The sequence below is a fragment of the Aptenodytes patagonicus genome, chromosome 4, assembly GCF_965638725.1.
Source record: "Aptenodytes patagonicus chromosome 4, bAptPat1.pri.cur, whole genome shotgun sequence".
In the NCBI taxonomy this organism is placed as follows: domain Eukaryota; kingdom Metazoa; phylum Chordata; class Aves; order Sphenisciformes; family Spheniscidae; genus Aptenodytes; species Aptenodytes patagonicus.
The window spans coordinates 6,626,049-6,697,324 of NC_134952.1; the positions used below are offsets into that span (position 1 = coordinate 6,626,049).

Genomic DNA, 71,276 nt, shown 5'->3' on the forward strand with positions numbered 1-71,276 from the left:
TTCTTATAAGCCCCCTTTAAGTATTGAAGGGCTGCAATAAGGTCTCTCTCTTCCCTTCCTTGAGCAGGAGACAAAGAAAAAAAGCAACTGAACTGCCCCATGGGTGATGATGGGATGGGGGTAGAAAAAATGGGTGAAAGTTACATGGAAAGCGAGGAAAGAACTGACAGATTTGGGTTGAACAGAGGTTTTCCGTGCAAGGCATGGAGCTGAGCAGGTGTGGTGTTGGAAGCTATGTGTAATTTGAGGGAATGGGGAACAGTAAGATAGGTGACCACCTGTGGTCAGCATTTGTGTGAGACACCCGAGATGGGAAAGCTCACAAGAGAACAGATCTGGTGCCTAATCTGGCTGGTTTGCATCTCCCCCAGGGCCTGCTTCAAACCCTCAGCATTCATAATCCTCAAACATGGAGTTACTCTGCATCTGGATTTTGACGCGGCCGTGTCCAGAGCAGAAAGGCAAAGGCAGGCATCCTGGTTGCTGTCACCGCAAACATCTGCAAGCGAGGGCGAGCCCCACAGCAGCAGGTCCGTGCCTGGTGCTGACAGTGTTCTGGCGGCAGCGCGTGCAGGACGTAGGTCCTCTCCCAGAGGCAGCATGCTATCAGCATGCCCCGGTCCCCATTGTGCTAGGCTGGTGACAGGGCACGGTGCACAGCCTCATTACAAACTTACCAAAGGGCTGCTTTACAAAGTGAAAAGCTGCTGCAATTTCAGTTTGGGAAGCGGGGAAAGGCCACCTGTCCTAACCATCACCAGAAGAGCCACAATATTTCAGAATGGTTAAAACAGAGAGTCTTTTCTCACACAGCTGCAGCTGGAGGTGTGGTTCAGCTCCCATAAAAAGCTGTTTTCACGGACTCCTCTTGTGCTGGAAATACCACGTGGAGATGAATTTCTAGCAAATGGAGTTTGCTTCAGGTGCTTCGGGTGCTTTGGGTCTGAGGAACCCTGACTGTAGTTTGGCTCAATGCAAATTAACCCATTTCCAAACTTTGGAAAAAAGTGAGGAAAGGTAATTTTGGCCCCCAAGAGGGCCAAATTTCTCATTGTAAAGCAAATATAAAGAACTTCTTTCTCTCAGGCTAAATGCTGATAGAGAAACCAGCTCTTGCCAGCTAAGAGAAGATCTGGTTCTGCTGAGACTTCCATGAGGATGCAACTTTTTTTTCTAATATTCTGTGATAAACTTGAACGGATTGCTGGTAGACCTATGCAACACAAATCGCTTAGACCAGCAAACAAACCCATGCCAAGATGGGTGATTTAAAATACTCTTTGTAGAGCTGCATAACAAAGGAAAACACCTGATAAAATTTAGGGATATTCCCTAAAATGCCGCTGTAAAACATGGGACACTTGTTTTAGGGCTGTTTGACACCATTTGCCTCACGATGTTGAAAAGTATTACAGTGCCACCAATTATTTCTGTAACATCGAACCTTTGGGATAAGAAGTAGATGTATTTTGAGGCAGCGGCAGAGCAAGACAAGAAGCACAGGGTGGTGCAGAGAAATTAAACCAGAGAGAAAGCCCAGCACATTTGGCATGCTCTGGTACCACACACGTTCAGCATCGCAAAGCTATGGCTGTATCAGAGTATCGCCATCAGTAATTTAATCTGATTAAAACGCCAAGACTGGGTGTGCTGTGAGCTGCACGAGAGAGAAACCTGTCCTGTCCTGGAGAGGCTGTATGTGAGCTGATGGGTGCAGTGAGGAGAGGGCAGGGCTGGGAGGCTCTGCAGAAGGAACATTGAAGTTGAAGACAATGAGGCAACCGTTAAAAATCACCCATGGAAAAATGCTGATACTTTTTCTGGTTTTCTGGGGAGTGGCAAAATGACTTTTTTGTGGAAGAATTTCAGCTTTCAGCAGAGAAAATGATCCTTTTGATATTTTTCCCCAAAACAATTTTTCCTCTTTTTATTTTTTATTTAGGCTGGAGACTGCTGTTGCCACTGAATCTTAAATTTTTATTAGAAATTTCCTATGAGGCAGGAGACAGGGAATTATTCTAAATAATTCTTTCTATATAAAAATCCTAAACCTCTCAAAATTGCTCTCATGCTGCTCCTTCTAGTCATCCAGGAGTCAGTCCCCTGTTCAAGCTTCTCCTCGAGCAAAGCTGCTTTAAGGGAATCCCAATGCTCCTTAGCCCCAAATGTTTTCCTGCTGTTGCTTGGCAGTTTGCTGTCCTGCTGCTGTGCCAGAAGAATTGCTTGTGGGTCGTGCTGCAAATGGGGTCTGTACACTTTTTTTAATCTCAATTAATTTATTTCCCCCCTTGACCCCAAGTATTTTCTTTCACTGACTTGGTTTATAGATGGTTGCATGGGTCTGAAGGAGAAGGACATTCAGGGACCTCTTTAGCTGGCTTTGCCTCTGGAAAAACGTCACGCGGAAGATGTTAGGGGAGCATTTTCTGGCCAGTGCCATGTGTTATTGAAGCAATCATCTCTTTGAGATCAGTCCCTGGTGGAACAAGGTCTCCTCTGCTGACCTCTGCGCTGTGTCTTCATGTGCCAATTACCTCCGGGTAATTAAGGTCTAAGCAGCACACTACAGGGTAGGTATTGTGTGGCGTGCAGTACTGCTCAGGAAAAGACATGAACACAAGCACTCCCTGAACGGTCATGGGTTAGCTAATGCCATTTTAAGGGCTTCCCATGTCTTCACTTGGCCCTGGTGCCCTGAGAAGACTGCTGCAGGAGAGAGGGTTGAACCGCAGGAAAATTATAAGTGAGTTAAAATGTTCATGGCCTCCCCAAGCCAGCTAGGTTGCTATTTAAAGGAATGTATTATTCCCTGCTGTATCTTCTGGCCTGCACAGGGAGCTTTCATTAAAGCAGCTGGCAGAGAGAGAGAGAGAGATAGTGCCTTGGAGAGCTCACGCGGCTTTCCACAACATCTCGGCTTGAAAGAGCCTTTGACTGTGCATCTTGGAAAATGTTTTCTCTGAGATGTCAAAATATGCATCAGTCAAACCAAAGGAGTCTGGAATGTATTACGTGCACGTTGGTGCACCGTTACCAATAGAACTGTAGCCATGCGGGACGGGGTCACAGCAGGCGCTCCCCGAAGCTCTGCAAAGGCACTGTGGTCCTCAGGGGATTTCTGAGGTCCTGGGGAGTACCTCAACCTCTGACATAGTGGGGACAAACCTCAAACCCAGGGGGGGTTCTTCCCCAGGGGGGACAAACCTTTCAAACCCCATTGGGTTTGAAAGCAAGCAACCAACTTTTTGCTACCCCATGTCTCAAAGAATCATAGAATCGTTTAGGTTGGAAAAGACCTTTAAGATCATCAAGTCCATCCGTTAACCTAGCACTGCCAAGTCCACCACTAAACCATGTCCCTAAGAGCCACATCTACACGTCTTTTAAATACCTCCAGGGATGGTGACTCAACCACTTCCCTGGGCAGCCTGTTCCAATGCTTGACAGCCCTTTCGGTGAAGAAATTTTTCCTCATGTCCAATCTAAACCTCCCCTGGCACAACTTGAGGCCATTTCCTCTTGTCCTATCGCTTGTTACTTGGGAGAAGAGACCGACCCCCACCTCGCTACAACCTCCTTGGCTTTCTTCTCTTTCAGAGTGTGAGATCACATACATTGAGCCTCCCAGCAGGGAATGGGAGGGTGCACAGGCAGGGACAGAGGGTCGTGTGTCACAGCACACGGTTACAACCTCCATGGGGACTGTCTGAGCTGGGAGCCCTGGGAGGTGACGTAGCTTTCAGACTAGGTGTGGTCCTGTCTTGCCCCAGAAAATGTGGTTTGTGGATCGGAGGCCAGCTTGCCCTGCTGTGTCTGACTTGTGAAGTTGAGGAGTGGGAAGACTGACCATTATGCAGCCTTGCAAACGTGCGAGGCAGTATCGTGATTCGGGAGTCAACTGGCAGGAGCCCATTTTGTGTGCCTCACGCCCAGCCTTGAGGACTTGAAGGCTGTTGGAGGGGGCTGTGGAACAACAACATCCAAATTTTCCTAAGGAAAATACACCACAAAGCAAACTCTGATAACACAGAAATGGACAGGCAGGGAAGCTGCTTTTAGTAAAACTCCTGGGCATGTCTCTGGAGCCTGTTGAGAGCTGCTTGAAGGCACGTTATTTCAAGAAGAGATTTTGGTGTCCGTGTTGTCAGAAAACATCCAAGTGTGGCCTCAAGCATGGCCAGAGGGTGTCCCTCAGAGCATGTGGGGTCCCATGCTCTTGGCCAGGCTTGGTGGCTTGCTGTGCTGCTGGAGCCCTCCTGGCGGTGCCAGGCTGACGGCTCGGACGGTGCCAGCCATGTCCCCTGGGCAGCCCGGGGAGCAGGTTCCTCCCGAGCCGCTTGCTAACGGGAATGCAGGCATAGTGTTTCCATGAGTAAGCCTCACTTGCAGGGGTGCATGTTTGCAGGATGAGGCCATGGAGCGAATTAGTGAGCTCCCAGCCCGCTGCGGAGCTGGCGAGGTACACGTGGTGTGGAGCCGGGCAAATGCACGCTCGAGAGCTTTTAATTTCACGCTTCCTGAGCAAGCACACTTTTCTCCATAAAAGCTGCAAGACTCTTGGTGGTTTTATTTCTGTATTAAATTTAGCATTTCATTAAAAGTAGAAAAGACTAAAAATGGGGGGGTGGTACAGAACTGGGGCAGATTTGCTTGTAGGCTGGGGCAAGGGGCATCTTTCTAGTTTGCACTTATGGTGTGCACAATACAGTGTGGTCCTGCCCTGTACATCTGAGGCAGTTCATGTCACTAATCATTCAAAAATACACATTACAAACATCTTGCTCAGGTTGAGCTGTGGCCCTTCCCTTCTAAGCACAGCGGATAACAGATGAGGTGTGAGGCAGGGGTGTGTTAGAGGTCCCCAAGCAAAGTCAGCGAGGGTTAGTACATCCAAATGGCAGGTCCCCATTCAGGTCCTGATCACAGTCTCATGTCATGTTAACGTGGCAGCATCCTCCCGCAAGGACTAATTAGTCTTGATTTTGGATGATGCTGATGCGGTCAGACCATTTCCAGGTCTGAGGCCATCTCTGGGTTCTGCACACTATGCTCCATGTGCTGCGCTCCCAGCTGCACAAAGAAAGGCACTTCTCACCCTCCTTAGTGAAGCGCAAGGAAAGAAAGATTGTAGTGAATGTAGCAAAACTGTTGGGTTTGCTTCACATAAATGTAAAATTTTTTTCATTTTCCTTTCCTCTAACTCACTTCCTGCTCTATAGCCCTAAACACCACCCCGGATCTGCAAATCCTTACCAGGTTTCCAGTCCTTACCTGCTTTCTAATCTTTTAAACGCATTTTTCCCCATCAAGTAGATAGCACATGGAAAACTTCAGGTTCACGGTCACGCTCCCCGCACGGATGTGAGTGCAGTCCAAGCAAATAAATCCTGAGTGCAAGCATTCATACATGAAGAACTTCACACTCGGAAACATGACCACACTAAATTGCTGCCAGAGTTTCAAAGGCAGCTTTCAAAAATATTGGCCCTGCATCTTGTATTTCTGGAGCAAACGGTTTGATTCATTAGGGAAACATCAGCTAACTGCACATAGGACTGCATCCTGGGGATGCAGGGAGGAGAGAGGCTGGGATGAAGACAGCTCTCTGCTTGTACACAAGCACACCCTGGGCTGATTAGATACTGGAGGAAAAGGACATCTTTATGATTTCTGCCTTTATTTTCCATGTCTCTGCAATTACAAAGACTTGATACAGAATAGTATCTTTCAAGTATAAAAAGCATATCCTCCGCAGAAACGTTCAGCAGCAATGTTTTTGGCTCCTGTAACTAATGCTAGCAGAAGGTTCAATTTCCTGACCACCAGCACCAGTTTTTATTAAGAATGAACAGTTTCCCTTTATTTTTCCCCCAATTCCCAAAATATTATTGATAGTTGATTATTACTATTTTATGTGAGGTCATTGCAATTAGGTTTGAATTGTAGATATGCAAATTCGCAGTCTGTAAAACTTAGGTCAGTGTTAGAGTGCACAGGTAGTATATGCCTATAAACTGCACTGAGGCTATGAACTCCATCACGGAGAAGTTAGGAGATTCCAGGTTGAAGGTTTCCCATCTCCATTCCAGAATGAAGATCTCCCATCTTCATTTAGCTTTCACAAGCCTATGTCTCATGAAGGTCTCATGACCATTATACAGCATTTTTGTGCAGGATCCTCTCCATTCAGCTCACCGAAGAGGCATCACTCTCGCAAGGAGCACCCACTCAACATTTGGTGTCAGCCCCGTGGTTGCTCCAACACGTGTGCTACCGATGAGGTGGGGATTTCAGTCCATCACGGCTCTCCCCCTGTCAGCCTCGACTGCTCGGGGCCCTGCTCACCCTGCAGTCCCGCTCTCTTCCGCTGGCTCTTCAATCAGGGGCTCAAACCTGTCCGTGGGTCTTGCCAACTTGTCTCACTTTCAGAGAGTGAGACAAGCCCTCTCAGGCTTCTTCCAAACAAACTCCCTTGCTTTCCTCTGCACAGCAACCCCAGGAGTGATTTATGGTGTAATTCATGAGTTATATACTATTATAATGCGTATCGTGGAAAGGGATAGAGCAATGAGATCTTCTGCTTCATTGCAAAGACCCCTGTGCTTAAGCCCATGTTTTACACATGCTTACGTACGTGGGATGGGGGCCAGCCCTAGTCATCTCTTTTAGTGCGATGTGCCAAATGAGAGGGAACATGCTTATGGGGACAGGAACTTAATTTTAGTATCTACCAGTATTTGAAGCTACATGATCTTTCGCTGCACAAAACCCATCCCTGACACTGGGTCACTGCGGCACCAAACCAGTTGCTTGTGCTTAATGCTGCAAAAAGTCCCATGGACTTCAGGAAGATCAAGCACATGCATGGATGCCCCCAGATCAGACTTGTCATTTCAATACTGATATGAAAGGCCACAGATTTTATAATTTATTGGTATGTTGTGGGTTAAAACTTTTAAAACAGTGTCTTGGGCAAGCTTATTCTGTGTGTCACTTAGGTTTAAATTTTATCCTCCCCCCAGCCCTTACCTTTTACTACACATTTTGTTTCAATCAGGATTTGCTTGAATTCACCCAGTTATATCCGAGGGCAGGGTTTGTCCTTCTCTCTGTTGCTAAGTTTAGTTACACTTAAAGTGAAGAGATGTTAAGATCCTTGAAGGGAAAGGTACAACTAATAACAGTAAAATTCAATTACCAAACATGTATCAATGACAGCATTGTGGAAAACGTTTTGATCGGAAGAAAACACTTAGCTCTATACAAAATGAAATATTGGCTGATATCTAGGGCTTTTCATAAGCAAGTGGAAACAAATGTAATTATGATAGGCAGAGAGGAAAAATCCATGTTTTGCTTTGAAAATTAGCTTTTTCTGGATTGTTTTTTCTGGCTGAGATGTCTGACAACATTTTATGAAATATTTTGATCTGCTTGAAATTGTCTGTCTTTCTCTCCTTTTTTTTTTTAACCAAAAAGATGTATTTCTGGCTAAAAAATTGTACTGTATCCAGAAAGGGAAATTGTTCTGTCAAGGGTATTGTAAAAAGCCCTGTGTTTCATTGGCTTTTAATGGAACCTTAATAGAAGTTGGCAGCGTAGATGATGAAGCTGGAAGGCTGCAGTGAAATTAAAATAATCAGAAGTTGTTCTGAGGTTCATGACCACGAGAAAGCCCTCAAAGCCCGTAACTATTCACTTATCCATAAAAATGGCTGATCTCATTTCTTCCCATCACGTCCCATCCTTGGGAGAAACGCTCACGACTGCAGGAAGCCCACCGGGGACCGTGCTATTGCTATTGATTTTAGATGGAAGATGTGCGGATACTGCAGTGAGGAGGGCAAGGATCAGCTTCACCAAAAAAAAGTGTGTTGAAATCTGGAAAAGCTTGTGGATCTGGGAAGGAGAGGATAAATTTTAATCGATGTCAATGTTTCCAGCTGATTTAGAAAAGCCTGACTATGCATTAAGCTGTAATGACCTCTGGCAGACTTTTAATCTAGATTCAAGCGTTACAACTTTCTTTTTTAATGATGAGTATGGCTTCTAAATCCTTTGAAACAGTTGCATCTGAATGAGTTTGTGCTGTTTGGAGCTTATGTTGCACCCACTGGAGGTTCCTCGGGTTTTTGCTGGAGTATTGCCAAAATCAGAGTTAGAAGAAATGTTCCCCAGGGATAACACTACCTGGACCGGTACTTCTATTGCTCCCCTGCACTGGTTATTTCTCCCCCTAATATACCCACATGTTCTTTCTTTTTCCTCATCATTACTGCTATATATTCAGACAGCTTTTGGCTTTCAGTCTATTGGTTTGTCTACTGCAGAGCCTTTAATAATGGTTATTTCCTGGTAGTGAATGCTCGACTTGGTCTAGGGGGACCTGTTTGTAGCATAGTTTTCTGTAATTACCCAAAATTTACACAGCAATTCCAGGCCTATTATATGGGGCATAGTATGTAATTACAGGCATAACATATTAGGTCCTAATAACAGCAAATATATCATTACACAAATCATTCATGTTACTGTGCTGATATTTTTATATGGAGTAAGTGAATACGATTACTAATAATTACGATACACATCTTACAGCTGCAGTGTAGCTGGTGCCACTGCGACATATAGCAGGGCAGGGGCAGGAATAAGGAAATTCCCAGTGAAATACAGAAGGCTCCATGAAATATTACATCCGAAAATCAAGGTGGAAACCCCCTCTGTATCGTTTTGTGTGTGTGTGTGTGTGTGTGCGCGCGCATGTGTGCATATATATGACAATTGTATTCATCAAAGCAGCCGTGTAGGAAGAGGGATCCACATTGTTTTGCTTAGGTGATGGATCTCCTAGTTAGTTATGGGGGGGAGATGGTTCTCCAGCCCCCAGGGCTGTAAAGGGAGGGAGTAAATACTATAAAAGCAGCAGCAAGCAGAGTTGGGCCAGCAGGTCACCAGGTGAGCTGTGCAAATGGTGCGTCTCACCTTCCAGTTTGGAAGAGCTGGGCTCGGCCTAAGATTTGTAATAAAAGTGCTTAGAGGAACTTCAGACCTTCCCTGAAAGGTGACCACTGATCCCTGCCAAATGTAGGTAGCTTGTAGGGAAAATGTGCTAGTGCTGGCATCTGTCAGGCAGCGCCGGTGTGGTGTCAGTTAATGACACAGAAGGGGTGCAAGGCCAGTCCTGACCTTTGCATGCAGCTTTATGAGTGATTTGGGTTGATGCATATGGGTTTATGAGTGATTTGGGTTGACGCATGTTGGTTAATGGGTTGATTTAGGCACTGCCATCCTGGCGCTCTGAAGTGCATCGTCTCAGCCCTTGGTGTGGAGGGCAGGTAGGTGGAGGGCAGATGCAGCAGGGACTTTTTTTCCCTATACCACTTTATCAAAAAGTTCAGGCAGTGACTTCTGTTTCAACATCTACCTATTTATATCTGCTACATGGTTTAGGCTGAAATTTGTTTCCTTTGCCGACAGGTTAAACTGCTTTCTGGGCTCTGTCTGCAGCATCCCAGCAGTACTTTTGACAGCACTAACTTGCAACGTCAAGCCTCCTTTCTCCACAGCAACAGGATAAGGGTCAACCACCCTCACCCAGGTTAATGGGAATTTTGTTTACCTCTCCAGAGCACCTCAAACTGACAACATGAGGAGAAAAACACATAGGCTGGAGTCTGCCCTGAGGCATATTCTCAGGGGCATGTGGTTGGGAGTTATTGACAGCACTTGGCTTGCACTTGGCCACATTGGTTTGGGCAGAGGTCTTTGCTTTGCCTGTGCCATCCTGTCTCAGTATGGAAATACCCCGGTTAGAGCAGGGACGATGAACAGGAGCCACGAGGGCCAGCACCAGCCTGCCAAAGCCATTTTACCTGGCCGTGGAAATACTGACGGGCCAGCCCAAGCGGGAGTATTTCTGTCCATGTGTCCTGGTTTCAGCTGGGATAGAGTTAATTTTCTTCCTAGTAGCTGGTACAGTGCTGTATTTTGGATTTAGGATGAGAGTAATGTCAATAACACACCGATGTTTTAGTTGTTGCTGAGCAGTGCTTACACTAGTCAAGGACTTTTCAGCTTCCCATGCTCTACCGACTGAGAAGGCTGGAGGTGCACAAGACGCTGGGAGGGGGCACAGCCAGGACAGCTGACCCCAACTGGCCAAAGGGACATTCCATACCATGGGACGTCATGCTCAGTACATAAAGTGGGGGAAAGCTGGCCGGGGGAGGCCGCTGCTTGGGGCCTGGCTGGGCATCGGTCAGTGGGTGGTGAGCAATTGCATTGTGCATCACTCGCTCTGTACATTCTTTTATTGTTATTGTTATTATTATGATTATTATTATTCTTAATTTTATTTCAATTATTAAACTGTTCTTATCTCAACCCATGAGTTGAGGGAGATGGAGGTGCTCACCTGAGTCTGGCGAGAGTTGTCATGCAAATGTGGTTGCATTGGTCTACAAAGAGCTACTTCCAATAAAAAGCACCATCATGAGTTTGCATCAGGATAAAGCCAAAATAATACCACCACCCTCGATGGAGACACACAGCAGAGCATGAGCTGAGCCACTTCACAGTAGAAAATATTCAAGCATGGTGGCCAGGACTCCCCACCCCAGGTCGACGCAGACTTTTGGGGTCCATCCCACCTTGCTTTTTGCCCAGGCTTGGCCTGGTCATGGCCCCAGCCATTCAAGCAGGGGCAGCACCACTGTAGGGGTCCCTGCACAGAGGAGGCTGGTCCTTCGTGTGGGGGCTCTGGGCTCGCTCACCCAGTGCTTTATCTCCTCAATGCTTAATGAGCCCAAGGGGCTGGGAAGTAGGAGCTGTTGACTTACATGAAACAGGCAGGGATGTTTTCAGAGGCCCAGGCACTTAGTGAGCTGTGTCCTTTTGCAGTGTGACTGCTCTTGTGGTGTTTTCATGCTCAGCATTCAAGGGTAGAAATAGTAGGAAAGGTCCTACTGCTCCCCTGCTGCTCTGCTGATCCCACCCCCAGCAAGCAACAGAAAACCTTTGAAAGAAAGAAGAATCTGGCTTTATGGGGCAGATTATTACACACGGTATTTTTGAGACTCTGTAGACAGTGTTTCAACCCCTGGCAACTTAAGCTGATACAAAAACCTGGCTTGAAGATGTTTGGATATAGAGGTGTCTGTGCAGGGCAGGGCTCCTTGTGCAAGAAGGACTTGGCAGCTGCGAGGACATTTATCTAACAAGCAGGTAGATGGTGACTGCTGCTGCAAATCCTGTGCAATACTTCCAATAAGTCTGGTGGTGTTGCCACATTCCTAAGATGATCCTCACCTTGATCCTCACCTTTTGTATTTCCTTGGCTGCTAAATTCTCTCAGCGATTGTTAGATCAGAAGTAAGGGCAAATGCTAATGCCCTTCACCCACCGCAGCTGGCATCCGAGCAGTGGATGTGGTATGAGCATTAATGGGGTGCAGTGCTTTACGTCCAGGCGATGTTATTGGTTTGGTGTGCGATTTCTGGTTTAATAGGGCATCCAGCATCTGGGAAAAACACAAATAAATCCCACTGGCCTCTCAGCATCCCCTTTGCCTAATGAACGTCATCTGCCCTCTGTCCCATGGTGGGTCACGGTCAGCCGAGTTCCTGCAAAACGTCCTATGCGGGGGCTGCGTTACAAGGGCTCCCGTGCCCTCCCATCCAAGACTTGGAGCTGGGGGCCGGTGCCAACTGGGAGCAAAGGCTTTGGCTCTGCTGACCCCGGAGAGGTGACAGCACGAGGGCTGTTTTGCTTTTCCAGCACGATACAAACATCATTACCTTGTTACCGGCAGAGGAGAGCGATCACTCGTCATGTTTGCTGGGGAGGAGCAAGGTAAGGTTGGCTCTGTACCTTGGCTGACCCCGGCTACATGCCTGGTCAGGAAAGCAGTGTCACCTCCGCTACGGTGTTCAATCTCACATGTTTGCTACCCTTTGGTAAAAATTTACCCTTGTCGTTCTCAGAGTTTGTTGGTGGAGCTGGGCTGGGCAGCACGGGGCAGTGGTAGGGATGGCCATTGCCGCTCCTCTCGCCTCGCCCGACCTCCCACTGGGATGCAAAAGCATCCATGCAGCTTCTTGCAGAGGCTTGTTCACTTAAACTTTTTTTTTTTTAAACTTGTAAGGGCTATCTTTCTGCCTGCATTTACCGGAGGGCAGTGGTAGGGTGGGAATAGCATGGAATGTTTAAGGAAAGTGAATTTGGGAATTTGTAAAGGAAGCAACTTGATCCCAAGGGTTAATGTTTCCCTAATCAGGGGGACAAACAATAGTGCATAACCAAAAGCCCCAGTTGCAACCCGATGATGCCGCCCAGCTTGTGACTTACATATTTGCAGCAAATTCCTTATCTATCAACAGGAATTGAAAGGAAAAAAAAAAAAGGGTGAATAAATAATATCAGCAGTATTGTATTGCTGACTTTCCCTGCAGACCTTACCTTACTGATCATTATTAACTCTCAGAAACCGAGAGCCACTGCAGAACTCGTGACTAAAATACGATGGTATTTCTCAAATTAAAAATGCTTGATGAATTTTGGATGCTGCTTGAAGACAGAAATGCCCACGGGGTTTCCTTAGCCCCCAGTTACATTGCTTTTGCTCAAAACCCAGATGGGAGAATTGCAGCATGGCCTCGTACAAAAACCACAGTTCCCCCTTTAGGTCACCCTGCCATGCTGTTTTTTTTTTTTTTACTGCTTTCCAGTTCCCTTTCTCTCACTGTTTTCTGCGGCTGGGCCACAGTCGTGAGGTCCAGCTGCTTGCTGGTTCTCAAAAGCAAATGCACTTTAAACCCACCCCTTTGACATGGGTGTGAACACCCTTGGAGTGTTTCCTGCAGTCCATGAGCCCAACCCCTCTCCCTGTTATAAGCTAAAAAGCTGGTCTTAATGTATATAATGAAAGACAGGGTTAACAACTGCGCTTTAATAAAGAAATACGAATGACAATCTAAAAATGTATTTTATTGGGCTGCTAATAATGACCGGTGGTGAGCCCAGAGGGGTGAGCAGTATAATAAGCTCCTGGGAGGCGGCTTGGACACAGCCGTCCCCCGCGTGTCCCAGAAATCACGTAGAAGGCACCTCAAGCATCCTCACCAGGAGCTCACCCATCCTCGCCTGGGCCAGGGGACTTGGCAGCGAGCAGACCGTCACCGCACAGCCTGGCTCCCCCCAGACCCAGACCCTGCTCCGGTGAGCTCAGGTTTTGCATACCCCCTCCCCAGCTTGGCGTTCATCTGCCAATTGCTCAGCTTGGGAAATAAACAGGCAGGCACTGGGGAGTTCCAGTTTTGTATTCATGTCAGTAAAACAGACTATTCCCCTCCCCTGCCCGCTGATGCTCGCCCGCCCCAGCCCCTCGCCCTCCCCAGCGCCTGGCGATGCCCGGCCAGATGCAGACCGGAGTAAGTCAGACACCCGGGAACCTGATTTATGCTGATGTAGCCAGGATGCGAATCTGGCCTCGTAAATAACCTTTCCCCTTGAGTGGGAAACAAAATATGTTAATCTTGGTTTGGAAACCCATATTTTTTTTTACTTGAGTGCAGAGCTCTGTCCCCACATCATTAGCAGATGTTTTGCATACGAACTGCATTACCTATAAAGTCTGCTTACTCCAAGCAAATGTTTCTCAATCTTTTCTTTTTTTACTTCAATTTGAAGTGAAAGGTACAGTATAGGATTCAAATGCTTTTGCATTACACGGGTTTCTGACCACTTGAAAAACCCCACGGAAAAAACGACTACACAAACCTGAAACACCCGCTGAATCGTTTTGCTGCATTTCATTCTGCCTAGCTGAACTTTCTTTTGATTTCTTTTTTTTTTTCCTTTTGCTTTACATGGCACTTAGCTTTTGCTTATTTAATTTTATTTATTTATTTAAAAAAAAAAAAATTCATAGCTCCTGTTTCAGCTCTCACTTCGTGTCAGTATTTCTACCCTGTGGATGTGTCGCACAGGCAGGAACGTCAGGAAATTGCCCAAAAGGCAGAACTACAGAGTAGCTCAAAGAAAGAAGCAAACCTGAACGTTGAAGCACGACTTGGTGTTGTCCCAGCTCTTGCCCGCACTGAATGCTGGCTCCAGGGCTGCAGGCAGAGAAGTGCGGACAGGAGAAATAAGAGGCGACTCACAGAAGGATTCAGAAATTCGGATTTGTCACCGACAGCTGGCTGGCCTGCTTGCCACCATCTGAATGGCACCTCTGACTTTTCTTTGGCTCAAAGATTTAACGTTAAGGCAAAAATAAGACACAGTGTAGAAGCTCCATCAAATCTTTGGCACAACAGCAACAACAACAACAACAAAAAATTACTGTACACATGAGCTGAGAGGGTAACATTTCCCAGTTAAGCAAAGGGAAAAGTGCTAAATAAATTGCACGTACTAAAAGGTGGCTGGCTTAACAACAATAAGAAGCATCCCTGTCCTTCTTTTTTTTTTTTCTTTTCCTTTTTTCCTTTCTGTTCCAGAGATTAAGAAAGTTCCTTGGCCAATTGTCATCTCGAAAAGGGGTTTCTGCAAAAAAGCTGCTTGCAGTCTTCATCTGGATCGTGCAACCTTTGCCAAGAACAGATGTAACTCTGGCTGGAAGCTCTTCTGAATCCTCCCTTCCTGGTTATTACTCCTGGAAAGAGAAAGATGCACCATCAGAACAGCAAATGCATGGTGTCCCGGCGGCTCCTTGCACGAACGACCGTCGTTGACACACGCTGGGGTGTCCTCGGGGACCGCTGGCCATGGGACTTGCTAAGAGTTGGGCTTGCAGAGCAACCACCTGGAGGTGCCACAACGGTGGCCAGAGCCCACACAGAGCAGAGGGATCGGCAGAGAGGCGACGAGGAAGGTTTGGGGAAGAAATGCAACCAGGTAATTAGGTGCTGGCTCCAGCTCCTGCTGCAAAAAAATTAGAAATGATGGCAAATACCTGCTTTTGACAAGGCCTGCAGCTTTTTGGGTCTATTTTCAGCTTCAGAAGCGGATCTCAGAATTACAGAGGGAAAGCAAAGGAGTTGGGACAAGCTGGATTTGTGTAGGATATGGAGTTTATTTCTGTATTTCAGTGATTGCATTTACTTTTCTGCATGCACGGCTTCTCAGCCTGCAGGACTGCAACCTGTCCCTTGTGCCTGCGCACCCCTCTGTGAGTCACGGCCGTGGCAGATGTACGTGGGTAACTGCATTTGGCTACAGAGTATTACGGCCAGGTCCATTGGAAAATGCACAACTCCAAAGCACAGCAGCTTCAGACAGGGAAAACCTCATCTAAACCCCCTTTAACATTAAAATAAGCCCCGCGAATATCCCACAAACAATTGCTAGCATAGTTCAAAACAGAGTAAAATCCTCAGGGCCTGCTCTTTCACGAGATCACATCTGCGTTGTCCAAACTGCCTTCATCACGTGGGCTCCTAAATCCTCCTGTAAGTAACTTAGGAATTAGAAACTTGGAAATGAGATCCCATTTACTGAGTCCAACCACTGTTTCTTGCTTTTTGCCAGTGGATTTAAGAGCCTTTCAGGGTGCAGTACGGCCTCTGAAGGTCCTTTGGACACGGTCATCAATTCCCTGGACAGATCAGACGTCTTTCTGACAGTCTTAAAAAGGTCAAACTCCTTAGAGCTTGGCCTGAAAAACATTTTTTCCTTAATCTGTTTTGTTTCTGTACTGCCTCTCCTTTTCCATTACTGGATATTGTAACATTAAGGTATAAAATGTTACTAAGATACCGATTTTATTTATTTTATTTATTTTATTTTATTTTATTTTAATTTTATTTATTACTATCATTAGGGCAGTTGCTTGTGAGATCAACCATCACAGCTGAGCATCCACGCCAGGCTAAGGGGCAGGGGGACCCAAAATCCACCTCACCACCCCCTCCTGTGAAGACCCTGGGAAGCACAGGATTGCCCCAGGACCATCAGGATTTCCCTCAATAAGAGTATTTAGCTGAAAGGGCCCAGGTCATCCTCCATGCAAGAAATGCTGGTCTCTGCTGGACCCCAGACTCCTGGAGTTGGGGTCAGCACATCTGGATACGGTGGAGGAGGTGTTTGGCCGTGCAGCTCTGCTGGAGGACAGGACGGAGCCGTGGGCTGGCTGCATCCCACCGCATCCCAGCGATAACAAAGTCCCCGGATAAACGTCACTCCATCGGTCCCAGCCCGCATCGGTTGCTCTCCTACATAAGCAATAATGAACTCTTCACATCTGGCACATGCCAAATCTGAAAACAGAGCTCGTTATTGCAATTATTATCAATAAGGAGGTGTCTCTGCTGACTGTAAGACACTACCTAGTGCTGCTTGGAGCAGGAGAACGTAGAAACTATTGCCCTAATTCAAGGCCTTAATTGGGATTTGGGATTTTGAATAAATGAGGTTTAGGTGGGAGAATGACAAACAGCCTCCTGTATCATAAATGTTTTTGTTAGGAACTCCCTAAAATTATTTTCCAACAATAAATATTATATATTAATAACCTGTAATAGAAAAATCGGTTGTTTAATTTATCCCACATGGAAAGCAAACGTAAAAGAAGAAAAAGGAGGGAAGCAATGACCGCTCTCATTAATATTAAAAGACAGTAGAGAAACAAATCCCCCCTGTTCCCTTCTGGAATGGCAGTCTTAGCAAGCAAAACCTTTTCCACTGCAGGAACGAATTACCCAGCAATAGCAGCCTCATGCCCTAAGCCAAAGCCACTGGAGTCACAGAGCCCCCGGTCCCCTCTCTTGTGCCTCCGGTGCTCTTTAGAGTGCTGAACAAACAGGACCCGAGATTGCAGTTAGAAATTACCATGAGCTATAACATCTCTTGAGTTCGTTCAGAGAGACCCTCCCCTTTAGCTCAGGGTGCTCGATGCTGATAAAAAGCATTGGTGGGTTTTGGGAAGCAGGATGGTTTTAGGAAGAGGAGCCTCAGCGGCAGGTCTCTGCTCTGAAGTCTTTGCAATTGGGGAAGATCAGCCATGGGGGGCAAGAGGGAGTATGTGCAAACCAGCCAAGGGCAGGTAAGGGCCGTACCTTCAAGGCAAAGAAAATGGAAAGAGGAATGGAGAGATCCCTCTGCAACACGGTGGAGGATCTCAGCAGACCTTGTTGGCATCACTTGGTTGGTCCCCAGGTGCTGCCCGACGCTGGCCATGCGTTATGTTAGGTGGGAACAGGCTCCTTTCTTTCCCCCCTCCACCTTCTTCCACTCCAGCCAGGAGCTCTGAAGACAGATTTATTAACCAGGGTCTGCTTTAAACTAATAATATCAGAACTCCCATGACTCTTGAATTTGACAACTGGCCCAATGACCTTGGTGAGTTTGCAGCATCCCGGAGCATTTCAATCTCTATAAATCAAAGCACTTCTGGAATTGAGTCAGCCTTTGTTCCAGGGCTTCTCCTGTCTCTTCTACTCACATTTTCCTTTTGCCGTAGTTACCCGATATCTGTGGGGTGGATCTTACCCTATTCTTGGTAATAGCCTTGCTACAAAGGGAACGGAGCCTACGCTGGGACCCTGCTCCCACCATAGGAGTGAATCCCCGGCCCCAGCCTTTGCATGCTGCGATGCGGCTGCTCCAACACACCTTAAAGCAAAAGGGGTTTTGGGGTGCTGCCATGCAACAGCGGGGTCCCACATCACATCCCTTTTGCCAGAAAAAGCTTTCGGTCCTGCTCTTTGGGGTACTGATGCTCAACCCCCCGACGCAGGGTGTGCAGTGCCCTCAGGGATGCACATAGCCGCTGCTGCCTCCCTGCCCGGCGTTGGGTGAACTCGCTCATGAACTCGTCATGAGCCCGTAGCCTCACACCCGTGCCCCATTTGCAATTGCTGGTTCAGGTTGCAGGGACATATCAAACGCAAGCGATAAGCACGGGAACCTGCTACGGCGCTTACGCAGCCTCACTACCCCCTCGCCACCTTATTTTTAAGCAGGTCTGTTCCCCTGGTGCGTAATCTTTCAGCTAGCACAGGGCAGGGGTAACTCATGGCCAGGTGGATCCAGGCCCCCCTCCCCTGGGGATGCTGCCGTCCCGCTCTCCCGCAGGCAGCCGGACGGCTCGGAGCGGGTCGCTGCTCTCCTGTGGTCCAGCTCCTCCCCGGGGCCCGCGGAGCCGGCGGCCGTGGGGAAGCAGACTGGCTGGCTGCCCGCTCTCGCCTGCAAGTCCTAGCAGGGAAATGAAGCTATTTTTAAAGAGGAACCTCTGCTAAGTCAAACTGCAGAGAAAGGGAGGTCGAACCTCATTATCAGACCCCCCCCCCCAACCCGCACAGGACGGGAAGCGGCGGGGAAGAAATGCCATGCAGATCATCAAGATTTTTACTGTGCTGGCTCCGAATGTGTTATAATAATCAATATCAGATGATCAATAACAGCAAGCCCCTGCAGCCAGGATCATCTGCGCAAACCAGAGGGTGGGAGCTGTGGCTTTATCTCAGGGCTCTGTCTAAATAAATCACGAGTCATGATACAGTGTTACAGGAAAAATATGCTCCAAGCGAAGGGTTTCAGTGCCGTACAAATCAAGCCTGCCACTACCATTTCTCTTTTATAATATAAACCCTTAACTTGTTCACTTCTGCAAGTAAATACACCCGCAGAGTGCCCTCCTTTGAATTTTTCAATGGGAATAAGTGTTACCTACAGCGGGAGCTCTGCTTTTAGCCAAGTAGCAATGAGGTGGCATCAAGGCATGGCAGAACACCACAATAACTATTTTATATAATGCAATAATTACATACACAATGTGAGCCATTTTAGCGCAGCAGACTGCAACAAATAGAGTGGCTTTTCGTTCTATGTATGCTTCTATATCATTTAATGATCAGGGAATATAGAAATATATATAGAGAGAGCACATTTTTAATTCCTTGCGTCTGTGCGCATCCACACACACAGGCACAAAAACAAGAAACTAAATTCCAGCCGAAAACTTTTATTGAGCTCCAACTGCTCGCCTGTTATTCATAACCCAGTTTCCTCTCTCACAAAGAGACCTTTCGCATGGTTTGGGGTTGGGTTTTTTTTTTTTTTTATGTGTGTGTGTGGTTTTTTTTTTTTTTTTTTTCCTTCTGCCTCGCTAACAGCTGCTCGCAGTGTTGTATCCTGAGTGATGATGAGGTTCTGAAAGTGTTTTTTTGGAACAGATGGCCAGGAGAGAGCCGGGGAATGTGCCAGCAGCGAGCTGGGGAATGCGCCAAGTCCTGCAGTGACTGAGTACTCTGGGTTCCAGCTCGCGTGCCTTTCCCCTGCCCTCTGCCCCAAGTGGCGCCAGCAGGACTTCCCAGCTCGCGCTCCGAACATCTGGAGTCTGCGACTGCCAGAAGAGCCGGGACGGGGGGAGGATGAAGCGAAAAAAATCCCTCACCCATCCCTCCCCGCTCCGGCTTCGCTCCCATGGCCGCAGCGATGTTGCTGCCTAGCGCGAGGGCTAATCAAAAGCAAAGAGGAGAGGGGAAGGAAAAGAAAATGAACCTTGCGATGGGAGTTTGGGTTTGTTTTTTTTAGCGCTCGGGGTTTTTCTGTTCAGTGCTGGGTGCTGGGTGCGTTGTATAGGGTATTTGTTAGCGGTCGGATCCTGCTCTGTGTAGACTGAAGGGCTGTGGTTGTGCTGCCTGGTGGGGAGGTAAGGTCTGCCCCGTAGCCCTGGGGGCTGGATCCTGTGGGGCTGGGGGATGTGGGGGGGCTGCGGTGCACAGCTCTGCACGCAGAAAAACACCAGTCTCCAGGGAGAGCACCCAGCCATGCATCCTAAAGCCCTAACCCTACCCTGAGCCATAACGCCGCCTTCCTACAGGGCACCAGAATTTGGCCCTGGGGGGGGAAAGGCTATAAAAAGAGACTGTGCAAACAGCAGGCTGGACCCGAAACCCTACAAAATCCATGCGAGGCTTTCAGACGACCTCTGGCCACTCGGGATCATGTCCCATGCAGAAACAGGGTACACCAGGGATAAGGAAACTTGGGCTCCCCTTTCTGATCCACCTCCTTTTGCTGTCGCGTCCTCAGCGCTGCCGGAAGATGCTCTTGGCTGGAGCCAAAGGCAGATCCCCGCCTTTTCCCGGGACATCAGCGTGGCCCCAGCAGGACTCAGGGCTCTGCTGAGGGTGTCGCAACCCAAATCTCTGACGTGGTGCGACTCTTGCGTGCATGGTGAAGGACAAGGCTTAGTCCAGATCATTTGTATAACCAAGCAAAAGGCAGCTTTAAAAAATGAAGACTATCATCAGAATTCACCACCCCCCCATGCAGCTTTTTTTTTTTTTTAAAGGAAAAGGCACTTGAAGCCCTTCAATTACCCCCTTTGCTGCTTATAAACGAGATCTCCCATCACCAAACACCCTCAGTCAAGTCTCAGTCGCAACAACTAAAATTACCATATAACTGCAGTTAGGACTGGAAAAGGGATTTTTTTCTTCCTAGTCAAGTTTGAAAGGCTAAAGCCAACTCTTCTAATTAACAAAATGGAGTGGAAAGGGGGGGAAAAAACACCCATTAAACTTCCTATTGCAACAGCAAAGTCTGAACAACAACCTAACGTTAGGGACAGCAGATAATTCGCCCTCAAAAACAAAGCAAAAGGCAATGCACAATCCAGCAAATGCAACATCTGGAGCCCCTGCCTGCCAAAACAAACTCCAACCAGCTACTTTTTTGTGTGAAAAGCTCACGGTGCCATAGCACATCGCAATCGGAGAGCTGAGAGAGCGAGCGATAGAGGCAGAGACACAATAAAATGGAGATGAGAGGAGATAAGGGTGCTGTGGACCCAACGGTAGAGCTCAAGGAGCGGAGGTCTGTGCTCAGGCTTGCTGTGATTTTTTTTTTAAGAGAGAATAAAAAAGGAAACCCAAAAAACAACAACAAAAATGTAACAACCACCCCAAAGTTGATAATTCAGAGGAACTGCTCAGTAAGCAGTGGTTTCGGAGACCTTATTAAAAACACACACAGCTTAGAAAAACGTGCCGATTTCAAAATTAATGAGGGTGTGGTGATTTTGGGCCAAGCCATTGTATCCTCATCCAGCCGCCCGCCTGAGACCCGCTGGGAGAGACATCCCTTCACACCACCTGACATCCAGAGCTTGGATATTCCCTGCACAGCCATCCCAGATCTATAATTTCCCTCTGACAACTGCATTTCCCTCCCTTGTGCTCACGATGCCATCAATTTGCTTGGCTCAAGGAGAAAGGGAGATACCAAGATGAGTCCTCCCAACCCAGGCTTTGCATCCCCATTCCTATCTGCTGGGAATTACTGGTGTTACCTAGTGGTACCTACTGGTTTTGGCTTCATCATCAGCTGAATGTGCTCTTGCCATCACCTGAGCAAATACTGCTGGAAATAAAATGATAGTTATCAGCCAGGGGAATCCACAGGCTCTTGGGCTGCCCTAAACTTGGACTTTCCCAAATAGCAGAAATGCATTTGCAAGACACTTTCCAGAAAGAAAAGCAAGGCAGAGCAGGGACCAAGACCCTGCCTCGGGTACAAAGCTCAGCTTTCTTTTTGGAGAGGGCCTTTGGAGAAGGGTTGGGGTGGGTGTCCTTCAAGAACGTGGAGAAAAGACAGATTTTCTCCCAATGACGCTGTTTCTGCGGATTGGCGGTGGCCTGTTGGGAGGCGGGATGTGCCGACGCCCCGTGAGAGTTTCATTGTTCATGCACTCTCGATGGGCTCGGGGCTTTTCTCCATGTGTCCGCTCCGGAGCGAACTTTAGAGAACAAATGCCATAAATGGAAGGCTTTTAATTCTTAATTTATTTTTTTAATTAAGGATGGGCCCAGCCCTAGCCCTCAGATGTGAACACCCTGGGGTTTGGAGCTGTTTGAAATCTGGCTCCGTGTATTCTGTCTTTAAGCTTGCATTGGTTTACATAAGCCAAGACAATGGGTCTCAGCCCATCGGGCACCCAAAGCCTGAACACCAGCCCAGAGATCTGCTGAAGCCCCAAGAAGGATGCTCATCCTCTTCTTCTCCCCCATCTCAACTTGGGGAGAGGACCCAAGACCCAACTCTCACCTTGCCTAGGGTTGGTGGCATCACATCAGTGTCCCTGGGACACCACCGCCTGTGGCACTATGGATCCCACAATGAACCCCCAATTTCGGGCCGGGCTCAGGAGCTCCCCCCACACCTCCCAGTTTCAGCCAGTGCTGTCGGCCGTGGGCGAGCGGTGCCGCGTCTCCGCCTGGCACTGCTGCTCCGGGGGCATAAATACAGCCCGTGACAGCGAGAGGAAGCGACAGGGAGTGTGCTATTGTGTTTATTTATAAACTGAATTGCTGCAGGATGATTCGTTGGGCTAAAGAAGAGGAAAAGTGAGGAAACCTGCCCGAATTGGAGGCAGATCTTAATGACACCGGGGAAGGAGCCCGCTCCCCGGCTTAGCTGCCCATTCATCCATTAAAACCCCGCTGATTTATTATCCTGCCTGACAAGCGAGCCCAGAAAGCAGGGGGAAGTTCAATTCAAGTTTACAAAACTCTTTTTGTCATAAAAGCCCGAACAAAGACATCAATCACTCCTTTAATTCACCCATGTCACTCTCCGAGAGGAAAACTGGCAGAACGCTCCGCTTCCTCCTCCCGCCGCTTGACGATGATTTCACCTAATTGGTTCAGTGTTAAGTAACCTAAAGGAATGCAAGGCGTAATTAGATTTAACGTTGTTTCCTCAAGATACCCACATGTCCTTCAGGTCATACATCTTACTAATGTGTTTATACATACAACGTCTCCATTAGCTACTTTTTTTTTGTTGTCGGGTGATTTTTCTCGGAGATAAGTGTTAGATTAAACAAAACAGAAAACACAGGCGGGCGATCGTGTTTTATGGGCTCCAAAAGGCGACTTGAGGTTGGTTTGGTTTAACAAATAACAGCCCCAAGATGACTCTAATAGGATCACGCTTGTGTTAAAACACACGATGGGCGACTAACGAGAGGAAGAGCCCGGCGCAGAGGATGGGGAGGAGAGAAAAGCTTTTGATTAGAGAGGAATGCGGTTATTACAAGATCAGACGGACGGAGGAGAAAAAGTGAGAGAGAAAGGCAAGGGATAGAAAAATCAGGAAAATTTCAAGAGGCTGAGAAAGGAAGGAAACCGCTTTGGATTTTTTCTTTTTTTCCCCTTTTGTAACTTTTACCGTTATTTGGGGGGCAAGAGGGGGGAGGCTGTAACATACCTTCCTTTTTTTAGATCTTCCTTCTGCTTGTAAGGTCCTAGTGCACTGCTCCACGCATTCAGAGAAGCTCATGTTACTGTGGTCAGCGCTGTAATCCAGGTCTGCTAGTCTGGCCAGGGAAAGGATATAGTTACAGGCTATTCTCAAGATGGCCAGTTTGGACAACTTTTGACCATAAGAATAGCAGGGAACCTAGAAAGGGTAACAGGGAAAAAAAAAATAGATTAAAAATTAGGCCAGATAAACAAAATATCTTGCTTGAAGCATGACAAAACAACTGTAGGTTATTTTCTTAGCAGTTTTTAACATAAATAGGAACTCTAGTGATAAAAGGCCATATGGTCCCAACAGGTTTTTAAGAAGAACTCCCCCGCTGATCTCCATGGGGATGAAAGCAGCACGAAGCCTCTTGATTTCAGCGGGGCAGTTCTGCTTAAAACGCGATGGCAGGATACGGCCTGGGACGTCTGCCTGCCTTTCAGTTCGCTTCTCGGAGGCCCTGTTTTTCTCGGAAACCTGCAACCCCCATGCCACCCAGTTACTCGTCTTGAGTAACCTACTCCCTGCAAGTAGCTCCAATGCCATCACAGGTCTTGCAGAATAAGGCAATAAGGGGAGTATGAGCAAATATCTCACAACCTGGTGGTTTTGTGCTCAAACAGCATCGATCGTGACTTCCAGCCCGTGCAAAAACACGATACTGTTGTAGGAGCAGGACCCGGAGGCAGTAATTCCTGTCTGCTGAAACACCCCATGACGGTACCTCACCTCCCAGAAGAGACCAAACCAGGGCCTGGTTCAGGGCCCTGGCCCTATCTTGGGTGGTTTATTTCTTTACCCTTGAAGATTTCTAGTGTAATGTGAAACATTCAAACAATTCAAACTAAACAGCATGTGTCTAAATAACTGAACAGTATATGTTTCCTGCTGCAGAAGGTTTGATTGCTTTTCGATCGCGATCCAGCAAAACACTACGTATACGCTCAATTTTAGGCGCACAACTTTGACATGTCTAGCTTAAAGAGAGATCTTCTTCTGAGTTCAGTAGGCTTGGGGCCCTGTTTGCTAGTTTGCAAAATTGCTAAAATTCATCCTTTAATGCACAAGAGTCTATTGCCTATGGGAAACTGGAGCCAGGCGTTTACCTGAAATCCATCCCAGCCACTCAGGCCGTCTGACCGTCTGTCAATCTAAGTTTTCATGCTACATCAATCACTGGGATGCCTCAATGTCCCTCTACCATCTGCCTCCCTACCAGTCTCCATCCTCCTCATCTCTAGGATGTCACACTCTGCTTATGGTTGGAGATTTTTTTAACGCTTCTTGCCATGCTCATGCCTCAGCTTCTCTTTTCTCTGCAGAGACACAAAGCCAGGCTCATCCCTGGAGTGATCTCCCTGACTTTACGTAAGGTAGGACGGGTTCATCCCCTCCACAAATCCCACAGCGGTCACACGCAGATGCCAAGGGAGAAGCAGGGCAGCTCAGGCATATATAGTATTTCCCCAGGTATTCTGCCAGGCTCCAACTAACATCAGCTCCATAACCTCAGCTAGATGTGCATCCTCTGTATTTAGCAACCCATGATAGATCTTTTTGTCCATGAATTTGGTCCGGTAAGCTGAACCCCTTTCAACTTTTAACACCTGCAACATCCTTTTGTGAAGTTTTCTCCCCGTTGTATGTAACACAGCCCTCCTTTTGACTGTTTTGAACTTAGCTCCTTCTGTCTTCACTTGAGATTCCCCAGTTCTTGTACTAGAAGAGAGGACAATGGATCTTTACTCATTTCCTCTGTGACACACATTTTTAGCCCTCCATCATCTCTTCTGCCTCTTTTCCAGAAGGAAGAGACTGAACCTCCTTAGCTGACAGTTGTGTGGAAGCCATCCCATAACTTCGATCATCCCTGCTGCTCTTCCCTGAACCTTTCCTAGTCCTACATGTCCTTTCAGAGCTGGAAGGACCAGAACAACATGGAGTATTCACGTTGTGGGTGCTCTGCGTATTTATCTAACAGATATTGATGTTCTCTCTTTTGTTTAATATTCCTTTTCTGATCACTCCTGATTTAATTTGTGACCACTACCAGGCACTGACCTGAGATTTCCATTGAACCATGTACAGAAACCTTGAGGTCTCTCTCATCTGAGATAATGGTCAGCTCAGGGTCTATCATTTTGTACGTGGAATCTGGTATGGTTTTTCCTATATGCATCACTTCACTTTATCTACATTGTATTTCATCTGCCATATTATTACTTAGTCACTCAGAGTCATAAGGTCCCTCTGTAGTTCTTCTTATCCTTCATGCCTTTAGCAAGTAACCATACCTTTTGCTGGAGTATTGTCAGCAAACTTCCTATCTCACTGCTCACCCACCTTTCCAGGTCATTTATGAACACTCTCAGCAGCACAGCTCACACAGTCACAATTTCAGGTGGTGGGACCTTTGGGGTCTCCAACCCAACTCCCTGCTCGAAGCAGAGCTAAGCTCAGAGTCAGACCCTGGTTTGTCCACCCGTGACATCCCTCCCCGCAGGAACCAGCCCTTTTTCCCTACCCACTGTTCCCCGCCTGTCCCCCCATCACTAATCCACACGCCTGTCCAAGCTGCTCAGTTTCTTCAAACGCTCCTGGGGAGGAGTTCTGCCATAATACCTACGGAAATCCAAATGAACTACAACTGGTTGGATCACCTTTATCCGCGAGCATGTGGATTTTAATGCTGTTGGCCCTATGGGCCATTTGGTTTGTATAATACAGCCGAGGTGGCCAGCAGTATCCGACTTCTCCAGGAGCAAGCCAACAAACTTCAAAGGGCCTTTTTCTATACACATCATCCACTACTGATACCCCTGAGGAGGCAGGGAATCTATTTATTCTCTGGGAATACCCAGTGTCACTGCTGCGTTGACCTCCGGTGGCAGTTGCACGGAGCAGAAACTTCTCTGCTGGTAACACCAACCTGAAAGGGACAGAGCCACTTCCAGGCCCCTCCTGCTGGAAACAGCACGAGGTGTCCCATGGGATTCGAGATACACCCTGTAAGACCCTCTTTGCAAAGCTGGCAGTCAAAGAAAAGGCAAAGCTAAGTGTTGTCCCCATCGCTCCAGAGTAGAGAGGTAGAGGGAATCAGAGAGGTAGCTGGAAACGGCTGAGTCTGGTGGCACAAAGGGCTTCTTTTTGCCCGACAAAATCTCTCTCCAAATCCTTGCCTTCAGTTCTTTGGCAGCATTATGCACCCGCCAACGGCACTTGCCCTCAGACCATAATACCTGGCCCCCAGATGCAGTAAGCCAAGAGTTATTTTGAAAGCAAGAGCTTCGGGCAGCAGAAACACCCAAGTCTCTTTCGACACCGATGTAACAAGAACAGTGGAGATCCCAGATCAAACAGCAGCGTGAAAGACCAAAGCAAGATGGAAACTAAATTGGAAGGATTCAGTGAAATGTGGGAATAATTTCAGAATTAGAGCAAGAAGGAAGTTAAATCGAGTGGAAGGAAAATAGACCACGAAATCCTTGAGGCTGATGCACAGACGCTGTCCAGTTACAACACAAGAAGGCAAGCTAGTGTCTTTTTTCCTCATCTGTTTTGCTCTCTTTCTTTTGTGTTTTGATTTAAAAAAAAAAAAAAAACAAAATAAAAACCAAACTGTTTTGTAGGACGTTTGCTACACATTCCAAGAAAGATCTCAGTGCTAACACAGTTGACAAAACCCTTGACTGGGATTACACAACACTTTTCCCACACGCTACAGCAAAGTCCAAACTGGAGCTGCCCCGTACGTCCACGGGAAGAGATTCACCTCGAGCAGCTCAGATACAACCGTGATGGGTGCGGGGCACCAACATTAGGAGATAAGAGTTTTTGCCATGGTAACAGTGTTAGAATAACTATTTCATATGAATCCTCCCTGTCTTGGCTCAGCTCCTGCCATTTTAATGTTTCCTTTTGAATTAAACATGGGAAATTGAGAGAGGAATGAACCACTTAGTTCAGATCCAGATCCAAAGCTTCCCCAAGCAGTAGGCGGTGGGGGGGGGGAAAGAAAGTGAACTTTGGTTTTATCCCTTCTTTAACATAAAGCCAGCAAGGAAAACGGGACAGATTTGCACACGCTGGAGTGAAGAGTGTCAATGACACACCTGGATGCCACGAAATCTTCAAAGTCCAACCCAAACCAGAGCGAGCATCTTAGAAATGGGAAAAATGCCTGACACCGGTGTGGCCACGCAGGTGTAACACTCCCAGCTCCGATGGGGTCTGCGCTACACAGATTTTTGGCAGGAGGTAATGCGAGCAGGCATCCGTCATGCCCCTGGTGAGCACCAAGCCCTTTCCTTCTGTCACCTTCTTGCTCATCACGCCTGAGCCGAACAGACATCAGTGCTTTGGTGGGAGAGCTGTGAAGACGGGAGCTGAGCAGGTCTGCTCAGAGCCAGGGGGAACCAGGGGAGAGCTCAAGTTCCCGTGCAGTTAATGAAAATATTTCCCTTATCTGACCTCACTGATTTCTGCCAAGCGGCAGCGCAGCTCACCATCTTGCCTGCAATATTTGCAATGATTAAAAGGAATTAGGAAGGAACTGCAACTGAAATTTCACACTAATCCAAAGGAATGCAGCTGTCTGCTAGAAAGGAAAGGATACTGGCACCATCCTCTGCTTTGGGAGATCAGCACAGCAGTGGGCTGGGACCAACAGGAACCAGAGCTTCAGCCAGAGGATGTTTGTTGGTTGTGTCTGCGAGGGGCTCTGCAGAGTCTCATGGGTCTTATCAGTGATCCCCAGGCTGGCAGGGGCTGAAGCAACACAAGATGAACACTCTTGAGACATATTCCTGTGCAGAAATGCCCTTCTTCGGCAGGAAGATAGGACGGGATGTGACCTAACAGGTCTTTTCCATCCTTGACGTCTGTGATTCAGAGGCAGCGCCCTTGGAAGACCAAAGATGCTCCCTTTGAAGTCCGTGGGAAGTCTGCCGCACACTTGACCGGAGCAGCACTCGGCCCGCAGCCAGCCCTCTCGAGGAAGGCAGGGCTCTGCTGCAGCTCCCCGGAGGGTCACTGTCATCCATCAAAGACATGGTCTTAGAGTTGATTCTCACCCAGGGCACAGGAGAGGAGACTGAGGGATGAGGTTGGGGAACAACTAGAGAAAAAGATGGGTGAGAGGGTACAATAACCACCCCTGCCATATGAGGGTGCAGGGTATGTTCACCATGATGGGTCTGTTGCGAACAACCAGGAGCATCCCATGGACTTTAGGAGCATTAAGCCAGTTCATACCATTGAGCTTCTGGCCGGGTAGCTCTGTCCTTATCAACAAGATACAATTTCTATAAACACCCTCTGGACCTGTACAGATAATGTCTGTAAAGCCAAGTCCACTCTGCTTTTACGCTGCATGAAAATGCTGGAAGAAAGAAGGGCATCAGGCGCTGAGGGTCCAGACCTCTCTGTTATCGTGGTAGAAACGGGACTTAGCAGCACAGTCTTGCACAGATCCCCTCCACATGAAGGTCACACAGGGCAGAATTGGGCCCCCTGGGTACAGCAGGGAAGACGGGGTGGCTCCAAGGCAGAGAAACATCCGTGTTTGCGATGCAGCGTAAGCTAAGCCCTCCTGACAGCTAGCTCCTCCACAACATGCAATAATAAGCTGCTGAATTTACCTGTCTGCTAATTCATCTGGTTTATTTTTATGCTGGGAGTTAAAACACATTACGGCCCCCCCCGGGAGAGCATTTGGCTGCCTCTTCCCTGTGTCCGAACACACAGCGCAACTGCACTGTCTCATTGTGCTGCGCCTCCTGCCAAAAATATTTCCAGAAGGTTCATATAAATGTCCAGTGCTTAATAGTTCTGGCTTTCATACATCCCTCCTTCCACCCCGGGGTGAGTCAGACATTTCCTGGGGTTAAGGCACCTTGGGGGAAAGGCGGCAGGTTGGGGCAGCAGGATTGCTGGTGTTCCTTGCTCGTCGGTCCTGAGCACAGGGGAAACCTCTCTCTCTCACCATCCCGAAGTATCTCCAGGGCTGGTGTCTATGAAGCTACTGGGAGAAGGAGGAGGAGGAGAGAAATTGTGGATGCCCCACCATTGGAAGCGTTCAAGGTCAGGCTGGATGGGGCTCTGAGCAACCTGATCTAGTGAAAGATGTCCCTGCCCATAGTGGGGGGTTGGACTAGATGATCTTTAAAGGTCCCTTGCACCACAAATCATTCTGTGATTCTATGAGTAACAGCCTTAACAAGCTGAAGGCCTTGTCCAGAAGATCATTGCTTGTTTTCAAGATGTGTTACGTTGTGGAGCGTGTCTGGGAAGGGTTTGGAGCTAGCCTTTTTCTTCCCACCCAGTTCCAGGGGGGGAGGTGGACACATATGTGTTCTACTTCTCAGGGGACCCGTTGGTTGATGGGCTCGTTGGTGTGTTCAGACTCACCAGCAAGGGACTTGGCTTCCCTACCTTGCTCTTGCCAGCTACATGCCCTGAGTCCTCCTAACATCCCAGGTGGGATGATGATGATTTATTCAGCTGTATGATGGAAAAGCCTGCAAACATTGCTGGGATGTGCTTTCACAGTCCTGCCAGACCCCTTCAGTGCAGTTGCTTATCAGTGGGTGGATCTGGCGATTGCAGTAACAGCACCATGGAAGTAGACAGCTTCCATGGAGTGCCTGAACTCAGGACCCAGAAGAACAACGGGGTGTGGTTCAGAGCCACCAAGCAACTTGCAGCTACCAGACAGGCAGCTTTGTTGCCTGCAAGACTACTCCCACGTGCAGCAGCAGAGCCTGCTGCATGGCCCTGGTCCCCAAATACCCCTCCTTCTGCCCACAGCACAGCAGCAGCCAGCTTCCACCGATGGCTCCTCCATGCCACTGGCGCTCACTACACTGAACTGGACCTTTGGGGCAGTATGGCACGGGTTTGAACCCAGCAATGACAGATCCTGCTTTGTGGATAAACGGCATGGTTCTCAGGGGAGTGCTTTTGGAGAAGGGCCCAATAGAATCATAGAATAGTTTGGGTTGGAAGGGACCTTTAAAGGTCATCTAGTCCGACCACCCCTGCAATGAGCAGGGACATCTTCAACTAGATCAGGTTGCTCACAGCCCCGTCCAACCTGACCTTGAATGTTTCCAGGGATGGGGCATCCACCACCTCTCTGGGCAACCTGTGCCAGTGTTTCACCACCCTCAGCGTCAAAAATTTCTTCCTTACATCTAGTCTAAATCTACCCTCTTCTAGTTTAAAACCATTCCCCCTTGTCCTGTTGCAACAGGCCCCGCTAAAAACTCTGTCCCCATCTTTCTTATAAGCCCCCTTTAAGTATTGAAAGGCCACAATAAGGTCTCCCTGGAACCTTCTCTTCTCCAGGCTGAACAACCCCAACTCTCTCAGCCTTTCCTCCTAGGAGAGCTGTTCCATCCCTCTGATCATTTTTGTGACCCTCTTCTGGACCTGCTCCAACAGGTCCATGTCATTCCTGTACTGAGGGCTCCAGAGCTGGATGCAGTACTGCAGGTGGGGTCTCACCAGAGTGGAGCAGAGGGGCAGAATCACCTCCCTCGACCATCTGTGGGTGTCACGGTGTCAGATGCTCTGCAAGAGCTCTATTCCAGCGATGGGCAGCTATTTCATACCATGGGTGTGCGAGGCTTTTGTTTCCCTGCCACCAGACTGCAGCAGTGGGGAACAGGCAGCCCTGTGCTAGCAAAGCAATTACAGCAGCTTGAAAGAAAGCCTCATCCCTGCCTCGCCACAGGCAGTGAAGCATCCAGCCAGGGACCAAACCTAGCTTAAAAACGCCAACAAGAACAAAAGCAGCATCACTCAGGCGGGAGCACTAGTCCCGACTGAGGCGCCTTCGCCTCTCGGGTGGGTCCACGCTGTCAAATAACCCAGCTCCCAGTTCCCTCCCAGCTCCTGGCTCCCCCATCGCTCACATTGCAGAAACATGAGTTCACTCCTTGGAGCGAATGAATTGGCTTTCTCCAAACAAAACCTAGGTGTGGTGCTGGGTGAGTTCACCCCAGGGATCTCTTCCAAACGGCAGTCTGGTTAATGCTGCCCCAGGCCTGGCTCCGCTCCGTTTTGGACAGTCCTCCTGCACTATCCTCAGACGTTTTGCACCCTCAAAGCCTCCTGCACATCCTCAGGGCATGCAACACGCACTCTCAGTATCATGCATGAAAAATATCACATTGCTGGGCTGCAGCAAAGCTCTTACCTTATTGCAGGCTCTTTGAACCACCTCCCAAAATAATAACTACATAGAGGACTACTGGGGTATCACAGGAGAAATCCCAGGGCCATTGGGCACAGAAAATCTCCTCTAGAAGGGGCTACCCTCAAGCACTATAGTGGGGAAACACTTTTTTGGGTGACGTTTTCGTAATGGTCATCTCCATCTCTGAGGTCCAATGGGTCCAATTCACCTGGGGAACAGGAGAACAAGCTCCACTGGAGCTAATGGCATTACACCAGCCCCAGCTTGGCCTTGGTGATTCTTTAGTCACCGGCCACTGCTGGACACCACAGGGTTTTCCACCCCCCTGCTATCGCTGCTTAGACCCAGGAGCTGCCCCGAGCCTGTGGCCAGCTGCAAGGAGCACAACCCTCCCGCAGCACATGCGTGGCTCTGCTCACATCCCTGCTTGGCACCAGGGACAGTGCAAACTGGGACCAGGGTGGGATATATCACTTTGTGAACACACATGGCATGGACCAAAGGAGATGCAGGTCGGGAACAAAGAGCCTGGGGGGGTCTGCTGCAAGGTACCATAAAGTGTCCCACTTTCCCACCATGGGGACTGCAGCCCGGAGAGGAATTTGAGAATGGATTAAGGCAGGGAGCGGAGGCTGGATTCAAAGCCTGACGGAGGAAAGCAGACTCTTTCCTCCAATTTCAGCAGGAGCCGTAAGAAAACACAGAGGTTAACTCGGGGTGGCTGCAGCAGGCAGAGCAAATACCTCCCAACAGGAGCAGGATTTGTAGCAGAGGATAAAATCAGTTAGACAGCAGCCAAGGGAGCAAACAAGCCCCATTCTTGGTGACACACAGTCATTGTTTTCAGGATTTTTGTCCTTTTGTCTGGTTTCTCCCTTATTTTCTCTCCTCTTGCATTGCTTCAGGCTAGTATTTTGTCATCTTCCTTAGCTGTTAAACCACAGTGCCGCCCTGCTCTGCCCCAACCAGGCTCTAAATAACCATAAGCGTCACCCTGGACTGGCTGAAACCACCGAGATGCTCCGGTTAACGCTGTGCTGCTCGATGACAACGCGCAGCACTGGCACCACACGCTGTGAACAACGTGTGGAGGATGCTCCAGCTCTCCCAAAGCCCAGCAGCTTCTCTCCAACTGCCACCGTGGAGCAGGACCAATCCCCCCCGCCCAGCTGTCACCCCCAGGGAGCTCGACGGGCAGTTTGTCTTCAGGAGCTGGTTTTTAAGGCACCTTAGGGTTTCCTTCTGGTGGGATCATGGGGGGATGAATCACTGGGAATAGGGCTGGGAGATGTCAGCAGGTGATGGAAGAAAGCTCTCAGCCTCCCCACCACACAGTAAGGACACACCAGAGACACTGGTCGCATACGGTGTCCTGCCTGCAGAGGTGACAAACCACAGCTGCCTTTAGGATGACACACAAACAGGGTGAAGCACGTAATGATGCATCCCCAGAATAGTCTCAGCCTCCACCGGCTTGTGGCTAAGGCACTGCTCAAGCCACAGGTCCTGCCTGCATTTAGTGCCTGGCTTGTTCCCTTAAACCCCTGCAGACGGCTTGCCCCCACCCTACCCCGCAGCAATGCAACCTCCTCCCGTGGCCTTGAGGCTGCTGCTCCTGACGTCCCACCGCGCTCCCAGTGGGAGCGAGCAGGGTCTTTTCTGCACTGATTTAACAACAAGCCACAGCAGCCACGTGCATGCCGGCAGCAAAAAGTGAAAGGATGCTAGTGGGGGGAAAAACCCTCCACTCCAGCAGCTAAAAAGCTCTATAAAACCCTAAAATATCTCCAGAACCCACATGAGTGCAGAGAGGGAGGCTGTCAGCTGCTAAGGCAGAGAGCGCCCTAGTAATGCAGTGGTGAAAAGATTTAGAAAAGTGCCAATATACTTCAAGGGAAAATAAATGTCTGTGGACACATTTGCTCCCGGCACAGATTCTAGCTCACTGTGGCTCGATGCGTTGCTTTCTTGAGGAGGAGCTGGACAGCAGTGCTCCAGAGAGAAACCAGATGTGCAAGCCTAGGCAGGCTCCAGATCAGGAAGGCTGCTGTGGTTGTCTCCGTCCATCGAGGGAGAGTTTGCTGCCACCTTAGGGTCTGTCAGCACAGCTGAGAAGCTCGACTGCAACTCCTGTGAGTGCAATATAGTGGTGGGAGTTGGTTTGCTTGGGTGCCCGCTGCAGCCTAACGGTGGAGAGCACTATCTCCTCCTGGCCAAGGCCTCCAGGAACAAACCTGGTGGCTAAGTCCATGCTGTAACAAACGTTAAGATGGTTCAGTTTCACACTTGGGTTGTGCTGGAGTAAGAGACTCTTGCTGCTGAAAGGAACTTGCAGACAAAAAAAGGAATCAGCGTTGCTGGCAACCGTGGCCTGGCCTGGATAGCAGTTGCTCTGAAGATGTGCAGTGGTGTTGTTGCACCTTGTCTCCTCCAAACATTTGCATTGTGTCATGAACTGGAACATCCACCAGCACAAGGGCACTTCAGATGGAGGAGGAGATGACCCTGGGTTCTTGTGAACTTGGTGCTACATCTCTGTCTGCATCAAAGATGTTTGGGTTCATTGACCACCCACAATGGCAGGGAGAGGGACAGAAAAAGGATGGAAGTGACAACCTGTCATGTCACTTATGGGGGGTCCTGGAGCAGCTGGGACAGCACAAGAACCCACTGACCAGCACCTGCCAGGGCATCCAAGGGCAGGAGACCAGTGCTCTGGGTAGGAGCTGCCCAGCCATGGGGACAGGAGCAGCAGCCAGGAGGGACACCCAGAAAGGCAGCAGCAGCAGGAGAGCAAAGTATAGCAGAATTATCTCCACCACCGCAAAGTGTTTTAGAGCAAGTGAGTGTTTTCCACGGGGAACTACGCTGTTAGCCTCAGGAATCCACTGTCAGTGGAAGGATCACTTGGACAAATGATGCTTGGGGGATTGAGGGGGCGAAATCTCTTCCAGACTGAGTAGCTGAAGATCACAAGTGCCGAGACTAGGTGGGAAGAGCTGTATCTCAGGAGCATCTACTCTTCAGTCCCACTTCAGTGTTATGGCCCTACGGTGAAGGCAGCAGCTCGATACAGAGAGAGGGAGATCCTCGTTCCTGGTGGCCATGACACCAAGGGGTGAGCACAATGGCAATGACAGGTCTCTCCCAACAGCAGGCAGCTTCCCAGAGCCAGCAGCTGCCTGTCTACCTCCCACCTCTGAGGGGGCCCCAGCTTCGGAGGCGAGCCGGGGACAGTTAAGTGCTCAGGGACACGGCTGGATTAGTCTCTCCTTGTGTGAAACGACTGCGGTCGGCTCTTCCTCCACCAAGAACTGGGGAAAAAAACAACCCACCCCTTCCTGCCATCTGGAGAGCTAGCCGACACAAGCCGAAACATGTGTGCCATATGTACACAGCTGCGGAGCGCGGGGATGCCGCTGTCAGCCCATCTGCCCGGCACGCTGCGTGCCAGTCACTCGCCCTCGGGTGGGCTGCCGAGATGGGGAGGGTGTCCTGCAGAGAGGTATGGCTTCCCCTTCCTTCTCACCATGCATGGACGGGCTCCCTACAGCATGGCCGTGGTGGGCCCAATCCTGCAAGCACTGGCTTTTTATCTCATGCATACCAGCGAGGATGGGTATCTCCAGCCTCGCACATCCGAACAGGGTGGGGAAGGGGACGACACCTGCGTGGGTGCTGAGTACCGGTGGCTGAGCTGGGCTCCTGCTTCCAGCAGCTCCGCATCCAGCACCCGACCCCTTCCCAAAGGAGTGCAGGGCTGGGGCCGGCTGCGTGCAAGCGCGGCACTCTCCTGTGCTCCTCGCCTGCCCGTCTGCAGGGAGGTATCGGTTTCAGTGCCTCAGGAAAAGCCTCCCAGCTGCTTAAGAGCCTGATACGTGATGACAAGGAGGGGACGGAGGACTAACCAAGGAACAAGAAGTAAACTGAGGTCTGCGGCTGACGGCACAGAGAGATTGCCTCCTGCACGGGGCTGAAGGCCCTTTGTATACTCGGGGATGTGAAAAGACGGCGCTTACCCGAGGCAAGAGAAAGCCTCCCTACCACGTTTACCTCTACAAACGCATCTCTCCGCACTCCCGTTTCCCGGCCCCGCTGACCAAGACGTGACGGAAAGCAACGTCCTCTCTTCTGATCCGAACTGCTCCTCAAAAACCTCTCCGCCGGCACCGGTGTGAATGATTTGAGTGACAAGCCAGCGCCGCGCGTATGTGCAATGAAGCTGACTGTCACCTGATGTCACGTACGGCACCAAGCACGCCGTTGGCAGCCTGACAAGAAATGAATCCAAATGTCATCCAATGATGGTCGGGACAGCCAGCCCACCCCTCAGCAAATTGCTAGGAAAACCTCGCAGCAAACATTTCCCAGAGAATGATTTCTTTCTCTCTGCAGAGCGAATACAGCTCTGCCAGTATGTTCCCGTGCTGACCCTAGAGACCAGCTTTCACGGGAAGAGAGGACAGCAACTTGTTCTCTAGGCTCTTTGGGCTCCCAGCTGAGTCCAGGGCTGAAATGATTTATGGAGACAGGGCCAAGGCCAGGAATCTGAGGCTTTTCAAGAGTTGCCCATTTCCCAAAAGAGTGCAGCTTTAATTTGTTCCTTGCCTGACTTCTGCTTGAGGCTCAGCCTAGAACAAGATTGCCAGTGATTTGGGAAATCAGTGCTACTTCCCCTTGCGGTTTTGGTGGTGTAGATGTCTGTCCATGGAGAATTAGACTGACACTTCCAAGCACATTACACACAGTCGCCAAACAACCGAGATATGGAAGCAGCTTATAGAAACAAAATATATCAAGTCTGGAGTTTGCATCTGCAAGGGGAGGCCTCTCAGCACCGGAGGGACAGCATCCAGCACACACTGGATTACCGTGATTATAACGGAAGCTGTCAGATCCCACCACCGCGTGGTGATTAAAAATGCTCTAGTTTAGACGCTCATCAGCAATTCTCTCCTGACATACAGCCCCAGTCTCAGCCTGCGCTTCCTACTGAAGTCAGGGCTGGAAGTCTGTTTGCAGAAGTAGATGACGGGGAAGGATTAACTCTTGGGGTGCAGGTACCCAACACACAGCGGTCATTGAAAAGGGCTGCAGGCATCACGCAGGAGATGGGAACAAGCAGAGCTCTTCTACGCAGGAAACAGGATCGAGTCCTAAAGTGAGCACACTTGGGAAATGGCTTGGATAAGTAATGTCTGAAAGATGGTAGCCAAAAGCCTGGGTGTGTGAGCCCCCCTGCAAGCAGAGCGTGCTGCTCCCACCGGGCTGGAGGGACCATCCTGGGAGAGGCGATGCTCAGCATCTCTCACGATCAGACTCATCTGCAGCTCACAGCCTTCCAAGCCCTGTGCATCTCCTCCTTCCTACACACCTGGAATAGTCCCGTCAGCATTCACTGGAAAGGCAGAAAAGCCAGGACAGCTGGGCTTGCACAGTGTGACATCTTTGTCTATCAGCGAGCTGTTACAGGGTGCCTACACACAGAGAGAAGTACAGGGCCGAGTGTAGGGGCCAGGGCACTGATTTATCCTTGTGGGGAAGATACAAGAACCTTGCAGCTTCTCTGGATCTCTCCTCACCTTCCACATGTTGGGGAGGTGATGGAGGGATTTTGTCCAAAACTTCATTGACCTTTCAGAAGCTCCACCCTGCCAGTGAGAACACGTATATTATCCTTCACAGATGACCATGAGGATTTTCAAGACCTCTCAACAAAAAAGCCCGGCACCATACACACTTCAAGCACACACTACAGTAAAAATCATGGGAAACTAACTGGCAGGGGACCACAACTTAACTCGGCTATCCCTGGCAGACATAAGGCACACGGAAAGTTTCAGAGGTGGCTGCAGGAACCCCAAGGGCCCCGAGGGATCAGGCACCCTGCACAAAAGTCAACGGGTGCATGTTGCTGCCCAAATTCCCAGTGGTCCCTTTGGGGCGGCCCACCCCAGCAGGAGAGCTAGCAAGTACACGTGCTCTTGGTACAGGAGCATCACCCCAGCTCGCAGCGTGGCCAAGTGCCTCTCTCCAGCCTCTGTTTTCAGTCGGAGGGTTTTCTCGGTTTTGTTTCATTTTCCCCCCCTCCATGCCATTCTCTCTCCGGGGAAAAAAAAAGTCCAAAAGTTTCTAACTGCAAGCAAATTAAAAGCCCTTATTTATTTATCTTGAGTGTTAGCATAGTTCTAGGGCTGGTACTTCCAGGCATTTTGAACCGACTTCCCCTTCTGTCAGGCGTCCACTCCAGGCTCCCGCCTTTAACCTCCCCTGGCCTCAGGCGTACGGCGGAGCGGGCGCTTCCCCCGTGCCCTGCGCACCCATCGGCACCCCTCGGGCGTCCCCGAAATGGAGAGCAGTGTGTGTATGTGTGTGGGGGGGAGGAATTTGCAAAGCGATGCCCGGCGCCGCCATCCCCCCCCCCCCCCCTCCCCGCAGCCCGCCCGCGGAGCCCCGGCTCCCCGCGGGGACGCAGGGGCCGGGGGGCGGGCGGCGCGGTGCCCCGGCCGGCGGCAGGTACCTGCTTCCGCAGCGCCTCGAAGGCGGCGCTGATGGTGTGGACGCGGGTCCTCTCCCGGGCGTTGGCCAACAGCCGCCGCGTCTGCTGCAGGGCTTTGATCTCCGGCGAGACGCCGGACGCCTCGCCCGGCCGCGGGCGCGGGGAGGCGGCGGGCGGCGGCGGCGGCGGGCGGGCGGCGGGGGGCGGCGGCGGCGGCGCGGCGGGGAAGGCGCTGGCGGCGGCGGCGCCGAGCGCGGCGCTGCGCGGCTCCCAGGCGGGCGGCGGGGCGGCGGGGGGTGGCGGGGGGGGAGCGCGGAGCCCCGTCCGCCTCCCGCTCAGCACTTTCAGCTCCACGCGGAAACTTTTGCAGCCGTGCTTGCGCCGCAGCCGCCGCAGCCCCCCGAGCTCGGCGGCGCAGAGGCGCGGCCAGGGCTCGCCCTCCGCCAGCGGCGTGCTCCGCATGGCGCGGGGCGCTGCGCGGGTGCGCTCAGCAGCGGCTGCTCCGCCGCTCCGCTCCCGCTGCTGTTGCTGCTGCTGCTGCTGCTGCTGCCGCTGCTGCCGCCGCCGCCGCCGCCCCTCTGCCGCCGCCGCCCATCTGCGCCCGCTCGGCCGCGGCGGGCAGCGGAGCCCCGGCGGGCCGGCGCCCTCCGTCCGTGCGTGCGTGCGTCCGTCCGTCCGTCCGCCCGCGGCTCTCCGCAGCCTGCCTCCCACCGCCGGCAGCCGGCCCGCCGCGCAGATGAGCGGCTTTAAAGAAACAGGAAGGCTGGCTTTTTTTTTTTTTTTCTTCCCAAAACAGCTGTGCTGCCAATCTCCTTTGTTCATCCCCCCCCCCCCTTCCCTTCCCTCCCACCCCACTCCCACTTTCTTCTTTAATCTCGCTCTTCCATGCGATGGAAGAGAAATCCTGCCCCCCGGAGACTCGCCGCGACCCACCGTCCGCGCTTTTTCCCCCCACCCCGCCCTTGCCTCCCCAGGGAAATCCGTGATTTGCTTTGGTTTCCAACCCCCCTTCATCCCGCTTCTCCCCTCCTATCACTCGTTTCCCTCATCAAGATCCTCATCTGCGAGGTGGGGGATGCCTGACTTCACGTTGCCTTCCTAAATGTGCCCGGGCGCACTGAGGGCACCCCGGCGGGATGGGGAGCCGGGGGAGCCGGGGAGGCTCCAACACCTCGCAGATATCCTTCCCGTCGCCGCTTCGCCTTTCACAGCTCCCTGAAGCCTTTGCTTGCTGCTCTGCTACCGACTTCGGATCCGCTTGGAAGAATTATTCCGCAGCAAAGGGCTGCCCTGTTTTTCACAGGGGTAACAAGGGAGCCCTGACGCATGGGTAATTGCTACCAGCCGTGGGCTGCCTTCTGCTGGCACCCCAAAACCCCTTAACTCCCCTTACCCCAGCCACACCGGGGGGGAGCAGCCCCAGCGCAGCAGGGCCAGGGGTCTCCGCAGAGCAGGCAGGCAGGGTGGGAGGGAGGGATGGAGAAATGCAGGGACTTGCCTAAGGTCACAGTCAGAGCTGTGGCACAGCTGGGAATAAACTGCATTTCACAGGATTGTAGGAAAATTCAGGACAGAAGGGACCTCAGGAGGTCCTCTGTCATTTTAAAAAGTATCTCTGTTATTTAGGCACATGGCTTCTGTTTTCAAGTCACCTAAACCCCTTAGACATTAAGTCGTATTGAGAATCAGTGGGATGTAGGCTGTGAGATGCTGGAATTCACTGCAGGGAAAGGGATGTTGGCTCCTAACTCTCCTCCTCCTCCCATGGCGTGTCAACCTAGCAGCCATTGGCACCACATGGGGGAAGCAGAGGGAGCTTCTGTTGACCTAGTTGAAGTCCATGGAGCAAGACAAGCTCTGCCTGGTGGCTAATGTCCTCTGCTTCGTGCTACTGTGGCCAGGCTGCCCCAGAGCCGACATAGCAAGGGTTTCTTCAGGTGGAGAAACTAGAGGTACTGGAGACAGTACTAGAGAAGTTACGCTGAGTCCTAGTTCAGCACCATATCTGTATAGCCGTGCTGCCTCCTCCATTAAATCCTCTGCCCCAGGTCTCACTGCAGTTTGATTTTCTTTTGCAGAAGGACTTTAGGTGAGTCAATTGAACTCAGAAGTGCCTGACTTCCCAGTGTAGGTAGCATCACCCCCCCTGCCTTGTGGTGGTGCTGGCAAACTGTCCTGATATCCTCAGCTAGAGCCTGTGAATTATTGCTACTAATGCCAGGGCATGCCCTAACGACCATTTTCTCCATCTTTCATCTCAGAGTTCCTCTAACTCTCAAAGATGAGAGCCAACAAAGGGATTTTTGGTTGACCTGGTTTCTCCCAAATGTCCCAGTGAGTGGCAGTAGCACCAGCCCCTCCAGCAGGGTCTATCTTTCAGTGGAAGCCTACGTTAAACATTTGGTGGCTCTTCTCACAAGAGAAGGAGGTTTAAACCCAAGATCTTGGCCAAATTTCAGTCTCAGCCATTAAATTCTGCCTACCTAAAATCCCCCTGCTGTTCCAGCTTGCCTCTGTGGACCAAATCCATTCGAGGAGTAAATAGATGAAGCCCATTAAAAACAAAGGAATTTGCAGCCATTTACACCATTTGTTTTTCATGTCTTGCCCTTAAGGTGCGTGTATTTTCTGGGTGCTGGTTATATAGCTACTCCCTTGGCGGTAGCTGCATTACGGAGTGCTTCCAAGAAGAAACCTAAACCTGAGAGTCCCTAGTCGCATAACTGCCTGTCAGACCTTCCCCTTCTCTCATTTTAGTATCCTTGTGGTTATGGGTATCACAAGAGAGCTGGGGAGGCCCGAATCAGGGCTGGGTCATGATGGTCCTTGTCCCTCAGAGGGACACACTGTGTGGTACATATAGCCCGTCCCCGTCTGTGCCCTCTTCACGGAGGATACAGCAGCGACAGCTGCCAACTACGGAGCGCAGATGCCATGTACATACAGACCTGCACCGAGTGCATTAACCTGCTTTCGCTTCATTAGTTAAAGCAGTGCAAACTGTGTGTGGACTCTCTTGTTATCATCTGATTGGGTTGCTCCTGTTTACCTTAAAGGTGGTTGAAACTAAAGCTTGCTTGAGACTAGACTGAAGGGAGAGAGATTTAAACTGGAATAAAAGGGTCCATACAACCTCTTCTACCAGCTGAAGTTATTTAGCTGAAAGTTACTTTTTAAATTAAGCAAGGATGAGTTTCCTGCAGAGTAAACCCTGCCCTTCAGCGCAAGTCGTGGTAGCCCCAGAGCCATTGGCACGCTTTCCACATGCAATGGAGATGGGCAGCGATGCCTGAGTTCACAGAGACCACCTTGCCTCTGGAAATCAAAGCAGTGGGGCCGTGCTGGCATTGGTATTTGGGCTAGGAGTAGTGCAGCCTCGTGCCATGCCACCGGAGCAACACGGCTTTTGGGACTGAATGCAAGAAAATCTCCGTGCAGTGCTGGCTGCTCTGTGCCATATGGATGCAGCAGCTCATTCTGCTGCATGGTACCTACGTGCCAAAATGATGGCATGAGGTGAAAAACAGATGGAGGGAATTGCCTGCCTGCGGGGGAGAAGTGCAGAGTAACAGGACCATGGTTATGAGTTGTAGCGAAACTTCTGACCTTTCCTTTCTGCAGACCACTTAATGTCAGCCTTGTCTACACTCAGAGTTTCATCATTTTAGCAGTCCTGCGGTGTCCTAGGGGGCAGGTATTCACAGATACAGGGAAGGCAGGTACTTGCAGGGCATAGACACACATGGGGAGGTTTCATCTGTGGCAGAGCCAAGCTGGTGGTCTGGTGCCACTGTTCGATCCCATTGCCCTGCCTGCTTCTCACTGTACTCCCATTGCCTCCCTTTGCCAGCTCTGGGGTCCTCTTTGCTCGGGGTGAGCAAAGCTAACCCAGCCCAGTCCTGTTTAATACGCCTGGCATTTTGTGACATGGTGGGGTGGCCGTGGCTGCACGCTGGTGAGGTGGAAAAGAAGTCGCTCCTCTGCTTTGAGACCCACCAAGCTTCAGTATAAGCACCATCCAAGAAGCTTGCCTTGCAACTCTGCTACCTCTGCCTTCAAGGGTAAATAAATAAGGAAATAAACCCTTTGCCAGTCCCCTGTGAAGGACATAAGAGTCCTGGGTAAAAATCTGAGCAGAGAATATCACTGGAGAAGTGTTAACCTCTCATCCCAGCATCCTCTGGCACTGTGTTACTCCAAGTCATGGATTAACTCCATCCAGTACGGGGTCGAGCTCTCCCTGACGCTACAGCACCATGCCCTAAACCGGTCTCTGCCTTCTGCCAGTGGGTGAAACACTTCGTTGGGCAGCTCTCCGCTCCGCTAAAAATTGATGTGGTTGAAAGAAATGACTGTGAAACCCCAGAATGTGTCTTCAGATAATATATTTTTTAAAAGGCTAAATAAGTAGAAAGGAAAAGGAAATGGAAACAGTCGTCTAAGTGGCAAGATTTAGCAGTAGGTGCAGTTTGGGGTGTTTGAAAGGCTTGTCTTCAGTGCCCAGAACGGGTGATGGGGGGAAATACATGCTGCAGATGGGTGCCAGGGAGATGTCTCCAAAGCAGAGACCAAAGGACAGGACATCTTCCTCAGGAAAGCATCCTGAGCATTTCTGAAAGGTGATTCAGCTGGTGACAGCTTTGTACTTTCTGAAAACCAGAACACACTTCCAAATCCTGTGAAAAACCAGAGCTCTGCACTTGTTAAAAAGGAACGTCTACTCTCATGTACATTTTCCAACATCCTCCTTAGGCAAGAGGAATTATTTTAAAATGCTGTTCAAGAGCAAAAACAGAAGTCTGATCGCAAGTGGCATGCTGAGCATATCAATGTGAAGTTGAGTCATCAAAGCGAAATTGAGATGCAGCCTTAATCCTTTTTCTTTTAACATTTAAATGTGTCATGTACTCTGACATTATCATTAATAGTTTGACAGTATTTGAGCAGCTGTCTTTCTTGGGAGGTTACAGAATTTCAGTATGTGTTTTGAAGTGTGTAAGATTTAAGAAAGGAGAAGGGGAGAACTTTTCTTTTTTGCAATAAAAATTCCATCAGGAGCACATTCTTTTATTGTGAAGTATTTAAACAACAACAAAAAAAGAAATAAAGAAAGCTTGGCAGGCTAGAAGTTTGTCCAGTCGCTAATCTGGAAAAAAAAAGAGAAAAAGAAAAAAGAGTGCACCGTTTTTATAGTCCTATGAAAAATACGTCTTAAAAATCAGCAATTTGAGAATATAGGCAGGAGAGGAGAGAAAAAGTGAGAAAAGGCTGCTGAAATATGTCTATTATTAGTGAGGAGACAAGAAATTTCTCCAGCGTTAGGAAAACCCTGTAGCATTGCTAAATACCCATAAAACGTACAGTGGGAGTCGCAAGAACCCGTAAAGTTGGTGGTGTCTCATCAGTGGGGTTTTTTTAAAGCTATTTGGAGACTTGGCAAATGTGCATGGGCAGGATTATAGGATAGTCCTCTTGGATAATATGAAACGGAGGGAGGATAGTGAAATGAGGTAAGAAATGAGAATTATTCACACCCAATGTATATTGGAGTCATATCTGTCATTGACTTAAAATTGTATTTCTTTTTAAATGCTTATTTTTAGTTGACACAGTCAATATGCACTCAGGGGGAAAAGCGCTTATGACAGTCTGCAGCTTAATTTTATTTTCTTAGACTGAATGATGACACTTAATCCTCCTCTCCTCTCCTCTCCTCTCCTCTCCTCTCCTCTCCTCTCCTCTCCTCTCCTCTCCTCTCCTCTCCTCTCCTCTCCTCTCCTCTCCTCTCCTCTCCTCTCCTCTCCTCTCCTCTCCTCTCCTCTCCTCTCCTCTCCTCTCCTCTCCTCTCCTCTCCTCTCCTCTCCTCTCCTCTCCTCTCCTCTCCTCTCCTCTCCCCTCCTCCCCTCCCCTCCCCTCCCCTCCCCTCCCCTCCCCTCCCCTCCCCTCCAGGGCTTAAAAAGGGTCTGTAAAAGTGATCCAAGGTCTGAAAAATATGTTTTGTCAGTGTATCTCAGCAAAGAGCAAAGGGTGAGATGCTAGTGGCCCATTCATATCTCCATGAGTAGGACATTGCTGCTGCCCAGTGGCTTTCTAGTCTATCAGAAAGAAGTGCAATGATTTCCAGAGGCAGAGCAAATGAGGCTTGTGATAAGAGCTATGTAGTTATGCTGAACATAACGAGCTTTGCAATATATTACCTAAAGGAATAATGGATTCTACACTGCTTGAATTGTATAAATAAAAGCTGGACATCTTTTAAAAATATGTTACGGTTTAAGCTGTGGACTTGATGCAGGAATTATTGTATGAATTTATTTTATGTGGAAAGCTGGACTAAATACTCGTACAGGATCCCTCTGGCCCTGATATCTTTGAATCCCAATCAGGTATCTGACTTTCTGAAACATCAATGTACATCTTGGTGGAAGCCACTGGGTGCTTGGCAGTCTTGCAGATCGGTTTGGATGCACTCCGCTACAGATTGAGAGGCTCAATTTTATAAAAAAAATTTTTCTTTAAAAAAGTCTGACGTTCTCAGCCTAGCCCCAGTGGAATTACTACATTACTCAGACCAACGCGTCAATGCCTCCCTCCTGCTAAGGCAAGGTGAAAGATGTATCTCCACTAACCTGCCAGGAGGCTTAGCCACAACGTAGCAGCTTATACAGTGACCCTGCAGCCATCAAGGCCAAGGACAACTCTTCCATTGACTTCAGCAAGATCAGATACGGGCTCCTGCATTGCAGGGATATGAGATGTACGGGAGGTTGAATAGCTCGGTAAGGACCTGCAAAAACCTCAACTCTTTCTCCATCTTTGAGCCAATCCACTGATTTATGCGCAATTGCACTGGCAGGTGGTCTGGCTTCAGCCCGATCTGACCTCATTCATCATTGAAACCAGTAAAAATCCTCCCATTTGTTTGTTTAGGACCTGTCTGAGGCTGGGAGGTTGTTCATGTGGTCAGGAGAGGGGTTGTGTGTGGAGATGGACACGAGATGCAGTCCCAGCTCTGCCAAAACTTCTCTTGCGGGTTGTTCCCCGTAGTGCTCCTGGTCTCCTGTGGATCCTGGCAAGCAGCAGTATCATGTCCTTCCTTGCCCCAACCCACCTCCTCACTGTGGGTGAGGGACTGTGGTCCCTGTGCCCTACAGCACCAACAAGATGCCCAGTATCAGCATTAGCTCAAACTCTTCCTCCTTTAGCCAGTCAAGGCGGTGAGAGCTGAAGTGGATAGTATTTTCTAGACTTTTCAAACAATTACTTTTTACATCTAGACAAGAGATACACAGGCTCATGCAAGCAGCCTCAGGCTTCCCTCTGCCTTAGTTTCCACATGTGCATTGAGCATCCTTTGGGCTTTGCTGATTTTCTTTTTGGAGTTTCAGGTCCCCTCTCTCAGCCTATCTCCCTCCAGCATTGCTTCTTCTCTCTGGTCAGTGAGAGCAAGCTTGTCCCTTTACAGCTGTCCCCCCCATCAGCTGATACTCCTGGTCAGCCTCAAACCCTGCCCCGTTCCTGCACCACTTGGTTCACACTGAAGCTCTTGGCCAACTCTGAAATGTAGATGGACAAGAGGCTGAGATGACCTTGGATAAAGCTGTCTTCAGTGACAGTGGCAAATGCCATGGCAAAACCAGAATATTAAAAATATCTGTGGAGAAATTGTGGCAGAAAAGAAAAAAAAAGGATGAGGTGTGAGGATGCTAAAGTCTTCACTTAATATTCTTTTGGTCTAGAAAAAGGACAGTGGACCTTAAATGGAACATAGGTACAGGACAGTCTCTTCTTTAGGTCAAACCTATGTATTTTGGATGGAAGTTTACTTTCGCGGGTGAGGGCAAAGCAAGCACTTGTTTGCCAGATTTTTTTAGTGGTGGCTGTTGAATGTGGTTTGCAAGGTCCCAAGAACTCCCAATGACTCCTAGTGGTTACAGTAAAGAGAGTGCATTTAGAGGCACATTTATTATAAACTCTCTAGTCAGATGCTCCAGGTGTAAAAGAGCTTTTAATCATGAAAAGGGAAGAGTACTACCACTGAGAGCTTCATTTACATGAGCTAAGTACCCGTATCTCCAATGGGCAGTCACCACAATGGTGCAGAAATCAAGGTTTTGAGAAGGTAGAGGATTCCCAGAGAGGCTCCTCTTCATGAAGGAGGTCTTATCACCTGCTAAAGTTTATTCTTTTCTTCTATTAACCATTCATCAGAAGGACTGAATTTATTATTAGAGTATATCAATAGTGCAACTTGGTATTTTTCCACAAAACTTCATGTAGCAGCTTGTTTCTGGTTAAGTTTGAACTTCACATTGGGATATATTACTTCAGAGGCATGTTGGTGAATAAGGACATGGGAGTCCAGAGTCATACTGTCTCGGAGTTGTAAAATAGAAAGGCTATAAGAAATTAAAAAAAATGTAAGAAGCAAGCTGAGTGCAGAGTGGTCCTACCCATGGTACATCATCCCAGCTTCTGGCAGTCAACAGCTAAGGGAACTGCTGAACTAAAGGTTGAGTTTGGACTATGGTGTTTAGTAGCCCTGCTGGAGCTAGCCACCATTACTATTTTAAGCCCATTCATACTCGTTTGTAATTTTTTCTGTCCATGGCAATGAGTCCCATAACTCATTTGTGAGAGAAATGTCCTCCTTTCTGTTCTGAACTCGCTGCCTGATCATTTCATTAGTCTCTGGCCTTTGATGTTCTGAGAAATGGTCCACAATTATTTCGTGTTCATCTTCCCCATGAAACTCATGACTTCACAGACCTCTCTCAGATCCCCTCTGTCTTCTTTTCTCCCATGATGAAGGGTTTTAGCCTATTTTGGCTCTTCTTGCCTGGAAACTGTTCTGGTGTCTTGTGTCTTGTTGCCCTTTCTTGCCTTTTGTAGTTCTGCTCTATCCTATATGAGATTGGTGCACTGGAGCTACATGCAAAAATTCTTTATATTGCTCTGAAGTCTTTTCCTACTAGTTTTTCATTTTCTCTTTGCCTTTTTAATCCCCATAGAGCACTAAGTTCTCATTTTTAGAAAACCATCCACAGTAGCTCCAGGATCTTACTCCCAACAGTAGTAGCTCACTCAGCGCTCATTATTGTGCAAGTATCCTTAGGATTGCTTTTTCCTCATTACTTGTATTACTCTGAATGTTGTCTTCCATTTTATTGTGCAGTCACTAAGCATTGTAAGTCCTTCTGAATTTCTTTGCTCACAGCTTTAGTTTGGACTATTTTAGATGGTTTAATATCGTCAGAAAAAGTCATCACCCTGCTTCTCGCTTCTTATGCCTTTTCTAGAATAAATGTGTGTGTTGAGCTCCAGAGGTCCTAGCAGCATAGAACCTCATTCAGTCCTGCAGATTGGCTCCCTTTGTTATGAAACCTGATCATTTTTTCCTTGTTTGGTCTCCTAGCTTTAGCCAGTTGTTGAGCCACAAGAGGATCTTCTCCCTTGTTCAAGATTAGCTTAATTTTGTCATAGGTTCCCACATTTGGAAATCCAAGTGAACCGTATTACTCAGATCACCATCCCCCAAAACTCAGTGACACCCTCGAAGAACTTGATTTGTGAGACATTATCTCCATTATCTCCAATTATCCAATTATTGGCTGGGTGGCCGGGCCCAGAGAGTTGTGGTGAATGGAGTTCAATCCAGTTGGCGGCCGGTCACGAGCGGTGTTCCCCAGGGCTCAGTACTGGGGCCGGTCTTGTTTAATATCTTTATTGATGATCTGGATGAGGGGATTGAGTGCACCCTCAGTAAGTTTGCAGACGACACCAAGTTGGGTGGGAGTGTTGATCTGCTCGAGGGTAGGAAGGCTCTGCAGAGGGACCTGGACAGGCTGGATCGATGGGCCCAGGCCAACTGTATGAGGTTCAACAAGGACAAGTGCCGGATCCTGCACTTTGGCCACAACAACCCCATGCAGCGCTACAGGCTTGGGGAAGAGTGGTTGGAAAGCTGCCTGTTGGAAAAGGACCTGGGGGTGCTGGTCGACAGCCGGCTGACCATGAGCCGGCAGTGTGCCCAGGCGGCCAAGAAGGCCAATGGCATCCTGGCCTGTATCAGAAATAGTGTGGCCAGCAGGAGTAGGGAAGTGATCGTGCCCCTGTACTCGGCACTGGTGAGGCCGCACCTCGAATACTGTGTTCAGTTTTGGGCCCCTCACTACAAGAAGGACGTTGAGGTGCTGGAGTGTGTCCAGAGAAGGGCAACGAGGCTGGTGAGGGGTCTGGAGAACAAGTCTGATGAGGAGCGGCTGAGGGAACTGGGGTTGTTCAGCCTGGAGAAAAGGAGGCTGAGGGGAGACCTCATCGCTCTCTACAACTACCTGAAAGGAGGTTGTAGCGAGGTGGGTGTTGGTCTTTTCTCCGAAGTAACAAGCGATAGGACGAGAGGAAATGGCCTCAAGTTGCGGCAGGGGAGGTTTAGATTGGATGTAAGGAAAAATTTCTTTACTGAAAGAGTGGTGAAACATTGGAACAGGCTGCCCAGGGAAGTGGTTGAGTCCCCATCCCTGGAAGTATTTAAAAGATGTGTAGATGAGGTGCTTAGGGACATGGTTTAGTGGGCATGGTGGTGTTGGGTTGACGGTTGGACTCGATGATCTTAGAGGTCTTTTCCAACCTCAATGATTCTATGATTCTATGATTCTATGATTCCACCCATAGATGCAATACTTGACTCTTCCCCATTACACCTTGCTCCCTGATGTGTCTAATATTATTTTTTAGAATATTTATCAGTCTGCCTTATACAGAATCACCCTTGTCTATATTTATTTCTTCAATGAGCCACCTCTGGAAACTGTATTTCATTTTACATCATGTTTATCCTTTTGACATAGGCCGATTAAAACAGCAGGTTGGCCTGCACTGCAGATAACCGTTCAGCAATTTCATCTTTGGATTTCCATAGAGCTCTTGGGTGAATACCATCTGCTCTTGCAGATTTGTCATATTCACTTTATCAGGTTGTTTGAAAATCTTTTCTACTGAGGTATCTCTTCAGACGAGCTCCCAGTAAGGAAAGGCTGTAGTGTGGGACGACGCATCCTCAGTATTTATTTGACTTTGCTGTCATGAGATAATGTGTCTCGAGTGCTCATCTATCACATATTGATCTTCTATTAGTCTGAACAGCTGTCTGGCAAGCTACTTGCTTTGGAAGTGTTTGGAGCAGTTTTTATTATTAGCTTTCAGAGCATTAGGAAATTGCTCTTCAGAATGTTTTTTAATAGATTTATATTAATTTTTGACATTGGCTTACCTATGTGCATGTTTTTTGTATATTCCCTTTTTGAACTTCATTCCCATATTTTACTTCTAATAGACTTTATTCTGTTGTTCATTCTATTAACATTTAGCATTGAAAATGTACTGTTTAAATAAACTCTGTGAGTCCTGAAATCATTTGACTCCTAACTTTCCCTTTCAAATTCCTTTCAGTGCAACTCTTCAGTTTTGTGTTACTGCCTGTCAGCATCCTACAAGTAGAGAAAAAGCTCCATTACTTAACATATGAAAGATGTGACTGGTAACCTATACCTCAGTTTACTGCAGGACTTGGTTTAGTACTAGTCAGTAAATGTCTTCCTAGGTTTAATATGATATAAAATATGACCCCTGCCAAGATTCAAGCCAGTTCTGCAATACAATTTCTCCACCTTGGCCTCCTAACATGTTTCACAGCACACAAATGAATAGTCTGTGGACATTATCCACTTTCTGACAGTTTGGTCTGTGAACTTCTTATTTCTACAGTGATCGGGGTCCTGGTGAACAGTGCAACAAAAAGAAATAGGGAAAGAGAAATTAGTGATGGGCTGAAGTACAGCAGTCAACTTGTGATACAGAGTTCAAAGTCTCTCTATAAAGCCCAGAATGTTGGGGCTGCTGAAGAACTGGGCTTTGGCCAAAATTTGTTGATCCATTGTCAAATATGAAGCTGCCTTGGAGTGGGAGTTTGCCGTCAGGGTTGCGTTTGGGTATCCTGCTATCTTGGATGTGAGTTGTTCAGTGCTGGGAACTGGACACATCCATCCACCTGGGTGACATGGGGATGGTGCGAAGAGGTTGATTCTCAATTGCCATGTCTGTGGTTTGGCACTTTCTGCCTTGGCTAGTCATAGGAGTGATGGTGTCTCAGCTGGCTGAAGATGGATTGGTTTTTTATTGTTGTTGAATTCGCTCCTGTGCCATCAGCCTGGTGAAGACACTCGTAGCAGGACTGTGTCAATGCACCAGCCACGCCTTTCTTCCCCACCGTGGAAGCTTTTCTCAGGAGGGCAAAGAGACTGCCAAACCAGGGCCATCCTCCAGTCTGCACCCAGAGGTGCACACCACATCAGAGGATAGAGCTGTTGTCCACACTGTTAAATCACAAGTGCGCTCCATCGGATGGGTTTGGTCTGGGCCAAGTAAGCTTTCTCAGACAATGCCCGGGCACACTTTGGGGATAGCCTGGGCTAGGGATGATTCCCAATGGGCAATTTGCATGTAGCCAACATGGGGTTTTTCCTTTCTTTCTCTTTTTTTTTTTTTCCTTGGGTGGGGGTGAGGAGCATTTAGCCATCCAGACCCATATTATGCTATGAAAATTGACCTCATAGCTAGAAAATGGCCTTTATCTGTTTTATTTATCATTATGCATGCAGCTGGAGTCTTCACTGCTGTTCTTGAATTGTCTTGGGTGTAAGTTTGAGCAGGTCTCCTTCCTTCCTCCAGCCTGCTGTACCGTCAGCCTCATAGATTCTCAGCTCCGTCTGTATCTGGGAGAAAAGATAACCAAGCATGCTGGTTATTGAACAGTCAATGACATTGCTAGTCAACTATGTCCTTTAACCAGGTCCCTGGTTGTTAAGAGGTCTCAGCAGGGTGGTCAGGGTCAGGCAGGGATCAAAAGAAGTAAATGAGGACAACTGTGGTCAATGGATGTGAATTTGAAGAATGCAGTGGTCCAGATAAGTGACATGAAAGGCCAGAAATTTGGCCAAAATATATCTAGGAACTCTTTCAAGAAGAAAATAAAAGTTTAGCCTGGGATTAAGTTGAGGATTAGGAAAGGCAGTAACACAGGAGAGGATCCAGGACAAGGGCTAGACAGAATGGGAGTGAGGTCAGGCAGATGTGGATCAGGGACCAGGGCTCAAGCATAGCAGAGGTCATGCTCAGGAGATAAAACCACAACCCAGAAGGATGGTGAGGAGCAGAGAGAAGGACTCCTTGAATAGTGACTGGTTGAGGCAAACCTCCGATCAAACCTACAAGAAAACTCTCAGGTGCTTGGGCACATTTTGTTTTTTTTTTTTCTGGCTGCAGAACACAAAATTCAGGCAGAAGTCAGCACTGGCATGGAAAATGTTTTGGGATATAGCCAGAGAGCACAGGAGAGACAGTGACACAGAGACTGCAGGTCCTACAAATAACTCTGAAAATTAGCTGTGAGTAGTCCCTAGGAGTACTTGACTATGTCTGTGAAACACATTGATATTCATGGTATCAGTGGTGTTGTCCAAAGCAAAATTAGCAATGGAGCTAACACGTAAGAGTTTGGGTAATATCTTACTAGTGATATTTCTTAGCTTCTCTAAACATAATTAGACCAACCTTTTCCTCGGTGTCCAGATGTTTTCTTGGAATGTGTTCACTGCTGGTTGAGTGCTTGTTCAAAGGAGGAGCATCTTCCAGCAAAGCTGTAGAAAGCATGGTTCTAAATAAAGTCTTGCACTTTTAGGTGTGATCCAAAACCATCTTTCCATTGGTTTTCAGAGGCTTTTGGATTAAGCCTCATAGGCAGATTTGCCAGTGCTCTCAGATGAAAAACAGTGAAGGATATGAAGTGCCAGATGGTGTTAAGTGAAATTTATTGGGTTTGGAGGTAACACAGAAACCCTAAGCTGAATGGACCCAGAAATTCTGGCTGCTGAAGTGTGATTCCCCATCTGTACTGAACATCAAGGTGGCTCAAATAAAGGTCAGGGACCCACATTACCATTCTCTGTTCCACTGGTGGCTTATAAAATATTTTAGGATGCACTGAGTGGGCTGTATAGGAACAGACTGACTAGTTTAGCAGATGTCACAACTAGAAGAATGTCTGCCATGATCTGGTGTCTTGTCCTTTGATAGCTGTTCAAAGAGCAGGCAGGAAATTGCACTGCTGAAAAATAAATTGGATATTAACACAACAGAAAGAGCTGATAATGTTTCTCTTTGTATACCAGGCTGAGTTGATCGGAAAGCTAACCTTAGCCACCCTGAAACAAGAGCCTATTGAAATATGCGGTGCAGACCCGAGTCCAGTTTTCATGTGGACATTTTTATTCTTGTGCTTTCCACCCACCTTTTAGCAGAGCCAAATAGGATGCACAGCCATCAAGACATTGAGGCCATTTAATTTTAGCATTCACCCTAACTTACAACCATTTTCCTGCTACCAGTTGCTCCTAATGTCATTCAAAGTCCCTGATAAATTCCTGAGAGACTCATTTGCTTTCAAATCTGCAGGTACATATCTTGATAACTATTAAACCTGGTCACAATCAAGGTGGAAATAGGATGGGAGGAAAGCCATAGAGCCATTACGAGGATCTATTGCTGAGCTTACCTGGATGGGAGGGTAGAAAAAATTTCTCTTTTTAAAGGTCTGGATGACAGTGTTCCAATTCATATTTAAAATGGTTAATGTGCACTGAACTGAGCTAGGCAAAAGAGCATTTCCAGGGCTGTTCCAAAATGTTTACCTCTCAAATTTTTTCTGTCAGAAAATGCCATTATAGACTAAGCAACTTTTTTTGAGAAGTGTCTGTTTTCAGCATGAAATTTCAGATGTTTACTGAAGCTTTTCAGCTAAAGAGCAGAGAGTTTATTTTCAGCTGTTTCTATTTTTTTTTAAGTAAAAGTTAGAATTTTTGTGAGAGAAGAAGAAAACTCCATTTTCAGGCCAGCTGTAGTCCATTCACTCTTCCAGGTGGAGGAGAGCCTGAATAATGTCATTTTGAAGTGTCAAGCTCTGTGTGAACACCCCCTTGTTAGTAGGGTCCTGGCTAGATAGGTTTGACTCATGCCTGTCGCATGGCTTCACTCCCTGCCATGGGTGAGACCAAAGGAAAACAGGACATGTATGAAACCTCTAATAACAATTTCTGACAAGGTCCTAAAACTTCTCAGAGTTGAAATTATGCACACACATTAAATGTATGACTGCCTTTAGTGCAAAACATTTGCACTCATGAAGGCTCTTTGAGTGTCCCTCTTTCTTAAAGTGGACTCCAAATACCAGGTTACGTGACTGGGAAAAGAATCTCCTGTGTTGCTTCAGGTGAGAGCCACAACCCTTTTTGTGACCAGCTGCTTTTGGTGCCTGGTGCTGGCAAGATAGCTCATTCTCACCAGAGTGTAGCATTTTCGTGTCCTGCCCATCTCTGACCATGTGTACCAAGTTGAGATGATTGGTGGACCACACATCAGGATGCCTTGAGCAGGCAGGTCCCTAGGTTTATTGGTGCTATGTGGCAAATGGTTGAGATACAGCCTGAGCAGGAAACAAGGCCAGTTGAGTGACTCCCATGCTTGATGGTGGAGACTTGATGGGTCTCCACAATTTGCCTTGCTCTTCTGTCACAAACTCTAGGTGCCTGCTGGTGCAAAATGCTCACCATGGTGAGCATGGTGCAAAAAATGCTCAGCCGATTCACCCTCTTCAGTGCCAAATCCCATGAGAGCTGGATGAACCAGAAAATTAGTTTGGCAAGGTTGGTACTGAAGGAATTTGAGAGTATCTTTCTCCTTGGAGAGAGGGGTTTGCGCAAGGTACAAGGCCATGCAGTGTTTGTGGGGAAGGGGAAACCCAGTTCTGCAAAAAAGTGTTTTGCACGTCCTCATATGATGGTGGATATAGATGTATTACTTGTGACTGCTCAGTAGAAGCAGTGCTGGGGCATTTCAGGACTTCAAGTAGTGTGTGCTCCTTACTGGAGCTGAGCCTCCAGCCCTGAGGTTTACAGTTGTGAAGTGCCTGAGAGAATGACTGCTCCTTTCCCCTGTCACGTCTCCTACCTTCAAACACCGACCATCCCACAGAGCTGCACCCGAGTGTAGGGCATGGGGTCCCAACCATGCGATGACACTGTGAGCCTGCATTATCCAGCCCAGCGCCCAACAGAGTTTGGGTACGTGTCTCCATGCATGGCCTACTTGCAGCACTCAGAGTCATTGTTTGATTGTTTGGTTCCACAAACAACCTTGCTCCCTCTGCAGGAAGAATTACCCTTTTTTCCACCAGTTGGTTTTGGATCTTCCCACTGTGAAGCGATCCAAGCAGTGAAGGGCTTGTTAATCCCGTTAGCGCAGAGCCGTTCTGAATAAACTGACTCACAAGGTAGCAGTTGTCGCCGCTGAAAGCCTCCGCATAAAAAGGAGATGTTTAATTTGTCCTCCTGGGACTGATGCACAGCCTCTGTTTTGCTGCTGAATTCCCATGTGTCATGGAGGGACCCTCCTTCGTGCTCCTGCTCCAGACGCTGAGAAGGCAGCACTGCTTGGCTCTGCGGCATGCAATCATCTTGGCCACCGACGTATTGGCTCTCCGGGGGGAGCTGGTAGAAGTGATGTGGGAAGCTCAAACCTGAAGTCATCCTTCCCTGCTTGCCAGAATGAATCATTAAATCATCTGCTTTTACAGGCTGTGGCCAGCTATAAGCACCCGTGGAAAGGGAAAATTCACCCTCCTTCTGCCTCTGTGCAGCCACACGGGGCCAAATCCTAGCCTGGTGCCACTCCAGTGGTTTTACACCAAGGATATTCACTCTTTTCAAAACTAAGCTAAAGGTGGTTTGTTGGGTTTTGTTTTTTTCCCCTCAAAGATGGTCTCAACCAAAGTTTTTTGAAGATATTTTATGAAGTACTTTTTGGGAGGGGTCAAGAACACCTCTTGCTGTATCTGAGCATCTGCCAAGAGATTACTCCCCCTAGCCCACCCCAGCCACGTAGGGTGAGAAGGGCAGAAAGAACAAGAAGGAGGTATCTGCATGTAACGGGAACTCCCTCTTTAGTATAGGGGATCTTTACTCCCTGGCACCCGATGGTCTACCAGCAAATGTCCTGTGCCCTTGAATATGAAGTTGGGCTACCACAGCTGGCTATGGGTGAGCTAAAACTGTCAGACCTGGTTTTGGTTTCTGTTGGGTGATCCTTCTGGCGGTGCGAAGGGAGGAACTCATTAAGAAGATGATTTTGTTTAGATTGAACAGCTTTCCTAAGTGCAAGTTCCTTCAGCAAAGCCAAAGATGGTGGCAAGTGGTATCTGGCAAGCAGAGCCTTTGGTTAATTCTCTCATCTCATTTCCTTTTTTGGGTGGAAACAAAGTGATGTTTCTTTTTTTTCTCAATTACTGAGACTCAAGGCAGCCTCCTTTAATTCCAGGCTGCAAAGGTGGAAAGGCACAACAGCAACAAAACATACAAATACCCCAGAGCAGGCTATGGACACCAAAATACAGAAAAATGGCTTGAGGTGTAGAATAACCACAATTGGCACATGACTTATTGATTACACCCGTCATATGATCAGCCCTTAGCTAGTTATAAATATTATATTAGAAGTATTAGTGAAACCAGATGGGTTGCAACCAGTCCAGAATGTGGTGAGCCTGCGGCCTGAAATAAAGAGGGAAGAAGCACAATGATTTGGCATTAAAAATCATCTTTGTGCTAGAACCAAGTACTGATGAGGAAAAAGAGGAAAAGTCACAGAGCCGGCTGTGCTGTGCACATGATGCCTGGGAAAAAATTTTTCTGTGTCCCAAGGCACCAAAAGCTATTTCCCAAGAGGCTGCGGTCCACGTTGGATGTTGCATCCTGATGCTAACTAGCTCTGTTAATTAGTCAGATTGTGCTTATTTTGGGTCAGCAGTGAAAGAAAAGAGAGAATGTGAAGGCCATCGCCCATTGCATGTTTCTTGCAAAGGGGCTGGACATGGCAGGACTTTCCCTCTGGATGTGCAAGTATTGTGCAGGGCTGGTGCTTAGGTTGGTAGAGAGGGAGTGAGGAAAGAGGTAAATGCAGCTTTCTCCATCAGTGCCTCCTTCCCTGACCACTTCAGATGCTATCCCCCATGTTTGAGAAGGATTTAGCCCTCTGATACTCAGTGCCTGCTGCAGCTCTTGCCTCTGGGTGCTTTATATGTCCTCAAACACACAGCGACTTCACATCTTGCATTAGTCCTCCCCACGTTAGCTCCTCTCCCAGCAATCTGTGCTGGTCTCATCTCCACTTGGAGGACCCCAAACATTCATTAACTGCATCAGGAGACCCTCAGAGCCCCTTTGGCTCGAGAGGCTGGTCCAAGAGCACCAGGAGCACCAGGCATCCCATGAGCAGCGACCCGGGGTGGCAGGACATGGTGGAGCTGGGCTGGCCACACACGGCCAGATCCTGCCCTGGAGTGAGTATTAGGTACATTAGCATTTGCATCAATCCCGGCTGCAGAAGAGCCCCGGGGCTGTCAGCGGGGCGGCTGATTTATTGCCCCGCTCGGGAATGGAGTGGTCAGTGATACGGCATCAGAGCGCTGTCGCCGGCTGTTAATAGCCGGGTGGCTCAGGGTCGCGCAGGTGCACGCCGAGCCCCGTGTGACAACCCGCAGCCTGCACAGCTGAAAAAATATGCCCGGCATCTGGCGCTGTCCTCGCGTCTGGGCCTCCGGGCTGGCATGCCAGCCCCCCACAGCCGGTGCCTCCCGGCGCAGCCGGAGCTGGATCCTTACACAAATACACAGTGGCAGCCGGAGCGGAGCTGTGCCAGGGACGGATTTGGCCCTGTCGTGCAAAGCAGCTCTCGTTCGTGCCTCCAGCCTTGTCTGTGAGGTCCTCACCAACCTCGCCCGTGCCTGCATCTCGCCTCCTTCCAGCTTCCTTCCCCGAGCCAGACCGTGCGTCACCATCCTCTCCTGCCTGGTCCTCTGGAGACGCCATACTCTCCAGCTTCGGTCCCCGGGCAGGTCCCTCTGCCCGCTCTTGTCCCCCTCCAGTCCTACTGAAAGGCTCATGGAGATGCTGGGGCTTGCAGGCTTGTTGAAGGCTGGTTGCATCCATCCTACTTGCGCTGTCATGGGGAAATTACCTGGCAACTTCTAATCAGCCCATATTGCGTGGTTGAGCTCCTGGGTTAGATGGCTTTAGGCTACGCACTTGCTTTGGTTGGGTTTTTGAGGGCTGTGTACATTTGCGGCAATACATGGATACAAATGACTAATAATAGGAAAGCATGTGCTGGGTCTGTGTCCACTCCTTTCTGTCCCAAAAAGGAACGGGCTCTCTCCAAGAGCCCTAACCTTGTCTTGAAGGCCAGGACAACATGCTTTGCTGATGAGGTGGCCTGAATTTCATCACCCTCATATCACTTTTGGTTCTTGGCAGACGTGAGAGTCCGTTGCTTATAATACTACTTACCTCTTTAAAAGGGCTGTTCATCTCAAAGAGCTTTAAAAAGAAGCCAAGATCATTATTTCCATGTTCTGGATGGGGAAACTGAGGTATGGGAAGCAAAACTGATTTCCCAAACTTACACAGCAGTGCTGAGGCAGGAGCAGGGAAGGGCTCAGTCCTGCCCATCTCCGCTGGCCACCCTGCCTTGTGCTGCAGCCCTGGAGCACAGGGATGGGTGGGAGAGCTCACTGTGACATTTATCCTTCGGGGTGATTGAGTGTGTCCACGCTTTCTTTCTTCGCTGCCCATCAGTGCTCTCCTTGAACCACACTGAAGGTGTTCCTGGGAAGAAGGAACCTGCTTGTGGGCAGGCGATTAGGTGTCACGGTTGAATGGAGAACTACAGCATCTAGAACGGTTGTATGGGCTGGACACTCTGATGTGATCCTTTTTACAAGGATTAATCATCTAGAAAAGAAGTTGGGGAAATGTTTTTTCCTCAAGACATTGTCAGGAACTTGGGTATTTTATTAAATAATGGTTAAAGGTAATTTACAATAAAACCAAATAATTTTCACTGTTTTGCCGTGCATGCACTTTGCGAGAGAGAGTCTGTTTCTGCCCTTAAGACTAAAAGAAGCACAGCAAGAAAAGTTTGCAATATCCGTCTTACAGTAGAAGGATCTGGGACAGGGGGATTCTTCTCAAGATCACACAAGAAACTGGGCATGCAATCCATTTTAACTAAAGCCCTTGTCCAGTGATTTAATGACAAGCTCTTGTTCCAAGTATGAATCTTTTAAGATGAAAAGGGATGCAGAAAAGGAGAACGATGGAGAGCTGGGATGCTGAGTGCATTTTGGTCCGTTCTCCCCCGTAGCTGGATCAAGATCCAAAACCAGGAGGAAAACGTAAAAAGAAAGGAGTCGATGGAGAGACAAGAGAGATCGAGCTAAAATCATCTTTGCCAGAGCAATGGCTCTGAAAGCCAGAAGCGGAAAGAAAAGCTGCATTTCAGGTTGGGAGTGAGTCCTGAGCTGAAGTTGCAGTTCAAAGCCTGATGGTCTTTGGACTTGCATGGGCTGGTGGCTGTGTCACGGCAGTGCAAGGGCAGCTGCCAGGTCAGGGAACAGCAGGTACAGACCCCACTTAGGAGACCCCTCAGGGATCCCTACCTGCTGATCATAGCTGGGATCTGCCTCCAAAGATCTATAGTTTCTCTTCAGTTTCTTCATGGATTGATCAGATTTGCCTATGTGGAAGATCACCTCTCCTCTGTCTGCAATGACAGTCTCCTTGGGTGGCTTTGCCCTGTGGAGTGGTGACATCGTAGTGGAAGATAGGTGGGTGCTGGTGCTGGGTGTCACGATGCTGTGTTTAACTGTGAAAATGCTTCTGGATGGCATTGAACCCTGCGGGTTTGGAGTCGCAGGTACAGCTTGGTCCCTGGGTTTGCTTTCACGAGAGCTCCCCCTCACACATCAGGTTTTACCCACACGGATGGAGAAGGCAACAACGAGGGCAATTTTATTGCTCCTTTTTACCTCTGGAGAAGTGTCACAGTCGACATCGGTCCATCGTGTGCTAGTGACTGTGCTGCATTCAGCTGCTGGCCGAACACCCGTTTCCCTCGTTAGCAAAAAGGGCAAATCCCTAACGATGGTGGTTGCTGTGAGTTGTGCCACCAGCTTGCTCACAGCCACTCCTGCCGGGACGCCCTCCCTGCCTGGGTTATCTGGGCTCTGCGTGCAGCTTGGCACTCTGCACAAACGATACAGCAATGAAAAACTACACATGTGCAGACTAAAATGCCTGTCGGGTCTTTGCCTCCTCCTGCGTTGCGGGGAGTTAATGGACATTTTTCATTAGGGGAAATTTTTCTTTTTGTCTTTTACCTACTTTTTCCACTCCTGTAAGCAAATTAATGTTGAAAAAAAATCCTATTGCCTCCCAAAAATATAAACAAAAGTCTTTTCTCTAGTGTTTGATACTTGTTACTGGAGGAAAAAATATTCTTGTTTGCTGGAGGGTATTTTCGGAGGCATCGGCACTGGTGTCCCATCCCCCTGTCCCATCCCTTCCCTAGGGCTGCCCACCCCTCCGGCAGAGCTGGCACGTGGCGCTGCATCTTCTGCCGTGTGTGTGGAGGCAGCAGCGGGCAGGATTCAGCCTCGTCCATCGAAACGCAACTTCTTCTGCCAGATGTCACTGCTGCGCGGCCGAGCAGACCACGGGGGTATTCCTGCAGGAGCGTGCCTTTCAGAAATACCATTCTCCAGCTCCCCGGCCCCAAAACTGCTGGGGCTCTGTTTGCCGGGGGGGTGGGGGTGGGGGGGGAAGGGGGGAAAAAAGCAACATACACACACAAGAAAAAAAAAAAAATCTGAAGGCATCCAGTTGCTCCTGGGCAAATTGCCAGTGATTGAGTGACCTGCTGCTTCCCCAATATTGCATTCCGCTGGCATGTCTTTAGTCCTGGCTGACGCCAGCCATCTAACTCACCCCCAAAGCAAACATTTCCAGTTGGCACCGCTGCCTTGTTTTTCTGAAGAACCGATTCATGCCTCCCTTAAAAAGTTTTACTATATCCATTTTTTTTCTTTTTTTTTTTTTTTTCTTTTTTTTCTCCTGGTGCGTGGAGCCATGGGGGAACGGCTGCCGCTTCAGGGATTTCTCCTTAAAATAAAAAAAATAGAAGGGAGGATTTTTTTCCACCTCCCTTTTTAGCGAGCATGATAAATCCATTCAGAGCGCTCCTTGTGCGCGAGTGTGGAAACCTTCTGCTAAAAGAGTTATTCTGTTCTCATTCACAGATAATTGCTCCCCGAGGGGCCGGGGAGAGAGCGAGGAGGAGAGACCGATAATCCGGGAGGACATGGATACAAGTATCAGGCTGCGGCGCTGAGTGCCTGCTTAATTTATTGGGAATGAGCTGTTACTCAGCACTTTGCAGGATGAGACCCACTGTAATTCTGTTATTTAAGGAGAGACGGAGTCGAACGACAACAACAACCCACCCGGGGCTGTTGCGGAGACAGGCGGCGTTGGAGAGGAGCACATGCTGGTTTATTTTTTACGCTATGGAAAGAATGAGCTTTTAGGACACAAAGTCCTTGCGGCCGGCGAGGGGGTGGCGGGACGGGAGCGAGGGGACAGCCTGGCTCCGCGCTGGCCGCCCTGACATACAGACCCAGGTTAGGGTTGCTGCTCGGCCAGCTGGGGTGATGTACGGACAGCAGGGGGGCTCCCCCAAAAAGGGCATGCCTTCAGTGCCAGACGGCACTGCAAGCATCCTCACCATCCGGCAGGTAGATGGGTGACGGCACCCAGCAGCACCCAGGTCACCCAGGTCACTCAGGTGGGTGATGGTCTGGACCACCACCAGTGCCCGCCGGCTCCTGCTTGGACCACAGACTGCTGTTTTTTTATCTATTATATCTAATTGCACCAGCCCCGTATCTGATGGGCTGTTCTTACCCAGGACTTCACGCAAAAGTGAGAATTCAGCCTCCTACCCCCTTCAAATCTTCCTAGGATTCATCCTGCATCCCCAAAATGGGGGTAAATTACCCAGCAGGATGCCAAGCAGCTTGAACAGGGTAAAGGAAGGCACCTTCTCTTTCTTGTCTTGATGGACTGCTTTTTTCATTCTGAAATCCCTGCGATATTTGACACATTTGTCTGAATTTTCACTGACCATTAGAAAAAAAACCCCTCTGGGAAGCCAACAGCTTGGAAAGAAATGTTTAGACTTTTCTGGCCCAAGTGAAAGTTGCAGTGACATTAAAATATAGTAGGCTTTACTGCACAAGGTTTCTTTCTTCAGGGAAAATAAATATATTTATCTAACCGTCTATGAAAGCATCTATCACCTGAATAGGAAGGACCTGAACATGGCTTTCTGTTTTCTCGTGGGGTGGTCCAGCGAGGGCTCTCTCTGAAGTAATTTGGGTTATTTACTTCTCCCAGATCCTTGGGTATGTTTCTTACCTGACTTTCTCTCTGTGTTTGAATACCCATTCAGATGGGGAAGGAAAAACCACCAGCTCATAGAAAACATGATTCTTCCTTGGACAACATCTTCCACTGTCAAACTAGCAGCTACCACTATGTCCATTTTACAGGTGGGGAAACTGAGGTAACATGGATGAAATAATTCGCCTAAGGAAATTTTTGTTGGATAAGGGAGTTTTAGAGCACTGTCAATCTTTGTTTAATACTGCTGTTGCAACACGAGAACCAAGAGCCACTTTAGGGCTTCTCCACATATCAAATTATTTCAGGAGAGAAGAAGTTTCTTTGTGGCAGGAGGATTTGAGAACTTTAGTGATGCAGGAATAAATGATCGCTTATAATTCTCTTGAATTTATTATTGGGTAGGATTAATGGTGATTTTCAATCTGGGGGTTGCAACCCTCAATCAAGGATACGATCCCAGGGAAGTTTTCCCTTTGAAGATCAATAATTGCTCCCCTCCTCCCCTCCTTGTAGATTATTGAGTGATTTTTGGCCAAAACGACCCTGTGCTCATTTCATAGTAGCAGCTAGAAGAAAAACTGACAGCTATGAGGTAGTAAAGACAAATGGTGGAAGGGAGAGATTTAGAAAAGCGGGTCTCAGGCTGTGCTTATGAGGAGTGATGACAGCAAACCTGTTTCTCCAGCAGAATGAAACCTGAAGAGGAATACTTCACTCTTTCAGACAGCTAATGTAAATAAAAGGCACACAGAGGGACGCTGGTAGGTTAACAATCAATTAAAAGCAAATTTCCCGCCCTGTGTGATGTTAGAAGGCTGTGAGTGATATAAAATGAGACAGGGATGAGGCACCATGGCGAGTTTCTTGGGTAGTGCGAAGACTTTAAGCACGTTGCTTAGCTGGGACAACCAGCACAGCGGTGGGGTTTCCCTTTTGGTTTGCAGTTTCACCCTCTGTGAATGCTTCAGGGATACATTTAAATTCATACAAACAATTGATTCGGTTTCAGCTAAAAGAAAAATTATGAGAATGTTTCCACTGATCTTTCAAAAAGTCTTAAGCTACAGGCCTAATGTGATCTGACCGTGTCCCTTCAATGTTTTAATGATGCTAAAACCGCAACAGAAATAAATGTCACTATTATTTAGCTGTTATCTGATTGGTTGTTTTAATGATGATGATGTAATTCCATGATGTCATATCTGAATTCTTCAAACTGTTTCCATCTGGTTTAAATGCCATCATCAAGCTGGAGCAGGATGGAATCATGTATCACCAACAAAACTAAGGTTAAATAAGCCACGAGAAGCGATTGCTTTTGGTCCATGATATCCGAGATGCTCGAGTGCAGGGCCCATAACATCTGTCTGGATTCCCATGTTGTTCAAACCATGGTTTTTATTCTACACTGCTCTTCATTGGTACTCCTGGTGGATGTCATGGCATGGTCAACGGCTGGACCCCGGTGTTTCCGTCTGTGCTGCCGGCTGTTGTGTGAGCACATGGTAGCTACACCATGCCTAGGAAGAACCAGCTGCAGGAGATGTGCCCATCACATGCTTGGCCCCATCATGCCTGATCCGACCTGCCCATGTAGATGGGAGTTGTGATTTGGACGGGTCCGTAGGCTAAGCCCACAGCCTGGTGGGATGGGGAAGCTGCAGCTGGAGGAGGCTCCAGCCCATGGTGTGCAGGGCAGGATGAGTCCAAGCCCTTGCGATGTCAGCGCCCGGGGGAGGCTGCTTTCCTGCCGTTTGCAGCTGCCCCGCAGGCAGGAGGAGGAGGGGTGCTCCCTGCCAACTGCGCCCCCGGGGCTAACCCCAAGGCAGCCCTATAGCCCTCCGGCCGCGGCCGCTCCAGCTGTCAGGCAGCAGTTGCTGTCTGCGGCTTGGGGGCCGCCTGTGTGCCGTCCCGCGTGCCTGCCCGCGCCGCGCCGGGCCCCCGGATAGGCACAGCTGGGCAGCATCTCTCATGGCGCCAATGCTGTGAAAACGTTGTTGATTTGGCACCTGTCTGCAAAATATATATGGCCTCCCTATAAGCACCTGAGTCTCGCACAGCCTGCAGTGCGTTCAGCCTCACAGCTGAGCTGTCAGGGAGGAAAAATTGCCCTGTATCATCCTCCTTATGCTGCCGGCATCTGTGTGCCTTGGTTCCCTGAGACAGCCCATGTCCTCGGAGCAACTGGCAGGAGAAGGACCCTAACCTGGGTTTCTCTGCAAGAGCCTGTCCTTGTGTGGCGTGGCTGCTGGTGACAAAATGGCCCATTGCCATTGATGCCAGGGCTGCCTCTGAGATGGAGAAGAGTAGCCCACCACTGCCCTTGTAAACCTTCCTTTCCTTTCTGTACATCACAGGACACATACCCAGCCTTACTGTACCGGGACCAGCTAAAAATGTGGCCCTCTGCCCTCGATGACATGAGAAAGCCTCTTGCTGGGTGCAGGCTGCTCCCTCAAACCCTCCTCTCCCAGCACGTGCTCCAGCCAAAAAAATTGCTACAGTTGTTAGCAGACTCAGAACTGTACAACGCCCTACTCTGCTTCCTAATTGTCTTTTTCATCCGGTGGTTTCCAAGCGTGGTTTCTTTACTTTGGATGGGTCAAAACCATGCTTCCAAACACCCCCAGGTCAAGCTCTGAACTATGATTTGAACCTTGTGGCTCAGAACCGTGCCTGGCCCTGATCATAGATGCTTTTAGTGCCCAGCACTTCCACACTTTCCTAGGGAGCACATAAATAGCGTCATAACAGTCCTAAATCTTAGGAACCAGAGGGCAAATAAAAAGTACACTTTAAAAAAAATATATATCCCCTGTTTTTGAAGGCAGTCTCATGATCTGGGGAGCCTGACTCATGGGTTTGACAGCTTGCTTCTGGCAATAACAAACAACTTCTCATCACCCGACAAGGAAGAGTGATGGGCAATGTCAGCAGCCCATCTGAAACACTGCTGAGGCTATAGATGCTTGATGCAGATTATGCTGTTATATCCTACAAAAATAAATGGTACGTGGAGAAAATTTACAGGGATGCGGCCCCGGAGCTGGCTAAGAGCATTCTCTAGCACCATCTAGTGCTCTGAAAGTCCAGTTTCTTAAAAAATGATGAGATTTTATCATCATATAATCAATACCATAGGCAGTTTTGAGGACTGTGGTGCAGAACCGTGAAATGATGCATATCTTGGAATATATTACATGAAAGGGTGAGCATTAAACTGAGTTAAGTGTTGGCTGTGAACCTAGGTAATAAAATGTGGCATATATATTGCAGACAACGCAGATCTGCGATTTATGCTAGCTGGGCTTTGAAAGCAAGAATCCATATTCTTAAAGTACACGTTCAATCATTTCAGAAAATCAGAATGGATTAATACATTTAGACTTCAGGGGCTGAGCCTAAATATCCCTGAAGTATTTAAAATGTGTCCTCCTTTTCCCCAGCACATTGCCACTTCTTCTCTAAATATCTCTGTCTTTCTCCAAACATGCCTTATCTTGACTTACATCATTCCTATTTTTGCAAGACTCCCTTCACGGCTGATGAGATTCATCCTCAGAGGAGAATTCCCCACTTGCAAGAAACAGAAAAGTGAATAGTGATGAGCAAGCACCAACACCTCCGGCAGCTGAAGGGAGAGCTGCGTTGAATCTGGCTGTTAAATTGTGGGGACTGGGGACAAGTAACTATATAGAGGACACCGGCTGTTTAGTTAAAGGCCCAAGACTCAAGCCAGGTATGTCAGACACATTCTCAATAGCCAGTGAAATCCAGGGCAAATCTGGGGCCAAGTTTTGGGTGTCAGGAAGGGAATACAACGGCACTATGCTATTATTTAAATATTGTATTTTCCTTATTTGTCTGTTAGATGAGGTTGTACTTGTTGAGGTTATACTCTGTCAGATGAGGAGCTATTGTTGAGCTGTGAACCAAACTTGTGTAATGTTTTCTATTTGGTTTTATGCCTGGCTACCTATTGCATGATGTACCTTAGCTCAGTGTTTTCAGGACTTGTCAAACTCTGATGGAGGAGATACTTTTTACAAACATTTATCGTTTGTCTGGTATAGTGTTTTCCCAATACCTTCTTTTCAGAATGTGATAAAACTGTTGATAAGGAGATGGTGCTAACAGTTGTCATAACAAATCTTGTCAGATATCAGTTTTTCTTCCCTGAGATTCCTTGCGGTAACAAAAGTGTAGTTACCAATAACCAATGCCTGGTCGATCTTGTGTGCTGATTTCCTATGTTGAACTGGTCTTTATTTGTTCTCCGTCACCACAAGTAAGCCGAAGCAAGAGACTCAGAAGGCACATGCTTTACCCATTAAGCCATTTAGTCCTAATCAGTAAGTTAGTTCAGTTCAGCTGCATTCATTTCTCAGACTTTTGTTTATATATTCATTTTTTTCAGGGTCAACGGCAGTGAAGTTTTGGCTGGAAAGTTATGAGTGAAAGTTATTAAGGCTTCATGAAATTTCAACACAAAAGAAAACCAACCTCCAGGACAGATGCAGCAGCCTGCAGCACAATTTGTGCCAGCACCAGGGGTTGCAGGAGGACAAGGAGCCCGTACTCGAGTCGTAGCCCACATTTTTTGGCACATGAGTGAGGATGGGACATTGCACCTCCATACGGCCTCTCCATCACCAGCCCTCCTGAAAGTCTCTCTGGAAGTAAAACCCTCCTGAGCCAAACTGACGCAAGGAAAGAGGGGTGAAGAAGACAGCAAGAGGTGCATGGCCTTGCAGGTTACTCTTTAATCCTCCCAACGTGGGCTAGCAGTATTTTGTAAGAAGTAGAAAAGAGTGCAGGTGTCTCTGTTTAATAAAGTTAGGTAGCATGTAAGGTGCCAAAATTATTTGCATAGACCCACATGGTCGTGAAGAAGAAATGATAATAGGCTCAGCACGTGATACCTTTTAAACTAGATGGGGCAAAAATGCATGAAAATGTACTGATGGGGGAGCAGTCAGAGAAGAGGAGCACATGACCAAATGGCATCCCACATAGTATAGTAGGTCTGACTGTCTACACTAAGGACTGTCTACACTAAGGACACTAATTCCACTCCAGGTGTGGCCTCACCAGCACTGAATAAAGGGGAAGGATCACCTCCCTTGACCTGCTGGCAATATTTTGTCTAATGCAGCCCAGGATACCATTAGCCTTCTTGGCCACAAGGGCACATTGCTAACTCATGTTCAACTTGGTGTCCACCAGGACCCCCAGGTCCTTTTCTGCTGAGCTGCTTTCCACCTGGGTAGCCCCAGCATGTATTGGTGCATGGGGTTGTTCCTCCCCAGGTGCAGGACTTTGCACTTCCCCTTGTTGAACTTCATGAGGTTCCTGTCGGCCCATTTCTCCAGCCTGTTGCGCTCCCTCTGGATGGCAGCACGACCCTCTGGCGTATCAGCCACTCCTTCCAGTATGGTGTCTCCTGCAAACTTGCTAAGGGTGCACTCTGCCCCATCATCTAGATCATTAATGAAGTTGTTGAACAGGACTGGACTCAGTATTGACCCCTGGGGTACAACTGCTAGTTACTGGCCTCCAACTAGACTTCGTGCCACTGGTCACCAACCTCCGGTCCCAGCCAGTCAGCTGGTTTTCAACCCACCTCACAGCCTGCTTGTCCAGCCCATACATCAGCAGTTTCTCTATGAGAATCTTATGGGAGACATTGTCAAAGGCTTTACTGAAGTCCAGGCAGACAATATCCACTGCTAGTCCAGGCAGACAATATTCTCTGCTAATGCTCTTGGGAATGATACTTTCTTCTTTTAGGGGGTTCTTTTAAAAATCTGAGTCAGGACTTTGATCCACACCAGCTGTGGTTTAAGAGAACTCCAGTAATATGAAGAATGCAGGCAATTGCAGAAAAGTAAGTGCCACCAGAGTTCCCCAACAGAAAATACAATGAGAAAAATTACAGTCTGAATTTACACTCTATCAGGGCAATTGTATTATTGTAATAATACACATTTACATGTAACGGAGCTCAGGCTCGTTGGAAAAGGTGCCAAGCAAATACATTCTCAGCTTGTGAGGTTAGACCTTCCTGGTGTCATGCAATAATTCTCACTGAAGATTTGGGACTCAGGATTTCTCTTCTTGTGCCTGGTTCTTCAGATAGAGAAGGGCCGTCGCCCTGGGAGAGCACTCCTTTGCAGGCTGAGATTGCTTAGTTTGTTTAAAGAACAATTCCAAAAATATTTTAAAATGTTAATTTAAAAAAAAAATCCTTTGAATCAAAATAAATGGATTCTCACTTACTGGAAAAACAATTAGTTGCAAACAGTTTATTTCTGGCTTCATTTTAGCAATATGTGTCACTAGAAGTTATTTGAAAAACTTGCAAAAAATGAAAATCGAATCTGTTTAAAAAATGTTTTATTATTGTCTTATTCAGCTCTAATTCAATGTCCCCTTTTCTTTTAAAATGTGTATTAAACCTACATTTTTCTTGAATTTAGAGGTGCAGGATAGAGTGGAGCAGGTAGAAAATTTTACAGCTACAGTCTTGACCTTGGCTAAAAAAACTTGAGTCTGAATCTAAACAAGAATGTCTCTATAGCTGTGGGGTTTGGGTTTTCTTGAAATAGCAGGTGGCTGTTCAGATAAGGAATGCTGGTTCTGCCCATTACACAGACAGGAACCAGGTGCGAGGTACAGATCTGCACTGGAACTTCCTGAAAATTTGGGAGTCTGCAGCCAAAATGCTTTTTGGATCTGATCACTTCTGCACTTCCAATTATAGTTATTATATTATAGTGTGTTAAATTGCCTGCAACTGAAAACACAGTCTAAAACCATACATACTTTAATATCTCAATGAGAAATACGCTGATGAACAATTAGCAGGCTAATGAGCAATGCTGTATTTTGAATATTCTTCGCCTTCAAAGAAGATCAATGCTGCTGTTGTACCACGCGTTATTACAGAGTCACAGAATCACAGAATGGTTGAGGTTGGAGGCAGCTCTTGAGATCTAGTCCAACCTTGAGATCTAGTCCAACCTCCCTGCTCAAGCAGAGTTACCTAGAGCAGGTCCTGGTCCAGGACCATGTCCAGTCTGGTTTTGAATTATCTTCACAACATCTCCGGACCACCTGTTTGACCGTCCTCACAGTAAGCGTTTTCATGTGTTTTAGTTTGTGCCCATTACCTCTTGTCCTGTCAGTGGGTACTACTGAGAAGAGTCTGACTTTCTCGTCTTCATCCTCTCCCATCAGGTATTTATACACATTGATAAGATGCCCCCTGAGCCTTCTCCAGGCTGAACAGTCCTAGCTCTCTCAGTCTCTTCTCATATGAGAGATGCTCCAATCCCTTAATTATCTTTGTGGCCCTGTGCTGGACTCAGTCCAGTAGGTCCATGTCTCTCTTGCACTGGGGAGCCCAGAACTGGGCACAGTGCTCCAGGTGTGGCCTCACCAGTGCTGAGTAGAGAGGAAGGGTTACCTTCTTTGACCTGCTGGCAATGCTTTGTCTAATGCAGCCCAGGATGCTGCTGACCTTCTTTCTGCCAGGGCACATTGCTGGCTCGTGGTCAACTTGCTGTCCACCAGAACCTCAAGGTCCTTCTCAGCAAAGCTGTTTTACAGCCAGTCATCCCCCAGTGTGTACTGGTGCATGGGGTCATTCCTTCCTAGATGCAGGATGTGACATTTCCCCATGTTAAACTTCAAGAGATTCCTCTCTGCCCAGTTCTCCAGCCTGTTGAGGTCCCTCTGCATGTCAACAAGACCATCTGGTGTACCAGCCACTCCTCCCAGTTTTGTATCATCTGCAAACTTGCTGAAGGTGCACTCTGTCCCATCGTCCAGGTGATTAATTAAGATGATAGACAGTATTGGCCCAGGAATTGAGCCCTGGGGTACAGCCCTGGTGACTTCCCTCCAACTTGACTTTGTGTCACTGGTGACAACCCTCTGGGTCCGGTGGTTCAACCAGTTTTTAATCCATTTTGCCGTCCACTTATCCAACTCATACTTTGTCATCTTGTCTACGGTGATGTTATGGGAGGCAGTGACAAATGATTTACTAGTTGAGGTAAACAACATCCACTGCTCTCCCCTCATCCACCAAGCTTGTCACCTCTTTGTAGAAGGCAATGAGGTCAGTCAAGCATGATTTCCCCTTTGTAAATCCTTGCTGATCACTCCTGATCATTATATATACCATGTTTTGAAGTTAATGTGTTGGGGAGAGAAGAAAGAATGTGAGCTCTGGTGGAAGACCTGTGGCCACGTAAACACTCATTTGCAGCTTTTAAATAAACACTGTGACAGTGGGAAAGACATAATGCGAGCCATGTGATACAGATGTGCCACTGAAGAGCCTCATGCACAGTCCCACTACTACAAGGAGCTAATGCAAGGACAACTTTTTGCTTAAGAAAAGACTCACAGAGTAGGAAAATGAGAGCAATTTATGGCTGAAAAGGTTGGTGCTAATTAATGGCTGCCAAATAAGCAAAGTTGGGCTATGGACTCATGCAGACGTATTTATCCTGGTGCATTCCTTGCCATGGCAAGGTCTTAGGATACTGGTGGGCTGCTGGATTCCTCTGCTGTCAGATCCAGACATGGCTTAACACCCAACGACCACACTGGCAGCTCAGTCTTATACTGACCTTGAATTATTTCATTGCTGCGTTTGCTTCAATCCCATCACCTCCAACTAAATGTCAATTTGCATGCAGAGAACATCTTAATTATCATTCTGAAAGAACCCATTCAACATATTTAATTAAGACAAACACTTAGAGTAACTTTCTGGTATCCAGTGCCCCTTCTGTATATGGGAAAATCAACTCCATTACCTGTCGGTGAGCAAGAAGACGTAAGGTCATGAGCAGCTGCAAAACATACAGGGGGAATTCTCAGCTGATGTACGTTTGGCTTTCTCCTGTATTTTTACAACTTTTTCTTTTAACAAATAATGAGACCTCAGCTATGGTCCAAGCAGCTCATCTTGATAAACAAATAATCTGTTTTCCACTTTGAATACACACTAGAGAAACCCGGTTACAGATGGTGTCTGATTAAGCTGGAGCATACATTATTTCCTAGAGTAGACAAGATATTAACAGTCTTAGCGGGACTGCAGATATTCGCATTACTGAAGATGTAGTTATCATCTGAGGGTATGCAAATGCCTCATCTGCACCAAGAAATTGGATGTTGGTGTAACCTGGATGGCTGATCAGAGCCTAACTGAAGTTTCCAAGAGGCCTGTGTTCATAAAATATATCACATAAAATCACTGAAGATTAAAAGTAAAGAAATAGTGGATTAATTCTGACAAAAATCTTGCTGTAACATTGGATAATCCATTTATTACCCCATCTTCAGAGCTCTGCATCACTGAATGACGCAGTCATAACCCATTCTTCAACCTCTGCCTCCAGATGGCTTTCCATTGCCTCAAGTGTATTTAAAGAGTTCTTCTGAGAAAATGGAAAAGTAGTACATGCCTGACTCATAGCGAGAGCTTTCCAGAAATGGCCAACACCTCTGTTATGGAAAAATTCACATCCCGGGAAGAGAACATATAAAAACTTTCAACAGGACTCGATCCAGCTGAGATAACCGAACTTGTGCAATTGAGTGAAAGTACTACAGATTTATACCACTTGTTTAAAATAACCTTTTCTTTAGGTTGTTATATGTTATTTTACATTTCATCTCACTTCTGTCCATCCTACCTGTAGAAAATTTCCCATATTTGTGGGTCTGATTTTACACTTGCTGAAAAACAGACACCTGAATTTGCATCTAGATAATTGGAGCAGCATTTCTTTGGGTTTCAAAGGCAAATATCTAGCTATCTAATTTCAGGCAGCACTTTGCACAAAGATCTGACTCATCTTGAGATTCAGATGAATGAAGGAGTCTTTCTGGTTTT

General features: G+C 48.2%; 1 protein-coding gene across 2 annotated transcripts; it reads right to left on the reverse strand.

Annotated features, from left to right (window-relative positions):
• Positions 1-12,963: 12,963 nt before the first annotated feature.
• ATOH8 (atonal bHLH transcription factor 8) lies at positions 12,964-38,714 on the reverse strand. 2 transcript variants are annotated; one of them, XM_076335741.1, is made up of 3 exons: positions 37,974-38,467; positions 23,215-23,406; positions 12,964-14,653 (listed from the first exon to the last, which is right to left on the reverse strand). In XM_076335741.1, exons 1-3 carry the CDS (start codon positions 38,412-38,414, stop codon positions 14,648-14,650), a joined length of 639 nt encoding a protein of 212 aa, XP_076191856.1. In that variant the 5' UTR covers positions 38,415-38,467; the 3' UTR covers positions 12,964-14,647. The 2 variants fall into 2 exon arrangements, with proteins under 2 accessions (XP_076191856.1, XP_076191855.1); XM_076335740.1 differs by lacking the exon at positions 12,964-14,653 and adding an exon at positions 22,279-22,663 and having other exon boundaries at positions 37,974-38,714.
• Between the last annotated feature and the right edge of the window lie 32,562 nt (positions 38,715-71,276).

Coding starts and splice junctions, on each gene's coding strand:
- ATOH8 (XM_076335740.1), bottom strand. CDS start 38,414: ATGCGGAGCACGCCGCTGGCGGAGGGCGAGCCCTGGCCGCGCCTCTGC. Junction 23,407..37,973: donor TCGAGGCGCTGCGGAAGCAG/GTACCTGCCGCC, acceptor TACCCTTTCTAG/GTTCCCTGCTATTCTTATGG.